At 42.3% G+C, this 70,286-nt stretch overlaps 5 protein-coding genes and 1 pseudogene across 13 annotated transcripts in view; 4 read left to right on the top strand and 2 right to left on the bottom strand.

The window, feature by feature from the left end:
• The window catches only part of defbl1 (defensin, beta-like 1), a 1,376-nt gene extending 490 nt beyond the window's left edge, over nt 1-886 (top strand). The window contains exon 3 of the mRNA XM_070433682.1: nt 50-886. Coding sequence (XP_070289783.1) covers nt 50-74 — 25 coding nt within the window. The 3' untranslated portion in view covers nt 75-886. The remainder of the gene's footprint in view (nt 1-49) is intronic.
• A 15,849-nt stretch (nt 887-16,735) lies between these two features.
• LOC111981267 (E3 ubiquitin-protein ligase RNF167) lies at nt 16,736-21,856 on the top strand. Of its 2 annotated transcripts, none has more exons than XM_024012468.2 (10): nt 16,736-16,825; nt 17,946-18,105; nt 18,262-18,342; nt 18,431-18,574; nt 18,725-18,812; nt 19,033-19,123; nt 19,557-19,662; nt 20,301-20,394; nt 20,616-20,696; nt 20,796-21,856. In XM_024012468.2, exons 2-10 carry the CDS (start codon nt 18,007-18,009, stop codon nt 21,221-21,223), a joined length of 1,212 nt encoding a protein of 403 aa, XP_023868236.1. In that variant the 5' UTR covers nt 16,736-16,825; nt 17,946-18,006; the 3' UTR covers nt 21,224-21,856. The 2 variants fall into 2 exon arrangements, with proteins under 2 accessions (XP_023868236.1, XP_023868237.1); XM_024012469.2 differs by lacking the exon at nt 16,736-16,825 and adding an exon at nt 16,914-17,003.
• Nucleotides 21,857-28,501: 6,645 nt separating this feature from the next.
• Nucleotides 28,502-40,619, top strand: LOC111980413 (serrate RNA effector molecule homolog). Of its 6 annotated transcripts, none has more exons than XM_024011143.2 (20): nt 28,502-28,610; nt 30,151-30,276; nt 30,427-30,555; nt 30,870-31,016; nt 33,849-34,037; nt 35,572-35,741; nt 35,930-36,114; nt 36,232-36,372; nt 36,608-36,803; nt 36,909-37,069; nt 37,262-37,323; nt 37,462-37,540; nt 37,683-37,877; nt 37,960-38,130; nt 38,296-38,449; nt 38,541-38,734; nt 38,896-39,052; nt 39,294-39,383; nt 40,104-40,206; nt 40,358-40,619. In XM_024011143.2, the coding sequence occupies exons 2-20, from the start codon at nt 30,155-30,157 to the stop codon at nt 40,431-40,433; spliced, it is 2,721 nt and encodes a 906-aa protein (XP_023866911.1). In that variant the 5' UTR covers nt 28,502-28,610; nt 30,151-30,154; the 3' UTR covers nt 40,434-40,619. The 6 variants fall into 6 exon arrangements, with proteins under 6 accessions (XP_023866911.1, XP_023866908.1, XP_070305536.1 ...); XM_024011140.2 differs by having other exon boundaries at nt 40,284-40,619; XM_070449435.1 differs by having other exon boundaries at nt 30,151-30,277; nt 30,413-30,555.
• On the bottom strand, nt 40,438-43,682 carry LOC111980415 (asialoglycoprotein receptor 1). Of its 2 annotated transcripts, XM_024011144.2 has the most exons (7): nt 43,573-43,682; nt 43,308-43,427; nt 42,513-42,608; nt 41,785-41,880; nt 41,381-41,520; nt 41,054-41,163; nt 40,438-40,955 (listed from the first exon to the last, which is right to left on the bottom strand). In XM_024011144.2, exons 1-7 carry the CDS (start codon nt 43,607-43,609, stop codon nt 40,802-40,804), a joined length of 753 nt encoding a protein of 250 aa, XP_023866912.1. In that variant the 5' UTR covers nt 43,610-43,682; the 3' UTR covers nt 40,438-40,801. The 2 variants fall into 2 exon arrangements, with proteins under 2 accessions (XP_023866912.1, XP_023866913.1); XM_024011145.2 differs by lacking the exon at nt 41,785-41,880.
• Nucleotides 41,451-52,115, top strand: znhit1 (zinc finger, HIT-type containing 1). Of its 2 annotated transcripts, XM_070449437.1 has the most exons (6): nt 41,451-41,529; nt 46,700-46,829; nt 49,940-50,110; nt 50,216-50,295; nt 50,415-50,584; nt 50,726-52,115. In XM_070449437.1, the coding sequence occupies exons 2-6, from the start codon at nt 46,751-46,753 to the stop codon at nt 50,745-50,747; spliced, it is 522 nt and encodes a 173-aa protein (XP_070305538.1). In that variant the 5' UTR covers nt 41,451-41,529; nt 46,700-46,750; the 3' UTR covers nt 50,748-52,115. The 2 variants fall into 2 exon arrangements, with proteins under 2 accessions (XP_070305538.1, XP_023868584.1); XM_024012816.2 differs by lacking the exons at nt 41,451-41,529; nt 46,700-46,829 and adding an exon at nt 49,533-49,577.
• An 84-nt stretch (nt 52,116-52,199) lies between these two features.
• On the bottom strand, nt 52,200-55,547 carry LOC139029535 (diacylglycerol O-acyltransferase 2-like; annotated as a pseudogene).
• Nucleotides 55,548-70,286: the final 14,739 nt, after the last annotated feature.

The raw sequence follows: 70,286 nt of genomic DNA, 5'->3' as shown, positions 1-70,286 counted from the left end.
ACTTTCCTTTGGAATATGTGGATTTACTAATCCATTATTTTATTTTCAGGTGCTGTGTTTCTCATTTCTTATGACAACTGAATAGTTCCTAGATCAGTTCTGATCATGAACAAATGGGGCATATGTGAATAAAGACATCACCACCACCACCACAGTTTATGGTATTTTCTTCTTATGTCCCTCCACCTGATATTGGGATTCTGTGGACTGCCTTCCATGACTTAACTGTGTATCTAACTACCTGTATATTTATTTGTTGCACTTTTCCATTTGTAACATCTTCAACTGCAGGGGTTAATGTAATCAAATTGGCAGTACTGAGTAAAAAAAAAACATATTTCATTGCAAGAATCATATTGTATTATTATTGAATCATATTGTAGAAAAGCAGCTTAGATGAAGGGGGTGGCGGGTGGGATGATACATAAACTGGGAAAACAATGCAATAAATGTGTGTATTAGTGTTCTCCTGTGAGGAGTGGAGGTTAAAAAAACTGTTATGTTACATTATGGTGGTATTATGTTATTCACCACTCTTGTTTGGAAGAATTGATCAAACTTAAAAAATGGCAATCTTGGATTGCTACGTCCATTTTTTGACTATTCATTTCATGATACAGCTCCTAGTGAAAGTCTATACATCCCTTGCACAGCTTTCACATGGGGTATTTAAGCAGCTATCTGGCAGATTTATGGAGATTTCCTAGAATAAGAGGTGGGGGGGCAAGTTTGGCTGCATCTAGCCCACAAATCAAATTGTATTTGTAACATGTGCCGAATACAACGTGTACACCTTACCGTGAAATGCTTACATACAAGCCCTTAACCAACAATGCAGTTCAAGACATTGAGTTAAGAAAATATTTACTAAATATAGTAAAAGTTATTTTTTTTAATAATAAGTAAGACAATAAAATTACATAACAATAACATAGCTATATAGAGGATCAGGTTTATTTTCACTCTCTGGTGAGGTAGCCTTTCTGGGCTTTTGTTACTGCAATATTTTTTTTCAATATCTCTTGTACAACGTTCCTGCAGGATTTTTGCCTTTTTGCTCTTTGGTGCAATAAATAAATAAATAAAACAATAAACTTAAAGATGTCCTCCGGAGATTATTGAACATTTCCTGTTAAGCGATATCCCAAGTATAAATACATCAGTGTACACACACTAAAGAGTAAAAACATGTTTTGAACAAATTAGTGTTTTTTAGACTGCAAACTTCAAGGAGTAGGGCATTCAAGGAGTTGGTCTGATGCTGCCCGCTGATGTCATCGGTCTCTCCCCTTGCTTGAGGAACAAACCTCCCCCCACTTGTGCTATAATGTCATGAGGCAGCTGGACCACCTATTGAGATGTGCCTTTTCTTAAATAAATCAGGTCATAAATTAGGTGAAAAAGAGACTGGAGTAGGACTTTAAACTCCTGGTGCCTCGAAACCCTTCTTCCACTCCACCGACACCTTCTAGTTGCCAGTGCCATGTGTTTTAAGATTGAAGCCCTAGGTCTCTTACTTACAGGTTTTCATGGCTCCTTTAGGATTTAATCCCTATGTAGCTGATGGTAGCCCACTGCTGGTCTGCTACAGCCTATTACATGTTTCCAGCACTGGGGGGTGGTTCAAGTACCTAATGCAGAGGGGCTGTCCCATAGCCAGTTAGATAGCATATAGGGTTCATAACCCTAAACCAGCGAGCTAATTCCCCACCTTTACACTTGCAACATTACTCACCTGTCTAAATTCGCCCAGTGGTTCTGATGAGCGTGAACTTGCAAGGTAGTTAAGCCTTTACCTTTAGCAAGGCCTAGGCATAGGCTACAACATGACATTTTATCTAAATACTTGCCAGCAATGACCTCATATTCTACCTCAAGTCAACTCATGCATGGGCTGGCCCTTGAATCAAATCAAATTGTATTTGTCACATGCGCCAAATACAACAGGTGTAGACCTTACAGTGAAATGCTTACTTACAAGCCTTTAACCAACAATGCAGTTTTAAGAAAAAAGTGTACTAAAATAAACTGAAGTAAAAAAAAAAATAATACAAAAATAATATTAATAATAATTAAGGAGCATCAATAAAATAAAAGTAGGTAAGCTATATACAGGGAGTCCCGGTACAGAGTCAATGTGCGGGGGCACAGGTTAGTCAAGGTAATTGAGGTAATATGTACATGTAGGTAGAGGTAAAGTGATTATGCATGGTCAATAAACAGAGAGTAGCAGCAGCGTAAAAATGGGGGGTGGGGTGGGGACAATTCAGATAGTCCGGGTAGCCATTTGATTAGCTGTTCATGAGTCTTATGGCTTGGGGGTAGAAGCTGTTAAGAAGTCTTTTGGACCTAGACTTGGCGTTCTGGTACCGTTTGCCGTGCGGTAGCAGAGAGAACAGTCTATGACTATGGTGGCTGGAGTCTTTGGCAATTATTTGGGCCTTCCTCTGACACCGCCTGGTATAGAGGTCCTGGATGGCAGGAAGCTTGGCCCCAGTGATGTACTGGGCCGTACGCATTACCCTCTGTGGTGCCTTGCGGTCGGAGGCCGAGCAGTTGACATACCAGACGGTGATGCAACCAGTCAGGATGCTCTCGATGGTGCAGCTGGAGAACTTTTTGAGGATCTGGGGACCCATGCCAAAGCTTTTCAGTCTCCTGAGGGGAATAGGCATTGTAGTGCTCTCTTCACGACTATCTTTGTGTGTCTGGACCATGATACTTTGTTGGTGATGTGGACACCAAGGAACTTGAAGCTCTCAACCTACTCCACTACAGCCCCGTCAATGAGAACGGGGGCGTGCTCAGTCCTCCTATTTCTGTASTTCACAATCATCTCCTTTGTCTTGGTCAAGGTGAGGGAGAGGTTGTTATCCTGGCACCACACTTCCAGGTCTCTGACCTCCTCCCTAAAGGCTGTCTCATCATTGCCAGTGATCAGGCCTACCACTGTTATGCCATCTGAAAAATGAATGATGGTGTTGGAGTCGTGTTTTGCCACGCAGTCGTGGGTGAAAAGGGAGTACAGGAGGGGACTGAGCACACAACCCTGAGGGGCCCCTGGGTTGAGGATCGGCGTGGCAGATGTGTTGTTACCTACCCTTACCACCTGGGGGCGACCCGTCAGGATGTCCAGGATCCAGTTGCAGAGGGAGATGTTAAGTGCCAGGGTCCTTAGCTTAGTGATGAGCTTTGAGGGCACTATAGTGTTGAATGCTGAGCTGTAGTCAAGGAATAGCATTCTCATGTGAGCCATGACCAGCCTTTCAAAGCACTTCACGGCGACAGACATGAGTGCTATGGGTCGGTAGTCATTTAGGCAGGTTACCTTGGTGTTCTTGGGCACAGAGACTATGGTGGTCTGCTTGAAACATGTTGGTATTACAAAGTCGGTCAGGGACAGGTTGAAAATGTCAGTGAAGACACTTGCCAGTTGGTCAGTGCATGCTCGGAGTACACGTCCTGGTAATCCGTCTGGACCTGTGGCCTTGTGAATGTTGACCTGTTTAAAGGTCTTACTCACATCGGCTATGGAGAGCATGATCACACAGTCGTCCGGAACAGCTGATGCCCTCATGCATGCTTCAGTGTTGCTTGCCTCGAAGCGAGCATAGAAGTTATTTTGCTCGTCTGGTAGGCTTGTGTCACTGGGCAGCTCGCGGCTGTGCTTCCCTTTGTAGTCTGTAATAGTTTACACGCCCTTAATAAAGATCTACAAAACATTTAAAGCATTCATCCTTCATTTTGTGCAAGTTTAGATCAGTGGCGTAGGCAGAAGTCCGTTGATGGCAGGGCCAGCTAAAATGTAGGTATGCCAAAATGTAGGCACTCAAATTATCATTCAATTATCATAAAAACATAGCCCACCCTAAACCATACTGTAATCGATTGCACACAACAAACCATCTAAAGTGATTTTGCTATGCAGACCAAATAGTATTTTAGGCCTTTATAATACCATCACTCTTGCATTTAACATGCGACTCACATAGACCCAAACATAATAAACCCATAGGCCTATAGCTTAAATTAATAGACTATGAGACTAGAACATAAACCTCTCAGKTCACTGTCTCAGAAACCATGAGATCGTAGGCTAGGTGGACACAAGTGTAACCATTTAACATTAGGCAGGCCGGGAGCGTCATGTTGACTCAAAACAAATTAACTTTTTTAATTACTCTGCCATTTTTAAAGTCATGTCCCCCTGTCCTTGTCCTTTCCTAATGATGGATTCTGACTTCTAAACTTGAAATATTGTTAGACATCAGGTATCCATCCAATGGAAAGGAGAAGGGCCACAGTCTGGTTGTTACACCAGAAGTTAATGGTTATCTGTAGGAGGAATGTATGTGGTGGAGGTTAGGTCACATTAAGGGAGAAGGAACAGTTTATTACCCACATCCCTTAACTTCCTGCCTAGCAACAATGATGTAATGTTTAGAGGTAAGGAGTAGACTTGTGCTGGTGGTAACATGTCTTTTTCTGACCCATTGGGTGAATACACTTTGTTTGAGCTTTTCATAGTTGTCTGTGAGTTTTTACTTTGTTCATTTTAGAACCTAAAACAACATGAGCCTAAATAAGTATATCTAACACACTGTTGTTGTTAGAATCTTAGTGCTGAACAATTAACATACATTTGGGATATTTTTCAGCAATTAACCAAAATATTAGCTATTTTTCTGTTTTTAAATTAATTGAATGACATCGGTACAATTATTTGAATTCAAATATTCTACATAGTTTAGTGCTGAATATGTGGTAATTTACTACAATGACTATACTCAGAGAGTTATGTGTACTCTTTGCTATCCAAGGCAGCGGAGCCCGCCCCCAGCGCACAATACAGAAGTCAAAATGGGGGCCTCTGTCAACCCAGCCGGGTGAGATGAGATGGACGTGAAAATTCGATGTAACCATTTCACTCAACTTCAGTAACCACTGCTCGTACAAACAGAGATCGACCTACAGACACCAATGCCACAAATCGTGAGATTCCTTTTTAGAGAACAGCACAATACACAACAAACCAATGGATAGTGGAGGAGACAAAACAACAGAGTAAAACCAGGAGAGGAGGAAACAGGTGGGGGGAAATACGTGCAGGTACAACACCAGACACAAACAACAAGTAAAATAGTCAGCCATTCCCAAAAACCACCTTGAACCATCAGAAGACTCCCTCCTTAATCATGGTTTGTCTTTTGTTCCTACAGCACCTATTAATCATTTGAAAATCTCTGTAGACCTTCAGAAATTCAGAATTATCAGATTACCTGAGTTTTTTTTCCTAGAGGTGAGGCTCAATCCACCCGTCCAGAGGTGGTATAATTTCAATCTAAGAGTCCCTTCATCTCTCCCAAACATAGAAATCATTCAGTAGAAACATACTGCTGCCTTGTGGAAGATGGGGTTAAGGTTTGGTGGGAAAAGAATAAAAMAATGAAAAAACCCAGCTGAAGTCACGGGGTTGAGGCTCACCAAAAATGACTTCAAATGCTAATTCCTGCAGTGTAGCGGATGGCACCGAACCTAGCCAACCTGCACATCAGGTATGTTGAAAAAGTTAATATTCTAAAGAAGACGTCCAACCCTTTTTTGAGTACCATTGTTTTTTTGAGTACATTTTTGTTCTGACCTAAACTCCCTGATGTCCTTTCACCAATTTCTGAATTCCATTACAGGACTCCTGCGCTATGGGACATGATGAAGGAGGTCTGGACTTCCTGGACATACGCCTCACCAAATTAGGTACCTCCCTCTCATCTGGTCTTTTCAGAAAGAGCACAAACAAATACAACTTCCTCCAAGCTCAAAGTTGTCACCCCCGCCCTAAATTCACCCTATAAGTCAACTACGTAGGGTCAAGCACATCTGCTCCAGTGAAAGCGCATTCGACAGAAGGATTAACTCTTAGAAAGATTCAGAGCAATTGGATACAAAAAGACATGGTTAAACCAAGCTGAAAATAAACTCACAGACGTTCCTAGAGCACAAGTACTGAGCAAGCCCAGAAGCCCTAGAGCTAGACCACAGATAGAACAATGAAACCAATATTTCACTGGATGTATAAATGTGAAGCATCCCGTTTGCGTTTCCACTGAGAAGAAGCCCAGTGGCCAGCAGTGAGTGAATAAGGAACGAGATGGATTTTGCCTGACATTCTGATAATTTAATAATCGGTGAAACATTTGATGTCAATACAGTTTTCTGTCTCCAAAACTACAATATGTTTTGTAGACTTTACCCTTTGCCAAAGTTTTAAAACATTGTGTTGTTTAGAAGGAGAGCAAAGGCAAATTCAGTTATTGCACAKGCGCACTTCAGAGTAGGTTTTCCGCAACGGAAACATGCTAATTTGTGCTATAACCCGCCAATAGGATCTCGCTAGCTCGTGCTTGGCTCAATCCACCTCCTTGCTTGTTCTGCCCACTATGGCTCATTTGTTCCCATTTAAAACGACAGGCTGTGGTGTATCTTGGTTTAGATCTAAAAGTCTTTGGCCAATAAAGGCAAAATGTGGTACTCGTGAGTACGCTGCATAGGGATGGGAGAATCTGTGGCCAGGAACAACAAAAAACAGAAATCATAATGGATTACAATGCAACAGAAGGAGGGGTGTAATTTTATACAAGCTTGTATAAATTGTAATTTTATACAATTTATACAAGCTGGTGACTGGCTACAGCTGCAAAAGAATAACCCTATGCTGGCCACTTGCGATATTCTTCAACATCTTGGAGATCTCGGCGTACAACGCGTTTGTCATCTGGATGGCGTTGAACCCAGATTGGAACAGAGGGAAGCTCCAGAGGAGACGGCTCTTTCTCTAAGAGCTGGGAAAGGCATTGGTAAGACCTCATATCCAGAGGAGGCAACATATCCCAAGGACCACAACTTCTGCAGCCATCGTGAGGAGGATTCAGGAGGAGGATGCTGGTGCCCCATCCGCCCGACCCACAGAACCAACAACTCCAATACCGGAAGTCAGTGTGAGTAATGTTGTTGCATGTGTGTGTGTCTGACTCTCTTACCTTGGCCTGCTGCAGCTATATACTGTATGTGAGTGAGTGAGTGAGATGTTAGTAAAATTCCTGAACTAAGTGTTTTCATCATTATAGAAGGCAACAAGTAGCAACAAGAAGAAGCGCTGCGATGTGTGTGGACCCAAGACGGGAAGGAAGACACAGTACACATGCACCAAATGCACAAAATACATTTGCAACACACACACACACAGTAAAACTGGGCCTGAGTGTCCAGCTTACTCCCTGGACCTCCAGGTCTCCACATTTACTTTCCCTTAGAGCCCTGCACGGGCATGAATTTGAATCCCTACCCATGCCCGCGACATTCTGGCCCTARCCTACCCAGGCCCCGATTGCTTCTGCCAAATTTAAAGGGAATGAACAGTCAAAATCATGTTTTTCATGAAATGTAATGATATTTTTTTATTTAACCTTTATTTAACTAGGCGAGTCAGTTAAGAACCAATCATTTTTTACAATGACAGCCTACCCCGGCCAAACCCTCCCCTAACCCAGACGGCGCTGCGCCAATTGTGCACAGCCCTATGAGACTTCCGATCACAGCTGGCTGTGATACAGCCTTGGATCAAACCAGGGTCTGTAGTGACGCGTCTAGCACTGCGATGCAGTGCCTTAGACCGCTGTGCCACTCGTGAGCCATATTTGGATGACAGTAGATCAAAGTATGATGCCTAGCAGTTAAGAGCATTGGGTCAGTAACCGAAAGGTCGCTGGTTTGAATCTCCGAGCTGGCAAAGTAGAAAAAATCTGCTCCCTGGGTGCCAATGATGTCGGTTAAGGCAGCCCCCTGCACCTCTCTGATTCAGTTGAATGCGGAAGACACATTTTGGTTGAATGCAATCAGTTGTGCAACTGACTTGGTATCCCCTTTCCAAATGAAAAATGACTGTTGCTGATAAAGTTACTGGTCTCCTCCTCGATGTCAAACACTTGGATTGAGGAGGTGGGATTATTAAGGGGCTCACCTTAACTCTCATTTTATTACACCAATGGTAATATGATATTCTCTTACCTAATTTAAATAAGTACAAAATCAAATCAAACTTTGTCACATGCGCCGAATACAGCAGGTGTAGACCTTACCGTGAAATGCTTACTTACAAGCCCTTAAACAACAATGCAGTTCAACAAAGAGTTAAGAAAATATTTACCAAATAAATTGACGTTAAAAAATTTCAAAAATGAACACAATACAATAGCAATCACGAGGCTATATACAGGGGGTACCGGTACCGAGTCAATGTGTGGGGGTACAGGTTAGTCGAGGTAATTTGTACATGTAGGTAAGGGTAAAGTGACAATGTATAAATAATAAACAGCGAGTAGCAGCAGTGTAAAAACAAATGGGGGGAGGGTCAATGGAGGGTCAATGTAAATAGTCTGGGTGGCCATTTGATTAATTGTTCAGCAGTCTTATCGCCTGGGGGTAGAAACTGTTAAGGAGCCTTTTGGTCCTAGACTTGGCACTCTGGTGCCGCTTGCTGTGCGATAGCAGAGAGAACAGTCTATACGACTTGGGTGACTGGAGTCTTTGACAATTTTTGGGGTTTTCCTCTGACACCGCCTAGTATGTAGGTCCTGGATGGCAGGAAGCTTGGCCCCAGTTATGTACTGGGCCATACGCACTACCCTCTGTAGTGCCTTATGGTCAGATGCTGAGCAGTTGCCATACCAGGCGGTGATGCAACCGGTCAGGATGCTCTCGATGTAACGCCTCTCCTTGAAAGGAGTGGACCAAAGCGCAGCGTGGAAAGTGTTCATGATATTTATTTGCAAAAACCCTCAAACAAAATAACCAAAGTGAAAACGAAAGTGCACAGTTCTGTACGGCAAATAAACTATACAGAAAACAAGATCCCACAAAACCCAAACGGAAAATGACAACTTATATATGATCCCCAATCAGAGACAACGATAGACAGCTGCCTCTGCTTGGGAACCACACMCGGCCAAAACAAAGAAATAGAAAACATAGAATGTCCCACCCGAGTCACACCCTGACCTAATCAAACATAGAGAATAATAAGGATCTCTAAGGTCAGGGCGTGACACTCGATGGTGCAGCTGTAGAACTTTTTAAGGATCTGGGGACCCATGCCAAATCTTTCAGTCTCCTGAGGGGGAAAAGTTGTTGTCGTGCCCTCTTCACAACTGTCTTGGTATGTTTGGACCATGATAGTTCGTTGGTGATGTGGGCACCAAGGTACTTGAAACTCTCGACCCACTCCACTACAGCCCAGTTGATGTTAATGGGGGCCTGTTCGGCCTGCCTTTTCCTGTCGTCCCTTGATCAGCTCTTTTGCCTGGAGGCGACCGACCCTCTTGTACCTTTTAGTTCAGCGTTTCCCAAACTCGGTCATCGGTACCACAAGCAGTGCATGTTTAGTTGTTTTGTCCTAACACAACACAGCTAATTCCAATTATCAAAGCTTGATGATTAGTTGATTATTTGAATCAGCTGTGTAGCGCTAGGGCAAAAACAAAAAGGTGCATCACTTGGAGTCCCGAGGACCAAGTTTATGAAACCTTGCTTTAGTTTAAGCTGCTGTAGAAAAACAGTTAGTTCTGCGTTGTCTACAGAAATGCAGTAATGGGTACTGGGTGACTGTTGAGTGCCATAAATTGTCTGTCCAATATCTAGTTTCGTAATGCCTGTAAATCTAAGTTGCTCCTAACGGGGGCTGCTTTCCCGATTGTAGATGTAGCATGCACCTTAATTGGGGAGAACGGGATATGTGGTAATGACTGGAGCGGAATTAGTGAAATGGTCTCCCTTCAGCAACCTCTTGTGATGCACGTCCCCAAATCTTGCTGGCAGTTTTCTGTTTTGGGAACTGGTAGCTAATAACCCAGTTGTGGAGTTCATTTCATCCATAAGCTTAAAGGGCTCCTGATTTGGCCTCTTTTCGTCAATGCTCATTAAGAAACGCTAGCGACCATGACTGAAGGCAAACAAAGCTTGTCTTGGGGGTGTGGTTTGAAGTGGGTGTTTCTTGGGTGTGTCTTTGCCATTCAATCACAACCAGTGTTGCCATGTCCATGGTTTTACTGCAAATTGGGCTACTTTGAGAACTATGTTGTGGGTGAAAATGTATTGGTTATGGGTTTTTGGGCTACTTCTAAATTGCTCCGCGGCCACCATGGCATTTTCTTAATTTTTTACATGTATTAATTTCACTGTGACCTGCTGCTGACTATCAGGCAGTGAGGCAGGCTGTTGCTGAGTAAGTGAATGAGTGAGTGGTGGAGAGGGAGTTTCATATACAATCATTGGTAGGGAGGGGCAGGACCAGAGGGGTGTGTGTGTTGAGAGAGCTCTGCAGCAGGCACGTGAGATGAGAGCAGTACGAGTGCATGTCATGACAAGTGATGTGAGATTCAACAACAAACAGCACTAGCTAGCTACACAACTGGGTAGGAAAGCAGGGCAGGGAGAAAAGGCCTAGAGGTCTCGATGTGGAGAGGAAAAATGGAATTCTATGGGTGGGAGTAAGCTGGACTCTTAGGCCCAGGGAAAGGGCATGTAGGCATGCAGGCAGGGCTGAGAGTATAGGGCCCAGAAGCCTGGAGGTCTGGTCTTAGGCTGTGGAGCTCCAGTGTAAGGCGTGGAGCTCCAGAGAGGATGAGGCAGCAGTGAGAGCCAGACAGAGGTGCCTTGAGTAGGGGAGAGGTCACCAGGTCAGTGGGGTTCATCTGGAGGTCATCTGATCATCTGGAGCTCCAGAGATGGTCAATAAGGGTGAGGCAGGAGTGAGCCCATACAGGGGAGCCTCGATTAGGGGAGGAGGTCACCAGGTCAGTGGGGGGACTGTCTGGAGCTGCAGAGAGGGCCAAGGAGGGTGAGGCAGCAGTGAGGCTCAGACTGCTCTGTCATTCGTGACATACTTAAGTCTGAGACTGACATCATTGAAGTCGTTTCTGGTGACAAGAGGTACAAGGATTGTTGTACAAAACAAAGTCATCAGCGATTGGATCGCCTCTTACCAATCAGAGTATCAAAGCCTATGGCAAATTTTCAAACTGCCGCTTTACTAATGTGTGTTCAGCCTTTGGCCCAACGGTTTCTGGACCAATCAGATGGCCCTGAATGTTTTTGCAAAAGTCTGGGTAGCCAGGCAAGTATGGAGGGCTGGTTAAGGCCTACTACAGCTTGGGCTGGATGACTTGATGAGTGACTCTGTCCTTCTGGGGGAGCATAGCAGGGTCGGTAGGATGGCCCCAGAACTCCCTTCCCCTCTCCCCCCATCTCCCTGGGGCATGGAGCTGGCTGTATGGAGTGGATGTGACATGCTGGTAGAAATTAGGTAAATTGATTTTAGTTTGTCTGCATTAAAATCCCTGGCCACTAGGAGCACCACTTCTGGATGAGCATTTTTCTTGTTTGCTTATGGCTTTATACAGCTTTTTGACTGCGGTCTTAGTGCCAGCATCGGTTAGTGGTGGTAAATAGATGGCTACGAATAATATAGAGGAAAACTCTCTTGGTAGAGAGTGTGGTCTACAGCTTATCATGAGGCACTCTACCTCAGGTGAGCAATACCTAGAGACTTCTTTAATATTATACATTGTGCACCAGCTGTTATTGACAAATAGACTCACACCCCCGCCCCTTGTCTTCCCAGACATAGCTGTTCTGTTCTGCCGATGCACGGAAAACCCAGCCAGCTCTATTTTATCCATGTCGTCGTTCAGCCACAACTTGGTGAAACAAAAAATATTACAGTTTTAATGTCCTGTTGGTAGGATAGTCTCGACCGTAGATCATTCAGTTTGTTTTCCAGTGATTGCATGTTGGTCAATAGAACGGATGGTAGTGGTGGTTTAATCACTCGCCTACGAATTCTCACAAGGCACCCCGACCTTCTCCCCCTGTATCCCCGTCTTTTCTTCACGCGAATGACAGGGATTTGGGCCTGGTCTCAGGGAAGCAGTATATCCTTTGCTAATTAAAGAAAATATCTTCGTCCAGTTCGAGGTGAGTAATCGCTGTTCTGATGTCCAGAAGCTCTTTTCGGTCATAAGAGACGGTAGCAGTGACTTTATGTACAAAATAAGTTACAAACAATGCAAAAAAACAAACAAAATAGCACAGTTGGTTAGGAGCCCATAGTACTGAGCTAGTATTGTAACTGACATGTAACTTTAGCTAATGTTTCATCCCCCTCTCGACTGAGGTGAATGAATACACTAGTGAGTAGATACCACAGCCAGGTCAGCTCTAGCATCTAGTTGTCTGTCAGATAGCGATATGAGGTGGCTATTATTACTATGTAACTGCAGCTGTTTGTATGAAAATGTTTTGTAGCTTTTGTTTTGTCACGTTACAGAAGTAAATAAACTTGGCAAGCTTTCGCCGTTGATGTACCGTTACAGAGAGAGCTGGCCAAAAGTTGGCTTAGCTATTATTTTTGCCTCAATCAAACTAGACCTGAATGAAATTATGAAACCATCTGCCAAACAATTGAAGATTGATATTTTGATGTTTTTTCAGTGCAATGTGAGTTYTATTAGCCAGTATGTCAATGTKACGTTATTGATCTGTCAGTTTCCTTAGCTAATTCCCTACTTTTCACGCTGACACAATAATAAACAGCTCTAAAGTGTTACAGGCTTCAGTGTCATGGTGCACAGTAGAGGTCTGCGTGGACCGATTTCTTCATCCAGCTTCTGTCCACACTGGCTTTCTGTCTGACTTCTACCTGCTACTGCAAGGACTGGTCCCAAACCCAACCGCAGTCCCACAATGTTAAGTTAGACGTATGTGACGTAGCTCACTTGCCAGCCATCGTCCCAGAAATGTTGCTCCCTATAGGCAATATCAAATGCGCAAAATAACTTCATTAAGAAATTGGTTAAACTACCAGAGATTCTCACATTGCCCTTATATTGTATTACTAGGCTATATCAGMCAATATGCTAGATGTAGATTGAAAAGAGCAGAGTTGGAGAGATAAGGGTGATCAATATTTAGGCCAATTTCTAGCCAACGTAGTAAACTACAGTGGGAGGACCCCCAGACCCCCTGCAAGTTATGTCCCCCTCTGCAGATAGCACTGCTGGGTGATTTAAAAAGTAATAGTCAATCAATCAATAATATAATAATACTCTTAGCGAAAATCTTTATCTTTAATTTACAATATGTCGAATGTATGAGAATAGAAAGGTTCAGAAATGTTGTGTAACATCACAGAACAGTTAAAAAAATATATGGCACATAGAAATCAAAACTGGATGTTGTTCAGAGATAGAGGGGAGTGGTTAAGTGGAGCTTAAAGATGGAACTAAAAACAAACAAAAGATAACTATTGTAAAATATACAGTGTGAAGAGGCGACTCCGGGATGCTGGCCTTCTAGGCAGAGTTCCTCTGTCCAGTGTCTGTGTTCTTTTCTTAAACTTTTCTTTTTTTTGGCCAGTCTGAGATATGTTTTTTTCTTTGCAACTCTGCCTAAAAGGCCAGCATCCCTGAGTCGCCTCTTCACTGTTGATGTTGAGACTGGTGTTTTGCGGTTACTATTGTCACGCCCTGACCGTAGAGAGCTTTTTATGTCTCTATTTTGGTTTGGTCAGGGTGTGATTTGGGTTTGGCATTCTATGTTCCTTTTTCTATGATTTGTATTTCTGTGTGTTTGGCTGGGTGTGGTTCTCAATCAGAGGCAGCTGGCTATCGTTGTCTCTGATTGAGAACCATACTTAGTTTGCCTTTTCCCACCTGTATTTGTGGGTAGTTGTCTGTGTAGTTGCCTGTCAGCACTCATTTTTGTATAGCTTCACGGTTCGTTTGTTATTTTGTTAGTTTGTTAAGTGTTCGTTCTTTGAAATAAAGAAGAATGTATGCATCCCACGCTGTGCCGTGGTCTCCTRATTATGACGACCGTGACAACTATTTAATGAAGCTGCCAGTTGAGGACTTGTGAGGTGTCTGTTTCTCAAACTAGACACTTTAATGTACTTGTCCTCTTGCTCAGCTGTGCACTGGAGCCAATGCTCTGCCTGACCAGAAAGCAGAAACCACCGTCAACGCCATCACAGTGGGTATGTACAGCAGGTTTGGCGCTGCAGAGTCCATTCACAGCGACCAAGGCAGAAACTTTGAGTCCTTTGTGTTTGCAATCATATGTGAGCGGCTGGGTGTGCACAAGACCCGCACCACTCCACTTCCCCCACAGAGTGATGGCCTCATGGAGCATTTCAACAAAACGCTGGCCATCATCTCTGCCAAATACCAGCGTGACTGGGACAAGCACCTGCCCATGGTACTCATGGCAAGCTGCACCGCTGTCCAAGACTCCACCTCCTGCATGCGTGCCCTACTCATGCTGGGGAGAGAGATCCGCACTCCTGCAGAGATGGCGTTTGGGCCAACCCCCTGATAGCCCTTCTGTTCCACTGGTGCCAGAGTAAGCCAGGAGACTCCAGGACTGTCTTGAGACAGCCCACACCTTCGTTAGGGAGAATCTGGGGAATTCAAATGTGAGGCAGAAAATAAACTACGTTGTGCACACCTGGGGGAGGCACTTTGTGGCTGAGGACATGGTCTGGGTCTACAGCCCCCTGAGGAAGAAAGGCTGTTGCCCCAAGTTCGACAGGCACTGGGTGGGGTCCTGCAGCATCCTTGAGAGGATGGGAGAGGTGGTGTACCAGGTCCAGCTGCCTCCCAGGGGGAGAAAGGTGGCACTGCACCGGGACAGGTTAGCCCCATACAGAGGGGCCTCTTCGCCCCCGGACACCTGTGTCACTGATAGGTCCCCTGTGGCCCCATCCTTTTCCCCCTGTCCCTGCCCTCATCCCCTGTGCACAAGAGGGACAGCCCCATGCCACAGACTGCACTCCCTTTGCCACGAGTGGACACTCTGTCCCCATCACGTRTGTGCAGACAAAGTAGACCACCGAATCTTTGTTTGTTCTCCCTGCTGGTCAGTTATGTGTAACTGTTTATGAGTTTCTGGTCATGTTTATTTGTTTCGCAGGGTTTCGCAGGGTCTAGAATTTATTTATTTTTATTTTTATTTATTTCCCATTTATTTAAACAGGTAGGCCAGTTGAGAACAAGTTCTCATTTACAACTACAACCTGGCCAAGATAAAGCAAAGCAGTGCGACACAAACAACAGAGTTACACATGGGATAAACAAACGTACAGTCAATAACACAATAGAAAAGTCTATATACAGTGTGTGCAAACGTAGTAAGATTAGGAAGAGCAGTTGGAGGCCACGGAAGGAGAGTTGTATGGCATTGAAGCTCGTCTGGAGGTTAGTTAACACAGTGTCCAAAGAAGGGCCAGAAGTATACAGAATGGTGTCGTTTGCGTAGAGGTGGATCAGAGAATCACCAGCAGCAAGAGCAACATCATTGATGTATACAGAGAAAAGAGTCGGCCCGAGAATTGAACCCTGTGGCACCCCCATAGAGACTGTCAGAGGTTCGGACAACAGGCCCTCCAATTTGACACACTGAACTCTATCTGAGAAGTTGTTGCTGAACCAGGCTAGGCAGTCATTTGAGAAAGCAAGACTGTTGAGTCTGCTGATAAGAATGCGTCGATTGACAGAGTTGAAAGCCTTGTCCAGATCGATGAAGACGGCTGCACAGTATTGTCTTTTATCGATGGCGGTTATGATATCGTTTAGGACCTTGAGCGTGGCTGAGGTGCAAATGATCGGTGATCTGTTTGTTAACTTGGCTTTCGAAGACTTTAGAAAGGCAGGGTAGGATAGATATAGGTCTGTAACAGTTTTGGTCTAGAGTGTCTCCCCCTTTGAAGAAGGGGATGACCGCGGCAGTTATCCAATCTTTAGGGATCTCAGATGATACGAAAGAGAGGTTGAGCAGGCTATTAATAGGGGTTGCAACAATTGCGGCGGATAATTTAAGAAAGAGAGGGTCCAGATTGTCTAGCCCAGCTGATTTGTAGGGGTCCAGATTTTGCAGCTCTTTCAGAACATCAGCTATCTGGATTTGGGTGAAGGAGAAGCAGGGGGAGGCTCGGGCAAGTTGCTGTGGGGGGTGCAGAGCTGTTGGGTAGGGGTAGGGGTAGCCAGGTGGAAAGCATGGCCAGCCGTAGAAAAATGCTTATTGAAATTCTCGATAATCGTAGATTTATCAGTGTTGACAGTGTTTCCTAGCCTCAGTGCAATGGGCAGCTGGGAGGAGGTGCTCTTATTCTCCATGGACTTTACAGTTTCGCAGAACTTTTTTGAGTTTGTGCTACAGGATGCAAATTTCTGTTTGAAAAGCTAGCCTTTGCTTTCCTAACTGCCTGTGTATATTGGTTCCTAACTTCCCTGAAAAGTTGCATGCCAGTTCCAGCATGCCAGTATGCCATTCCCCCTGCTGTCCGTCAATCAATGGAATACCTGGAATGTTTCAGTGCCAGGCGTATTTGTGGTTGGTGGACAGCGACTCAAGAATTGTTGTGGACATTCACTCATTTATGGTTTATTCTCAGTCATTATAATACATGTGTATTTTAGTTTAAGTGTATTTCTTTAAACATAGCCTACACAATACATTTCAACATACACAGTATCTGTGTAAACTAAAATACATGTTGGTATAAATAAAATGTAAAATTCTGTGAAAAACTGTTGTACTGCAATTGAGTGCAATTTTTGTTGTTGTTGATATTCCCAACATGTAGTATGTCTTTGCTGGGAACTCTTATTTTGAAAAATAAAATCCGCGATCGTGTTGCCACCATAATATCCTGCTGCTAGGAGAACCGTAATAACTTTACCACGGTGAAGAATTGGACAAGACAAGACACTGACTGGTACAAGGATCACACCACTTTTCCCCAGATAGCTAGCTAGATAGATATGTTTACATTTCCATAATTGAGACTGTTCTGGTTATCAGTATTGAGGAGCAGCCTGACATAAAATACTGTAACTTTCAGATCGCTAGCTACAATCTTAGAACATTAGCTAACGTTAGTTATCCGTGCCGTGGTAAATCAAATTCGTCTTTGTTGTTATTAGCAGCACACCTAATGTTACCTAGCTAACGTCAGATTGTTCAGCCAAACTAGCTAGCTAACTGAGTTAAGGAAAATAATAGTTTTGTCCACCGGACCGAATGTGTTATTTTTGTCCCCAAGCATTGATTCCAAATTGTTTAACGTGTTTTAGCTGTGTGTTAATTTAACGTTAGCTAGCTACGTATAAACTAACGTTAGTTAGCTACTGTAGTTATTACTGACGAGTAACGTTAGCTAGCTACTGTACTGTATTTGTGTTTTGTATACAGGCACCACCATATCTAAACGTTGATCATAGAAACTATTAACGTTATACTGTGAATTTTCTTTCGTTTATTTGGACTGGTATTGGAATAATTTATTATAATGCTATTAATCCCTTACGAAAAAAGATTGCAGTTAGAGTGCAGTATAATTAAGCAATACGGCCTGAGGGGGTGTGGTATATGGCTAATATACCACGGCTAAGAGCTGTTCTTAGCCACGACGTAACGCGGAGTGCCTGGACACAGCCCTTAGCCGTGTTATATATGCCATATATCACAAACCCCTGAGGTGCCTTATTGCTATTATAAACTGGTTACTAACGTAATTAGAGCAGTAAAAATGAATGTTTTGTCATACCCATGGTATACTCTCTGATATACTATGGCTGTCGGCCAATCAGCATTCAGGGCTCGAACCATCCAGTTTATAACTGCAGTTAGAGTGCAGTACAACTGCTGCAAATACTGCGTCCAAAATAACATTTTTTTTACTGCAGTAATTTTGCAGTATAACAGCAGTACACTGCAATTACTGCGTTCAAAATACCACAGTTGACTGCAGTTACTGCACATTTACTGCAGTTTCAAAAGTACAATATTTTTTTGTAAGGGATTACTATAATCGAGGGATTATTTTCACTCCTCAGGCTGAACTTCCCTGCTACCTTGCCGTACTCATCCCATTCTCCAGACAGACAGTGGGGCAGGATGCTGGGTCTGTGGTGCATGAGTGCCAAACTGGGCCTTCTCACTCTGGTGCTGTGCTGCACACTGGCTCCCTTACCTGCACATGCATACATCTATGCTGTGAGTCCTCATAATTGTAGAACTGTATGATCAAGTTTGTTGTGGATTTACAAGTGATCTTAGATGTTTGCCATTGCATTTGTCATAAAAAAAATGCAGTTTACAGTCCCTGTGCACTGGCATTGATTTTAAAACTTGTGTCTCTCTGTCTGGTAGCATTACAGCAATATGACTAACATGTTGTTTGAGGACCTGTCTGCCTTGTTTGGATCATCACTACCCAAAGAGGGACTTATGGTGAGAGGAGGGGAGGGGATAACATGCCCTTTCATCCAATGGATAAATTGGCTAAAATTACCTCATTTTCTTTCTCTTTGTCTTTAAGGGTGTGTTAGTAGAGTCCCATCCACTCAACGGCTGCACTCCGATAAAACCTCCACCACCACGGCCCACATCTAGTGATTCCAACACTACCACTACTAAGTACATAGTCCTCATCCAACGCTATGACTGCAATTTTGATATCAAGGTTAGTGTGTGTCGCTATGCTGTTGGGTTGCTTAGGACATATGGTGTTATTCAATTTGAATTCAACCTATTTATTGCAACATATTCAGTGTAAAACCGTGGTAAATGTACAATTATTATAGTGTGAATTATGATTTTGTATTTAATGCAGGTACTGCATGCACAGCAAGCGGGATTCAGTGCAGCCATCGTTCACAACATGTACTCAGAGACTCTACTCAACATGAACTACAGCAATGGTGAGGATCCTGAAATCGTCTTCAACTTCCCTAAGCTGCCTTTTTCCATTTCTTACAGAATCAATTCCGTTAGTTTACTTCCCCTTAACCAGGTTGACTGATTTGTGTTCTCACTTCTCAAAACCTCAAGTAGTCTTTAACCAGTATGATCCTCCCAGGAAGTAAATACTTTGGTAATGCTGAGTGGCAGTGTTCCCTTTTTGTTTGTTTGTGTGTGTAGAAACCATTGCAGAGGAGATTGAGATCCCCTCAGTATTCACCAGCTACTACGCCTCCCAAATTCTCAGGACCTTCATCATTCCTGAACAAGGGTGATTTCCATTGATGTTCTATTATTTTTGTCAAGCGCAACTTCCATGACAACCTGTTCATTAGTGACATCACAGAGGTTCTTTCTAGCGCTATTCACAATGTTAGATGGGGGTACGACTTAACTATCTGCTGATGAGTTATGGTTGCTAATGTAACCATTCAACATGGGTTTGTATTGGCTCTTTGGTAATGGTCTTGCACCGTAATGAAGATGGGACCTTTATTGATTAGAGTTGCACTGAAATTCTGTCATATTCTTCACAACATCTTTGCACTCATCATGATGTCAGCCCCGCTGAGTGTCGGGTCCTATGTGGACGTCATCACCATGTTGGAGATGGTATTGTCTGGCAGTGTTGTCCCTCTTAGTCATAGTCGCTTTTCTGATAAATGCCCCCATACAAAGCTGATGGTGCTGTATTTGGTATGCAGGGCCTATGTGATCCTCAAGCCGGAATTTGCCTTTCCACTCTCGTATTATCTCATCCCCTTCACCGGAGTGGTGGGCATGATCGTCCTTGTGACGGTTGTCTTCCTGGTAAGTGCCCTTGGGGAACAGCCTCATTTTGTAATGAATGTGGAATTCATTCACAATTGAATAGTTATTGGTTTCATTGCTACTTCGTAAATAATTTCCACCCCAGATATTAAAAGCCCTATGACTGTCATCCTTAGGTGTTGGTGTGGTCACTGGCTATGTCTGAAATCTGTCTTGCCTACTACTTACTAAAACAGCATGCTGTGTACTAATCGTACTACAAACTATTTAGAATGTATTGTTTAGTTAAATCAAAATCAGTAAGCAACACATCAACATACTAGGCTCATCAATACTGAGAGTGCTTCATCTAGTGTGCAATTACATTTATTCCCACCATTTGTTCATTCTGGTACAGGGTGTGACTAACTGATAATGTTGTCAAACACACGTGGCTCTTGAAAAAGGATGCTTTTAGTCAATAGGGTGCAGCGAATTCTACTAGATGAAAAGCCAGGATGTTGAAAAGCCAAAATGTGTAATGACATCCTGGCTTTTAAAGCATACTCATTTTTATTTTATTTCACATACTATAAAACTTTATTTTAGCATCCCCAGATTGCCTGCTGTTTAGAACTTAAGTATGGGTATCTGGACACAGCCTCTGTCTCTTCATTCCCTGTCTTGTCTTGGTTTAGATTGTGCGCTGTGTGCAGTACAGGAAAAGGATGAGGAAAAATAGGCTGACCAGGGAACAACTTAAGAGGATCCCCATTCACAAGTTCACTAAAGGTAACTAGGGGGAGTGTTCCACCACACATTAACATGAGAATCAGTCACCAGTATAACTGGTCAAACACATTCTGGAACAGCAGTACTCTATTTCTTCGCTAGAATGTTGAGAAACCCGAATAACAAAAATACCAATCTGATTGTCTGCTCCTGTTAGCATTACATTACAGTTAGCATTACAATGCATTTACACATACATGTGAATCTTATTATTTTTCTAGGTGATGAATATGATGTTTGTGCTATTTGTCTGGATGAGTATGAAGAGGGAGACAAACTGCGAGTTTTGCCTTGCTCACACGGTAATTATAATGTTTGTCCCTGTTTAACTCGCATATGTTTATCTCACAGTTCCAAGGTCATGGTTGCAGTAACTGTTTTTTTTCCTGTCATCTCTTCAGCGTACCACAGCAAGTGTGTGGACCCCTGGCTTACAGGGACTAAGAAAACTTGCCCCGTGTGCAAACAACGTGTAACCCGGCCCAATCCGGAGTACTCTGAGTCCGAGTCTGAGAATGAGAGGGCACGTGGTGGAGACGAAGAGGGGGGGGAGGGCGAAGCTGACACAGAGCGCACCCCTCTCCTCCGCCCCTCCAACCCAGGCTTCCCCTCTGGCAATCCAGGGGCCTATTCTGCCACTATCACCACAGTAACCACAGCGCAGTGCCTAGCCTCTCCCACTCACTGCGACTCGCCCATCCTGGAGTATAAGGGCTACTACTCCCCTCAGGAGGTGTCAGACTCTGATACTGAGGAGGGAGGGGTAGACTCCCACCCCTCAGACGATGACACTGCCCAGCTCATTGGTAGGGGCACAGTGGGTGTCTGAGAGCCTGGAGGTAGATGAGATTAAATTACTTTCTGCTAGCTGAAAAGGGTCAGTCTTGTCCCCCAGTGTGGTTTTATCACACAAAAAAGATTAACTGGTTTATGGAGCTGTGGCTATGAAGTTGTCTCAGTCATAGACTTTCTAGAACACTATTGTCACTCAATGTTGCTAGCTCTAAGATGGTAATATAAAGCCAAGATTCTGCTAGATTTTAGCAGTCCTTTTTAAACCTGTCTTAAACATGAGGCACACATTAAGTACAGTGAATCAGTTAAACATTTTGCTTTAAGTCTTTGCCAGTGCACTCTAACCCCCCACCCCCCTCCTAAACTTTATATTTTCACAAAATGATGTGACTGCCAGGTAGTCTCAATCTTAAAAGGTCATTTCTATATTTTTCAACTTCATATTCTTAATCTCAAGCACCACCCAACATCAATATATGTGAAAATAGTGCGTTTCTATGTTTTGTAGTAAAAAACATTTTTTTCCCCAATGACATCGGTGTTTATTGTGTGATTTTAACCAATTATGAGTAGGCATTGCCTACTAATTGTCTACTAATTGGTTGATGATGTCATTGGAAACGCTTATCTTCCTCTATCTTTTTTACTACAAAACATAGAAATGTGCCATTTTCACATACTGCATGTTGATGTTGGGGTGGTGCCGGAGATTATAAATATAACGTTGAAACATTTTGACATTTCTCTTTAACTAGGTATTTGGTTGAAGAAATCCTGTCAATGCACTACTTGACAATTGACATACCCCAAATTCTTATTTTTAATTAACATACCAGGAGATAACCCACCTGAGATGACTGTGTAAAATCAATGTAGCATGATTTTTTTTTGGTAGTGATTGAATAGAGACACAACTCATTCACCAGAAAGGAAACTACAGTGCTGCTGTCTCACAAATAACATATCTTCCCCATGCTAGTAGTATACTGTAACCTGTATGCATCTCTGTAACTGGTTTCTTTAATGATATTGTCGGTAAGTGGGAGTATAATTTACTCTATGGTGAGTTTCATTCACAGTTTTCTGGAGTTTTTTTTCTCTCTGATGGATCTGTTGGACAGTTAATTTGCCCTGGACCAGTAATCCTGGCATGTCAAAGGAGAATATATATATTGTAAACTTCACTGTAATACATTTTTATTGTCCAGCATTGTTTCTTTTAACTACTTTTACTCCTTTTAAAAGGTCTGAATATGTCCAGTGTAATTTTATTTAAACTTCTTCTATAAAAAAATGTCTTAATGATGTTGTAATATTTTTTGGGTTTTCTCTCTGTTTATTTTTGGTATAGCTGGTCCTGTGATATATATATATATATATATGTACCAGTCAAAAGTTTGGACACCTACTCATTCAAGGGTTTTTCTTTATTTTTACTATTTTCTACATTGTAGAATAGTAGTGCAGACATAAACTATGAAATAACACATATGGAATCATGTAGTAACCAAGTGTTAAACAAATCTAAATATATTTGAGATTCTTCAAAGTTGCCACCCTTTGCCTTGATGATAGCTTTGAAACACTCTTGACAGTATCTCAACCAGCTTCACCTGGAATGCTTGTCCAACAGTCTTGAAGGAGTTCCCATATACGGTATGCTGAGCACTTGTTGGATACTTTTCCTTCACTCTCCTGTCCAACTCATCCCAAACGATCTCAATTGGGTTGAGGTCGGTTGATTGTGGAGGCCAGGTCATCTGATGCAGCATTCCATCACTCTCCTTGGTCAAATAGCCCTTACACAGCCTTGAGGTGTGTTGGGTCAATGTCCTGTTGAAAAACGAATGATAGTCCCAGTAAGAGCAAATCAGATGGAATGGTGTATTGCTGCAGAAGGCTGAGGTAGCCATGCTGGTTAAGTGTGCCTTGAATTCTAAAGAAATCATTGACAATGTCACCAGCAAAGCACCATCACACCACCTCCTCCATGCTTCACGGTGGGAACCACACATCTGTTCACCTACTCTGCGTCTCACAAAGACACGGCGGTTAGAATCAAAAACCTCAAATTTGGACTCATCAGACAAAAGGACAGATWTCCACCGGACTAATGTCCATTATCGTGTTTCTTGGCCCAAGCAAGTCTCTTATTTTTATTGGTATCCTTTAGTGGTTTCTTTGCAGCAATTTTATCATGAAGGCCTGATTCATGCAGTCTCCTATGAACAGTTGATGTTGAGATGTGTCTTTTGCTTGAACTCTGAAGCATTTATTTGGGCTGCAAWWTCTGAGGCTGGTAACTAATGAACTAATTCTCTGCAGCAGAGGTAACTCTGGGTCTTGCATTCCTGTGGCGGTCCTCATGAGAGACAGTTTCATCATAGCGCTTAATGGGTTTTGCGACTGCTCTTGAAGAAACTTGAAAAGTTCTTGAAATTTTCCGTATTGACTGACATTCATGTCTTAAATTAATTATGGACTGTCATTTCTCTTTGCTTATTTGAGCTGTTCTTGCCAAAATATGGACTTGGTCTTTTACCAAATATGGCTATATTCTGTATACCCAGCCTTACCTTGTCACAACAGAACTGACTGGCTCAAACGCATTAAGAAGGAAAGAAATTCCACAAATTAACTTTTAAGAAGGCACACCTGTTAATTAAAATGCATTCTAGGTGACTACCTCATGAAGCTGGTTGAGAGAAAGCCAAGAGTGCAAAGCTGTCATCAAGGTAAATATAAAATATATTTTGATTTGTTTAACACTTTTCTGGTTACTACATGATTCCATATGTGTTATTTCATAGTTTTGATGTCTTCACTACTATTCTACAATGTAGAAAATTGTAAAAATAAAGAAAAACCCTTGAATGAGTAGGTGTTCTAAAACTTTGGACCGGTAGTGTGTGTGTGTATATATATATATATATATACTACTATATATATGTATATACCACTATATACAGTATATATATGTATGTATGTAGTTGTATATATAATATGGTCTCTTTAAAAGAGATTCCGTCTGCTTTCTAAAGAAGTTGAACAAACTCAGGAATAGGAACACATTCACTCCTTATGGAATTGACATATAAGAATTCTTGGTAAAACTCTCCTTACATCATCCTTTGTCTACCTGTAGAAGTATAGATTATTGTTCGGAGGATAGTGCGTATCTTAAGGGACTATTACCATGCATTGTATATAAAATTATAGGATCATATGCACATGCATCAAACTACACTCCCTGAAAAGAGCAGGAGAGGGATACCAGTACTTAAAGTAGTTTACATATTTACGGGTTGTCTCCATCACAGCTATGAATCTATTGGTTTCTGTATGCCATTTATTGATTGTCTCTATACATTGCCTTCCTAGGAATACCAGAATACGCAACTATTTGTTGACAAAAATTACATTGTGAACTGTCCTCCCATATGACATGATGTATATATTTGAAATCACTTGTGTTGGATGAAGGTATTTTGTCAAAATGTACTTTTAAGCACATACTCATAACAATATTCACAGTAGTAATCATGGCTAAAAGCTTCTGTGGTGCTCATGCCAAGTATAGGGACCAAGTTTGAAGTTATATTTAACTGTATGTCTTCTTCATTCATTTATTATGTCATTGTTGGTTAATCTTTGACTTCTGCTTTTCCATAACCACCTTCCTCACTTTGCTGAACATTTCTGGAGTCTTGTGACATTTGAAGTTGGTGCCATAAAACTAAATTTACACACACAATCTGTTTTAGGTCTTGAGTTTTTATCAGCAAAGAATCAACTGCCTATCGACATTACAGTTAGAAAACCATAGATACCCCTCTCCCTCCAGCAAACTACCATGAGTAGCAGGAAGGGTGTATTGACTGTCTGAGTTGGAAAGTGAAGAGTAACGGTCATATGATTCACAATGGTCTTTGAAATCAGAATAATAGTAGAAAAGTTCATTACCAACTAACTGCAGAACTAGTGACTCATACTGTACCATAAGCATAAGTTTGCAGGTATTACCCACTAGTTTACCAGCCCTGCAGTTCCATTTCAGCCATGAATGGTTATGGGCAATGGATTGAAACAGTCACAATGCCTGAGTCGTTCATATACGGTGTCAAAAACTCATTAATTAATTTATAAGCATATGCCTAATTAGCCTAATGTTAGCCTAATGTTAATTAGCCTAATGTCATTAGGCTAATTAACATCAGTGGTGGAAAAAGTACTCAATTATCATACTTGAGTAAAAGTTAAGATACCTTAATAGAAAATGACTCAAGTGAAAGTCACCCAGTAAAATACTACTTGAGTTAAAGTCTAAAAGTATTTGGTTTTAAATATACTTAAGTATCAAAGGTAAATGGAATTGCTAAAATGTACTTAATTAAGTATCAAAAGTAAAAGTATAAACCATTTCAAATTCRTTATATTACACTAACCAGACGGAACAATTGTCTTTTTTTTATTGACGGATAGCCAGGGGCACACTGCAACAAATTAAGAATGTGTTTAGTGAGTCCGCCAGATCAGAGGCAGTAGGGATGACCAGGGATGTTCTCTTGATAAGTGTGTGAATTGGACCCTTTTCCTGTCAAAATGTAATGAGTACTTTTGGGTGTCAGGGAAAATGAACGGAGTAAATAATGTACTATTTTCTTTAGCAATGTAGTGAAGTAAAAGTTGGCAAAAATATAAAACAGTGACGTACAGTACAGATACCACAAAAAACGACTTAAGTAGTACTTTAAACCACTGATTAACATGGAGCATAGCTCAACAAGTCTGGCTACAATATTCTCCCCCATTTTGTTACAGCCTTATTCTGAAATGGATTCAATAGTTTTTTTCTTCATCAATCTACACACAATACCATATAATGTCAAAGCAAAAACAGGTTTTTAAAAATGTTTGCAAATGTACTTTGCTCCGTTCATCTTTCCCTCGATCCTGACTAGTCTCCCAGTCCCTGAAAAACATCCACAAAGCATGATGCTGCCACCACCATGCTTTACCGTAGAGATGGTGCCAGGTTTTCTCCAGACGTGATGCTTGGCATTCAGGCTAAAGAGTTAAATCTTGGTTTCATCAGACCAGAGAATCTTGTTTCTCATTGTATGAGAGTCTTTAGGTGCCTTTTGGCAAACTCGAAGCGGGCTGTCATGTGGCTTTTACTGAGGAGTGGCTTCCGTCTGGCCACTCTACCTTATGTGGAGTGCTGCAGAGATGGTTGTCCTTCTGGAAGGTTCTCCCCTCTCCACAGAGGAACTCTGGTGCTCTGACAGAGTGACTATTGGGTTCTTGGTCACCTCCCTGACCAAGGCCCTTCTCCTCCGATTGCTCAGTTTAGCCGGGCAGCCAGCTCTAGCAAGAGTCTGGGTGGTTCCAAACTTCTTGCATTTAAGAATGATGGAGGCCCCTGTGTTCTTGGGGACCTTAAATGCTGCAGACATTTTTTTGGTACCCTTCCCCAGATCTGTGCTTCGACACAATCCTGTCTCGGAGCTCTACGGACAATTCCTTCGACCTCATGGCTTGGTTTTTGCACTGTCAACTGTGGGACCTTATATAGACAGGCGTGTGCCTTTCCAAATCATGTCCAATCAATTGAATTTACCACAGGTGGACTCCAATCCACCTGTGTATGGGCTAGTGGTAGTTGCGGAATGAGTATCAAACATGATTTCTACGTGTTTGATTCCATTCCATTTGCGCCGTTCCAGCCATTATTTTGAGCCGTCTTCCCTTCAACAGCCTCCACTGATGTGAGTAGTAGATCTGTGCCAGCATAGAGGGATAGGCCAACGAGTGATATGTGCTTCAGTAAGGTTGGCTTCTTGGCATTCATAGCAATGGTTATCAACTGTACCACAGAAATGGAATGTAAATCACAGAAAGTAGAGAAGTTTTTGGGCATACAGGATTTGACTTCATAAGAGTTACAGGGTGTATTGAGTGGGGGTCCTCCCAGGCCTTTGGATGGTGCAAGAGCAGACATGATCAAAGTAGTGGAATTTGGTAGTGGGTGTTTAATGAGTGTATGGTTAGTTGGAAGGGTTTTATTTTTTGTATTATTATTATTGCTTTTAAATGTTTTCCTTTTTCCTTTTCCCATTTAGTATCACAAATTATAATGGATTTATATTATAATCCAGTTGGGGGCGGTAATGTAACATATTGGATGCCAACCGTTGTTAAACTCAAAAGAAGAAACAGCTGCTTCACAAGGAGATGGGACTGCATTGAAGGGAGTTTAGTCCAATGGTAGCTATCCATGTGAATCCACAATAGCTACTCCCACCTCCAGTAGTAGATCTAGAAGATAGGGAGGGTGTTGATCCATCTGATTGGTTTAAGAGACGTCTGGATACTGTGTATCAGAATTTTGTGGCCATATACACAGATGGTTCAAAAGATCCAAGAACAGGACGTACTGGGTCAGCATTTGTAGTGCAGGAATGTGGGGTGYMAGTCAGGATACATATTACAGATCATCTGGCTGTATATACGGCGGAGATGATGGCCATACTGTTGGCATTGCAGTGGGTGGAGGAAGTTAAGCCAGAAAGAGTAGTTATTTGCTCTGATTCATGTGCAGTACTAAGGAGTCTCCAGTCCTTTATATCACGTAGCAGGCAAGACCTGCTTTATGAGGTGCTACAAACCCATGACAGGAGTAAACAAATGGGTATACAGATAATATTTACATGGGTCCCAGCTCATGTGGGAGTGGAGGGGAACGAGGCAGTTGATGTACTGGCTAAACAAGCAGTAGTGGGGATGTTGATGTGGTAGTTTCAATGAGCAAGGCAGAGGCAAAAAGCATGATATGGACAGTGATGGTGGAGAACTGGCAGGAGCAGTGGAATAGAGATACTAAGGGCAGGCATGTATTTCAAGTACAGAGGAAAGTTGGGGAGAGGAGAGCAGCAGGAAGGAACAGAAGAGAGGAGGCTATATTTACAAGATTAAGGGTGGGACACAGCCAGTTTAATAAGACCTTACATGTGATWMYAAAGCATCCAACAGGAAAATGTGAGTATTGCCAGGAAACAGAGACAGTGGAGCATGTATTGATACAGTGTGGACATTATTGGAGGGAAAGAGAGAGGATGAGATCTATWATGAGGGAGAAGGGGATACAGGAAATTCATTTAAAGAGTATATTGAATGAACGTCATTAGATATATTCTCAAATATTTTGTTATCTTTTTTTAATAGCAACGGAGCCGGAAGGTGGGATTTAGTTTCTCCCTGTCTCTGCCCCACACTCCAGTACAGTAGGTGGCGGTAATGCACCATAACGTTGGATGCCAACCGCCGATAAATCCCACCGAAGAAGTAGATGCTATTTCACCATTCACGCCAGGAAGAGAGACCACACAGGTTTGCTAAAACAACGTGATTTAAAAAAATAGGTAATGTACCTCTATAAAGTTTAATATCATGCTGTCAAGGGATGTAGCTATACTAACGTTCATGTTACGTATAGGAAGTAACAGCATATTACGCTTTGTAGCACGTGAAATATAACGGTATTCGGCCTGGGCCTAGTAAAAGCACCAACCTTGCTTTGTTTGCGTCTGCCGCTTTTAGTACTATAGTAACGGCTAACGGTAGTTGGCTAGCTATCTTAGCTACAGCGTTGGGTAAGGTAGCTAACGTTAGCTTACTACTCTGAAAATGTAAACTAAGATACTAGTAAATAATTGTAAGTACCTAATTAAGCTACAACTGGCTACCATTGAAAAATAAGTATAATACCTAGCTAATTTCACTAAATCTACTTTGAAACTCCTATTCAAGCTAGCTAACGCGGCTCAAACACTAATGTTAGCTAGAAACATAAACAGCTAGGTAGCTACACCATACTAAAGGGGGTTAGTATCTTTGTACCTACTTGAAATGTCATGCAAGATGTTGGTTAGCTACTATAATTTGTCATGTGATTCCTAGTAGCAGCACTAGCAGAGATCAATCAGCAGGCAAATGCTTTGCGACACATTATAGTTAAGGACATAGTCATGTAGATGTTCATTTCAAATCAAATGTATTTATATAGCCCTTCTTACATCAGCTGATATCTCAAAGTGCTGTACAGAAACCCAGCCTAAAACCCCAGACAGCAAGCAATGCAGGTGAGGAAGAACTCCCTAGAAAGGCCAAAACCTAGGAAGAGGAACCAGGCTATGAGGGGTGGCCAGTCCTCTTCTGGCTGTGCCAGGTGGAGATTATAACAGAACATGGCCAAGATGTTCAAATGTTCATAAATGACCAGCATGGACAAATAATAATAATCACAGTAGTTGTCGAGGGTGCAGCAAGTCAGCACCTCAGGAGTAAATGTCAGTTCGCTTTTCATAGCCGATCATTAAGAGTATCTCTACCGCTCCTGCMGTCTCTAGAGAGTTGAAAACAGCAGGTCTGGGACAGGTAGCACGTCCGGTGAACAGGTCAGGGTTCCATAGCCGCAGGCAGAACAGTTGAAACTGGAGCAGCAGCACGGCCAGGTGGACTGGGGACAGCAAGGAGTCATCATGTCAGGTCGTCCTGAGGCATGGTCCTCCGAGAGAGAAAGAAAGAGAGAATTAGAGAGAGAATACTTAAATTCACACAGGACACCGGATAAGACAGGAGAAGTACTCCAGATATAACAAACTGACCCTAGCCCCTCGACACATAAACTACTGCAGCATAAATACTGGAGGCTGAGACAGGAGGGCTCAGGAGACACTGTGGCCCCATCCGATGATACCCCCGGACAGGGCCAAACAGGAAGGATATAACCCCACCCACTTTGCCAAAGCACAGCACCCACACCACACACCACATTTGATGATAGTAGTTAAGGGCGGCCCAGTGTAACTTGATATATTTAATTTGCTTGGTACCTACAAGGCTAACTACCATTTACCATTTGAACGTTTATGCTAATTTGTAGACTGACTTAAAATTTAGGGCGATGGCAGACAGTGATGATGAATATGATCGCAGAAGGAGAGACAAGTTCCGTCGTGAGAGGAGCGACAACTATGACCGCTCCCGAGAGAGAGAGGACAGGCGTAGGGATGACTGGAATGACAGGTGAGGAAGAGGAAATAGACAGTGTATTCCCTCACCCCCAACATGGGAAGTGACTCTATTCGAAATGAGAGAACATTTCCAATCCATTTCATGCATGGTATTTCACATGTATCTTTTTGCTTTTTCTGTTTACTGGCGCCCATCTGCCAGGGAGTGGGACAGGGGCAGGGAGCGTCGTAGCCGGGGGGAGTATCGGGACTACGAGAGGGGTCGAAGGGAGAGGTTCTCCCCACCCAGGCACGACATGAGTCCCCAACAAAAACGCATGAGGAGAGACTGGTGAGAATCAAATTAATCTACATCACTGTCTTCAAATTTACATTTWACATTTAAGTCATTTAGCAGACGCTCTTATCCAGAGAGACTTACAAATTGGTGCATTCACCTTATGATATCCAGTGGAACAACCACTTTACAATAGTGCATCTAACTCTTTTAAGGGGTGGGGGGGGTAGAAGTATTACTTTATCCTATCCTAGGTATTCCTTAAAGAGGTGGGGTTTCAGGTGTCTCCGGAAGGTGGTGATTGACTCCGCTGACCTGGCGGAGTCAATCTAAAATGTTTGATCTAGTCCTCCCTCTGTTTTGATCAGGGATGACCATGGCGGAGATCCCTACCATGGGGGGTATGACTTGGGCTATGGTGGTGGCGGAGGCCCCAGCTACGCTCCTCCACAGCCCTGGGGCCACCCTGACCTGCACCTCATGCAGCCTCACCATGGCATCCCCATCCAGGCAAGGTGAGGAGAGTAGACTGGGCACAACCAACCTGTTCATGCAGAGATGCCGTTTAGTCATATGTGGAAAGCAGATAACCATCAAATGGCACCATGTCCCTGACTGGTGCTGTGATTGTTCCAGTGTTAATTTTGTCAACCACAACTGACAAAAAATATTTGTCTCTTGCCTATTTTTCCTGACGAAACTATGATAACGAGACTAGATGACCTGTAAAATAAATATATATATATTATAACTATTACTTTTCATTTTAGTCAATGAAAATGTGACAAGAAGAGAATTTCATATGAGACTAATGGAAACTTAATTTGACATGAATCTCCTTTTCTGTTTTGTCCAATCCTAAACATGTATGCATGCAGATTATTTAATTCAAACCTCTCATTGGCAGAATTTATATCTTTCAGTTGTMCAGTCTGATTGGGCTGGTCTGCCTGGCTCTCAAATCAGAGTTWATTTTTTGCATTTGCAGATGTTATTGCAGTTGCAGTGAAATGCTTGTYTTTCTAGCTCCAGCGGTGCAGTAATACCGAGCAATACATTTACAACAACAAAATAAAACACACATAATCCAGAAAAATTAAGAAATGTCAGAAGGAGCAACGTCAGAGACCGGAATATAAATGTATACATATAATGTACACTGAACAAATATGTAAATGCAACAATTTCAAGTATTTTACTGAGTGACAGTTCATATAAAGAAATCAGTCAATTGTAATAAATCAATTAGGCCCTAATCTATGGATTTCACGACTTGGAATACAGACATGCATCTGTTGGTCAAAGATTCCTTAAAAAAGGTAGGGTTGTGGATCAAAAAAACTATCTGGTGTGACCACTTTTTGTCTCATGCAGCGCCACACATAGCCTTCACGTAGAGTTGATCAGGCTGTTGATTGTGGAATGTTGTCCCACTCCTCTTCATTGGCTGTGCGAAGTTGCTGGATATTGGCGGGAACTGGAACACGCTTTCGATCCAAAGAATCACATACATGCTCAGTGGGTGACATGTCTTGTAAGTATGCAGGACATGGAAGAACTGGGACATGTTCAGCRTCCAGAAATTATGTACAGATCCTTGCAACATGGGACCGTGCATCATCAATCTGAAACGAGGTGGTGGTGGCGGKTGAATGGCACAAAAATGGGCCTTCAGGATCCCATCACGGTATCTTTGTCCATTCAAATTGCCATTGATAAAATCCAATTGTGTTCGTTGTCCGTAGCTTATGCTTGCCCATACCATAACCCCACCGTCACCATGGGGCACTCTGTTCACAACGTCTACCATCTGCCCAGTACAGTTGAAACTGGGATTTATCTTTGAAAAGTACACTTCTCCAGTGTGCCAATGGCCATCAAAGGTGGCTTACAACGCCTAATTTCAGTCAGGTCAAGATCCTGGTGAGGACGATGAGAACGCAGATGAGCTTCCCTGAGACGGTTTCTGACAGTTTGTGCAGATATTCTGCGGTTGTGCAAACCCACAGTTTCGTCAGCTGTCCGGGTGGCTGGTCTGACGATCCCGCAGGATGTGGAGGTCCTGTGCTGGCGTGGTTACACGTAGTCTGCGCTTGTGAGGCCGGTTGGATATACTGCCAAATTCTCTACTGACGTTGAAGGCYGAGTATGGTAAAGACATGAACATTCAATTCTCTGCCAACAGTTCTGGTGGACAGTCCTGCAGTCAGCATGTGAATTGCAGTCTCCCTCTCAACTTGAGACCTAATCTGTGGCATTGTGACACAACTGCACATTTTAGAGTGGCCTTCTATTGTCCCCAACACAAGGACCGCCTTTGTAATACTCATGTTGTTTAGCTTCTTGATATGCCACACCTGTCGGGTGGATGGATTATCTTGGCAAAGGAGAAATGCTCACTAACAGGGATGTAAACAAATTTGTGGCAAAAAATGAAAGCTTTTTTGTGCGTATGGGGACATTTCTGGGATCTTTTATTTCAGCTCATGAAACATGGGACCAACACTTTACATGTTGCGTTTTATATTGTTGTGTGTATGAAGACAGCATATGACTAGAAAAGGTGTGTACAGCAGTAGTTATCTAGGATGAGCSATGACTAGAATATACTATTCTCCCACACAGCTCCCTGGTGGTCACATCAGTCACTCCTCGATCTTTTGAACTGATGCGAAGCCAGGACACTTGATTTGTAACTAAGGTCAACTAGAAACCATGTTTACTCTCTCTTACTTCCATGTAGACTATTTTTGTTCTAAGATCATATCAGAAGTTCTATTTTCCCCATGTGCGCTGTTATTCATTCCTCTGCGTTGCTGCTCCCGCGCTGCGGCCTGCAAATGCAAATTGAATATTAGGAGTATAGTAATACTTCTGCGTTTTTGTAAAGCTGAAACTCCTTTTCAAGGAAACTACTGTTATTTACCCCCTTGAGGGTTATGATGGGGAGAAAATCTGAGCTGTATATTGTTTAACCTGGAGCCAAGGCTTTATAACCTATATGGTTAATTATGGTTGGCATTGGTTACAATCTGGCACCATCTCAATGTTTTCAGCTAAGGAATATGCGGGGATAGTATAGGCCTAGTTGGACAAGGCTATCTGAATGTGCACATGATGGAAGTTAGAGGTAGCCTATATATTCATTATTTAATATTGTGACCTGAAATGTCTGTCTAAAACTAGACTTAACGAAGGAAGATATGACTAAGACTAAAAGGTATTTTAAGACTAAATCAAAAATTGCAGGCAAAACTAACACTGGACTGTTCCACCAAATAGATTATCTTGCCCTTAGGTCAATGTTATTTCACTCTCTTTTTTTAACCCTGTCCTATGTTTTCTAGGCTAGGTAACATCCATGATATGGACCTGGGCCCACCGCCTCCAGTGATGAAGAGCTTTAAGGAGTTCCTGCTGTCCCTGGATGACTCTGTGGATGAGACTGAGGCAGTTAAGCGTTATAATGAGTACAAGATAGACTTCCGACGGCAGCAGATGCAGGACTTCTTCCTTGCTCACAAAGATGAAGAGTGGTACGTTTATCAGAGCCTTTGCTGAACTATTAGTATTAATAATCAGTGTGCTGTGAATTAGACTGGCTACACTGACGACCTCTATTTATAGAAATTGTCTCTGTCAAATAGATCTGATAGTTGAGATTGGAGCCTTTTGTTAATGGCTTGGTAAAGACAGTGTAGTTTGTGGAAGATGTTAGACCTTTATTTGACCGGGTGCGATATCAAGACGTGTGAGAGTTGAGTGTAGTTGAAAAATGGTATGGACAAATTGGTGTATCTAAAGCATCCTGCACATACATCATCATTTTCTAAATGACTTTGATCTGTTATTGATAGTGTTAAGAAAACCTAGTTTTTGGGGTAGGCTTATTATGCATACCATGCCACTTTTAGATAAGAATGGTGGGTTATTACAATGGTTGGGCACCATCATTCATGGTCAGTAAATAGCCTAGCTAATAAACAGGAAATAAAGATTTAGCTCTGAAGTGAATCTGATTGGATTGTCAGTTGTCGCAGTTGTAAATAGAATACGATTGTCTCTGGTGCTTATCACCATTTTTTTCACCGGTGTGTCCAGGGATCATACAATGTCAATGCTCTTTTTTTTWGTTTTCTTAACTTAACCAAACCTTCTTCCCTCCCACTCCTCCCCCGTCCTTCACAACAAGGTTTTTGAAGACGAGACACTGGAACTCCTCACAGGAATCGTTGTTAGACAGCTAGGGCTTGCACTGCGCACAATGCAGTTGCTCTTAGATGTACAGTACCAGGGATCCTAGCTAGACAGGCAAATAAACCACTTTGCGCGCATGGAAATATTTTTTCTTTTCTTTAGTATGTGATGCTTTTTTCCCCCCATTTTTGTTTTTGTATTTGGATCAAAGCGAATCCCGAAAATGAAATTGTGTGCACACAAACACAGTAGGGGGGTGAAGTGGAGCGCATTTTTACAGAAGAGACCCCTCTCAGTATATATGTGTGTTGTTATACTGGGAGAAGAAAAGGTAAATTTAGTCCACACCATGGCAAATTTGCCCTTCTGAACTGTACAATTCTGAACTGTTATGTTCTTTCTTTTTTTGTGTCCTTTCTGCCTTATTTTTGGTGAGTTAACCTAAAGTGTCCTGATATGTTTCACAAACAGCTATACCCACACACAAACATAACACCATGCAAACTTTGTGAAAAATCTACAGTAGCACCTCAAACCCCAGAGAGCACCTAGCATTTTCAGGGCCAGTTTCTTCATATGGCAGTCACTTGATTAGGCCTAGCTAGTAGCATTTAATTGATGGACATGCTGTTTTCCTCCCTAATAAAACATTGCAGGATTCAGGAAGGTTCAGAAAAACCAGGTGTCCTTAGTATTTATTTATGTAATGTTTGATTTACTGTTTAGGTATAGAACTGAAGTAGATAGGGCCCAGTTCAGTGCTGTAGGCCAGTTTATTTGGCCTGGATATGCATACAAGTGCTTTCTTTAACATTCCTCCATCCCTGCCCGTCTCTCTCCTGTGCCTTTTTGGGGACATTGTTGTAAACGCAGGTTCCGATCCAAGTACCACCCGGATGAGGCGGGCCAGCGGAAGGCGGAGTCCCACAGTGCCCTGCAGAACCGGCTGAATGTCTACATGTTCCTAATGGAGAACGGCTGGTTCGACACAGTCTCCCTGGACATAGAGAAGGCACAGGCTATCATGAAGGTCTTGGATGCAGGTAGAGTCGTGGAAGGGCTGAGGGAGGTGTCTCTAATGGCTTCATTCATCTCTCTGTTGGAGAGTATTTTGCTGTCAACCTTCGTTTTAATTAGTGTCAGGAGGAGTGAAGTGTTTGTATTTGTTGGTGAATATTAGTAACCTCAACAGGTTCTATATCCTAACCCAGTCCTTTCCTCTGTCCTTTAGCTGTGATAAAGATGGAGGGAGGGACAGATTATGACCTGCGCATCCTGGAGCTTCCGTCTGAGGAGGAAGAGGAAAGAGGGAGAGCTGACAGGGCGGCAGCTGGTGGTCCGGGAACTGAGCCCCACAAAAAAGAGGAGCCTAAGGATATGGACAATGACGGCAAACCCCCAGCTGACAAAGAGAAGGTATGCTGTCTCTTGTCGTAACCACTTTTTCTTTGCCCTGGCCTGCTCTACTCTTGCCCTTCAGAACAGGAATCCCTCTTGTCAGCTGGTCATTGATGTAAGCGAACTCTGCCACAGGGGGAGAATGYTGCCTGCAGCATGGAGAAAGGTGCAAACGGTGGTGGTGAGGCAGCAGAAGGAGGGAGTGAGGGAGAAGAGAAAGAGGAGGAAGGAGAAAAAGAGATGAAAAGCAAAGAGGTTGTGCCTGAGCCTAAGAAGGTTAGTGTCTAGCACCCATGTGTCTTATTCGCTCTTTCTGTCTTTAGAATGAATGTGGTGCGCTTAAAGGGGCTGAATCCTAACTTGAGATCTGTGTGAACATTTGTGAAGTCTTGTATTGATGACAATGAGAAATTTGTACAGGAGTTACACACAGATCTTAAGTTAGGATTTGGGCTTATTGACATGGATCTATTGACCCTTACCACAACCTATTTTCCTTCCCGTGTGTTAGCTGAGTAAGAAGAGGAAGAGGAAGCACAGTGGAGACAGTGAAGATGAGGCTAGTGCCTCTGAGAGTGACTCAGACTCGGACTCCAACTCCCATCATTCCTCTGATAAACCTGCCGAGAGGGAGGAGGGTGAGGAAAAGGAGGATGAGGGTGAGGAAGGGGAGGACAAGGATGAAGAGGAGGAAGAAGAGTGTGAAGGTGAGCGATGACAGGACCGAGGTGGGGTCACTGTTAAAAATATATTTGAATATTAAAATGTTTTAAGTCTCGTAATGCCTTCTCTGCACCCCACAAATTGTATAGCTGACAGAAAAAAAATCAAAGACGAGAAACCAAAGGAAAGGGAGAAGGAAGAGAAGAAACCCAAGGAGGACCAGCCCCCGAGACCCCGGCCTCTCCACAGGACCTGCTCTCTATTCATGAGGAGCATCGCCCCCACCATCTCCAAGGCAGAGATCATAGCTGTAAGTTCATTCAATCTGACTGTACAATCATACTGAACACTTGAATGGACTGTCAGAATGGACTGTCAGAATTACTCGGAATTCCTGTATGAAAAGTTACATTGATGCAAAGGACTCTGATACAGCTGTACCCACACACACAATGACCTTAGGCATCCTAGAGGAAGAAGTAACCTATTGTTTCTGCCTCAGCTGTGTCGGAGATATCCTGGGTTCATGCGAGTGTGTTTGTCTGAGCCCCAACCAGAGCGCAGGTTAGTTCCACTTCCATCTGACCATACCCACAGCCTGACCCCCTCTGCTGCTAATGGACTATAGTGGACTGTTAAAAATTGAACTTCTGTCATTCACCTCATGTTTGTATACCTTTAACCACCTCCATCCAATGTCAGGTTCTTCCGTCGCTGCTGGGTGACGTTTGACCGTAGTGTCAACATCAAGGAGACCTGCTGGAACCTCCAGAACATCAGAGTGAGTTTAACAACCTCTAATCAAGACTACAAAATTAGGTAGTTCTGGACCTGGAACCCGGTGATGAGCAAGATATTGCACTCGAGTCACACAGCTGGTTAGTGATTGGTCTGACCCTGTATGTCCCCTCTGCTACATGTAGCTGCGTGACTGTGAGCTGGCTCCGGGGGTAAACAGAGACCTGGCCCGGAGGGTCCGCAACATCAATGGTATCACTCAGCACAAACAGGTGCTACGAAACGACATCAAGCTGTCAGCCAAACTCATCCACTCCCTGGACCACAGAGGCAGGCTGTGGAGCCACAAGTCCCGTGGAGAGGCAGTGTCTGCTGTGGAGGTACACACACAGAAAGCAATTGGGTGTCTTTGCAATACATATGAGTTTCTTGTATGTTTAATATTGTATTATGTGGTATCAGGTGGCGGCTCAGAACCCCATCCTGAAGAACATCACTGACTACCTGATAGAGGAGGTGAGCGCTGAGGAGGAGGAGCTTCTGGGCAGTGTGGGTGGAGCTGACGCAGAGGAGGGCACCAAGGAGGGCTACCCAGCCGAGATCACTGTGGAAAGGGACGACAAGCTGGTCAAGGTCCGTCCATCTGTCTTGGCTCACACTGATACACAGCTGCTTTACACGCTCTTTGTAGGCAGTGAACTGTGTGGGTTTTGTCTGACGCTAAAGTACAGGTAGTRAAATTAAGAAGAGAAAAGTAAATTATCTAATGGTGACTTGATTTCCTTAATCTCTTCCCAGGTGTTGGACCGTCTTCTCTTGTACCTGCGTATTGTCCATTCCATCGACTACTACAACAACTGCGAGTACCCCAGCGAGGATGAGATGCCCAACCGTTGTGGCATGATCCATGTCCGTGGGCCCATCCCTCCCAATCGCATCGCACACGGGGAAGGTGAGTACCACACTACTGTATATTCAACACTGGCTGGGCATCATACACTGACACACTATTGACTGACTGTCTCCCCCTGTCATGCACCCAGTGTTGGAGTGGCAGAAGACATTTGAGGAGAGGCTGAGCCCCCTGTTCAGTGTGAAGGAGAAGCTATCGGAGGAGGAGGCAGGAAAAATGGGCCGGAAGGACCCGGAGCAGGAGGTGGAGAAGTTTGTGTTGGCCAACACCCAGGAGCTGGGCAAGGACAAGTGGCTCTGCCCCCTCAGTGGCAAGAAGTTCAAGGTGCATCTGTATTTGTGTGTCTGTGTTAGGGTGGAAGTAAATTGGTAAAATGGGAAATATTGCATACCCAAAGAGCATTGAGCATGTACTGGTCTTTATCGCCTTGCCAAGGTGTGGTGCAGATTAAAATGTGAATGAATTTGTTCCTTCTGCCTGGCCAGGGCCCAGAGTTTGTGCGCAAGCACATCCTGAACAAACACGGGGACAAGATTGAGGAGGTGAAAAGGGAGGTGGTGTTTTTCAACAACTTTCTCATGGATGCCAAGCGACCTTCCCTCCCAGAGATGAAGCCCCCTCCTCCGCTCGGCCCAGGACAAGGTGAGGGACACGTTGCACATACAAATAGAATCAGTAGACCTGACACGATTCCCTGTTCTCTCTGACAATCATATCTGTTCTACACCATCCAGTTTTATTTTAACGTTCTGTAACATTACATCTTCCTGAACAGGCCCCTAATGCTTCTAGAATAGTTTAGGTGTAGGTGATGCTGTATCATTGAATCCTTTTTGTCTATATTATTATTCCACTGACTTTGTCTCTCTCCATCTTTCTGTAGGAGTTCTCTCTCAAGGCATGCCCTTCCCTCCCCAAGGCCTCATGGGCTTCGGGCCCGGTCAGCCTCGTCCTCCTGTCATGGGTTACGGAGGTGAGCGTCTACCTCCCCACCTGTTATATTACCAATCACATTGATTCATTAAGTCCCTTTTACACAATGGTGGAAAAAGTACCCAATTGTCATACTTGAGTAAAAGTATAGATACCTTTTAATAGAAAGTTACTCAAGTAAAAGTGGAAGTCACCCGTTAAAATACTACTTGACTAAAAGTATTAGGTTTTAAACATAAGTATCAAAAGTAAAAGTATAAATCATTTCATATTCTTTATATTAAGCAAAGCAGACAGCACCATTTTCTTAAAATTTACGGATAGCCAGGGGCACACTCACACACACTGACATAATTTATAAAAGATACTTTTGTGTTTAGTAAGTCTGCCAGATCAGAGGCAGTAGGGATGACCAGGGATGTTCTCATGATAAGTGCTTGATTTGGACCATTTTCCTGTCCTGCTAAGGATTCAAAATATAACGACTACTTTTGGGTGTCAAGGAAAATCCTTGGAATAAAAAGTCATTAAATTTCTTTAGGAATGTAGTGAAGTAAAAGTTGCCCAAAATATAAATAGTAAAGTACACACCCCAAAAAACTACTTTAGTACTTTAAAGTATTTTTACTTAAGTACCTTACACCACTGTTTTTACATTAGCACTTGTCCTGACATTTTGTTCAAAGGCAGTTTACAACTATGTAATTCATTTGGTTGCAGCTCTCAGGTGTTCTGACATGACACTACCTTTCTCTTCAAGGTGGACCTCCTTACCCACCAAACCAGTACGGAGGCGGCCGGGGTAACTATGACAACTTTCGTGGACAGGCTGGTGGCTACCCTGGTAAACCCCGCAACAACAGGTGAGACCTTGGTCAGTTATGGACAAACATACCACCACTAGCTTCTCCTTTTCTGCTAATGACTTATTTGCATTTAGAAACCTCTGTAAATTTTTCTCTGTCCATTTCTATACTGTTCCTCTCCACTCTGCATCCTGGCTGTTTCCTTCAGAATGTCCCGGGGAGATCCACGCAACATCATTGAATACCGTGACCTCGATGCACCTGATGACATCGACTTCTTCTAGACTATTAATTTTATTATTTATTTTGTTTTTAATCATTGTGTAATTTCCCTGTCTCATCCCCTTATGTAAAGTAATGATTCATTAGCATTTCTTTTTTATGTCTGCAGAGCAAAGGCTCGGTGCAATTGGAACACACTTGAATTGTAAGAAATGTTCTCAATAAAAACTAATTTGACATTAGCACAATTTTTTACAAATATATATATTTTTTATATGGGTGTATTAGATCAGGAATACAGCAAACCACATATTTGGCATGCAAAAATACACAAACGTGACAATCAAATAGAAAACAGGACTTGCTTAATTCAAGCCAATCCTGTTAAGGTTATATTTTGAATCATAAAGCCTAGAAATGTTTAGCTTTATTAGTTGGGTGCTGGTCTGGCTTTGCAGATGAATGTATAGGCAACGGTGCAGTGGTTGTCATTGAGTTTCCCCGATGTGGTGATATGGGCACAGTCCTCTGTGCCCCCTATAGAATGCCCTGTCCAGTTATCAGGTTGGCCTGGCATCCATTTACTGCAAACACACAGTGAAGATACAGTAATTGTACTATTCAAGCACCCGACATACAATGAGAGCGGAAATTGTCCGACTCATGATTTGATTGTACTTGCCTCTGGTCCATGATGTAAGGACTCCCGTTGACCCACTCCCACTCTCCAGTCCTCTCATCTGACAGGCCAAGCCAAAAGATGCGACCAACACTCATTCTGTTTACAAAGACCTGTTACAGCGGGAATGAGTGTGTCAGGACAGGGTCTTCTAAAGCAATGTCTAATTGCATTTAATGAGCAGCAGAGGGCAGTGTAAAGTCCTCAGAGACCCGAATTAAGCCAGTTCTGTATCTTCAGCGTCCATACTGAAACACTTTGGAAATGAACTAAATGCAACGAACAAAGAAGTTCTAAGAACGGATATAGGTGTGTGTAACTGTGACGCACCCACTCTTCTTCGTCAGTTAGGATGAGCAGTGTGGCATCCATAGACCTACAGGAGTCTCGGGCTGTGTACCATGAAGCCCGGTAAGCCGAGAAGAAGTAGCAGCTGGAGTTGTGAAGATTCCAGCCATCAGGACAGCCCACTTTAACAGGTAGGAGAGATACGGATGTATACACTAACACTATATACAGTTAATTTGAAGAGTGTGACACATGAAGTTGACTATTATATAATACTGAGATTGAATAGGACCAATCTAGGGGCCGGGGTTAAGAGCGTGTCAGAGATCAAATCATAGTCATGATGACCATATTTTAATCTAAATGTATCCCAAGCACTGCAGCTGAAAAATCTGATACACTAATGTCCATTATAACCATTAATAAGAAATGTAATATGGACCAACCTTTCTTCGGTAGTTTTGATGAGTGAAAGGACACACGTTCTGTCATATTTAATACTGATCTCTTCAAATCAGATAACTTCATCTCCAGACTACCAACTGCAGAAAATGGACGTGATGATAACACAAACATTGTCATATTCTGTCTAGCCGATTAAACTCAACTCCACCATTTATGATGTAGCGTTAGTTGTACGGCGACTAGTGTGGGCGGACTTGAGGTCCGACGTTAAATACATATACGTTTATATAAAAACTACTGATTTCAACACCTAAAGAATAGCCGGCAATTACACATATCTATGTAATTGCGTGCTATTATTTGGGTCCTGTCGTCAATAGTTTCGGATAAAAACGTAATTTTATGTGACGTCGCGCTCCAGTCTACCCACAATAGGTCCGCTCAATTCCATCATAAATCGTTGTGTTTAGTCGGCTACCTTCTGTCCTGAACCATTGCATCGTAGCCATGGACTTGAACTGTTGTGTTGTTTCATGTTATACATTTGTGTTATATATATTTTTTTCTCATTTCACTCATGCTCCTGTAGCTATTGTTTTTAACTGCATAACAAGTTATGCTATCGGATTCATAGTGATGATGTGTTCTATATCGTTTAATCTAATCTATTCTGAATCCTAAACACTGTAACTGACAAGTAGGCTGAAAAAAAAGATACAACAATGTCCAAGATAACCAATAATCAATAAAGATTTGAATATGGACCAACCTTTCTCATGTAGTTTTGATAAGTGAAGGGACACAGATTCAGTCAGATTTGACACGGATCTCTCCAAATCAGATAACTTTCTGTCCACACTGCCAACTAAAGAAAATTCCCATGGTGGTAAACAGGTTAATAAAACAGGAAATGCTGATATAGATAGACTATATATGGGTAATAAAAGGAAAATTTGTAAGAGCTCATATCCGGGTTTGGGATATGCGCTGTTGGCTGGTCGTCATTGAACTTGCGTAGGCTTAAACACTGGTATACACTGATTTATAAGGCCATATTGGGTAAAATGCCATTTTATCTCTGTTCTTTTTTAGTCAGGTCGGTAAATAAATATAAATTCCGGTCCCATTCTCATTTACTTCTAACAGTACCAAAAATGAGAACAGGTCATGGTAGAAATAGTTTTAGTTACTTAGCTCCGTGGTCCTGGAATTCTCTCCTGAACATTTGAAAATMTTATGATCTAGTTTCCTTGGTGGAGTTTAAACACTTGATCGATGTATATTTCATAGAAGAGTGTAATTGTCTTTAGGACAGCTGTTTTTAGTCAAGGCTTTCGTGTTTTTTTAACGTAAAATGTTTTTGTTGTACTGTATGTGTGTTTATAGTTTTGTTTAATGTTGTGTTAGTGTATGTAAGTTGTTTTGTCTAAAACGTTGTTCTCCCTGCTGCTATTGGACCAGGTCTCTCTTGGAAAAGAGATGTTATCTCATTGAGAAAAACCGGTATAAATAAAGGTAAAATAATATATCCTTTATTTTTTGAGGAATCATGTACAGTACTCACACCGACTGGGCATCAGGATGAGCAGAGACAAGGAGAGAGTGAGGGTAACAGACAGTGCTGCACACATGTACCACTGGGACCGGCTAGCAGACAGCAGATGAACGTACCCATGAGAGGATTCTGGAAACACATACGATACATGAACTTTCATTTTGCCCTGGCCCATACATGGTGATGTTGTTGTTATATCTCCTGTCCCCTTTCTTGGCAATCCTGGAGTCACAAGGTTTCTATTCAATACAGAGTATACAGTAAATTTCCATACCTGGTCTCCACCATGCTTTATCTTCATTTTCATCCATAGCGAATAGCTCCTGGAGCAATTATTTTGTGTATGTCATTGATTGCTGCAACTGTTAGAGATTGGTTCAATGTTTGAGTAGTCCTTATGTATTCTGTGAACTGAGGGGGGGGGGGGGGTTGAAGTTTCAATTCCCTTATCATATTTCCTACGAAAATAATCGCTGACACAGGTCACTTGCACAGTATGTTAGAGTCAGCAGGGGGTCATTATAGTCCTGTCCCACTGGGCACAGACGTCAGTTCAACGTCTAGTTTTGATTTACATTTGGTTGAGTTGTCAACCAACGTGAAATCAACCAAATTATTACTTTAGTGAAAGTCAATCAGTAAAATACTACTTGAGTACAAGTCTAAAAGTATTTGGTTTTAAATGTAAAAAAGTATATGTAAAAGTATTAATCATTTCAAATTACTTATATTAGGCAATCCAAACGGCACAATTTTCATGTTTAAAAAAAATAAAATACGGATAGTCAAGGGCACACTCCAACACTCAGACATAATTTACAAATGAAGCATTTGTGTTTAGTGAGTCCGTCATATCAGAGGCAGTGACCAGGGATGTTCTCTTGATAAGTGTGAATTGGACCATTTCCCTGTCCCGTTAAGCATTCAAAAAGTACTTTTGTGTGTCAGGGAAAATGCATGGAGTAAAAAGTACATTTGTTTTTTTTATTTTGGAATGTAGTGGAATACAAGTAAAAGTAGTCAAAAATATAAATACTAAGGTACAGATACCACAAAATACTACTTACTGTAAGTACACCACAGGTTAAAAGTTGGGTGGAAAAAAGACAATGCCCTTATGAGGACTTTTTTGCAAATCCAATCAGTTTTTCCACGTTGATAGTTTTTCTGGGTTGAAATTATATGGAAACAACATTGATTCAACCAGTTTTTGCAGAGTGGGGTGTTTCCTGCCTTCATTTTTGTTGAATTTAAAGCTATTAGTTTCAATTCTGTTTTCTTACAATTAGAGACTTGTTTGGCAATGTCTTACTGAAACATTGCTATGCATGACAAAACAATCATATTTTTAGGAAGCAACATATGTTGACACAGCTACACAGAGCTCTTGTATGCTGCATCATAGTATATTGTAAGTCAGATGGAACTTGGATTAGAAGCACTCTTGGGGATTTTTGTTGTTGTAATTAACCGACATACAGTACCATTGCTCGTGTTTCTTGGCCCAAGCAAGTCTTTTCTTATTATTGGTGACCTTTAGTAGTGGTTTCTTTGCGGCAATTCGACCATGAAGGCTTGATTCACGCATTCTCCTCTGAACAGTTGATGATGAGATGTGTCTGTTACTTGAACTCTGTGAAGCATTTATTTGGGCTGCAATCTCAGGTGCAGTTAACTCTAATGAACTTATCCTCTGCAGCAGAGGTAACTCTGGGTCTTCTTTTCCTGTGGCGGTCCTCCTGAGAGCCAGTTTCATCAAAGCGCTTGATGGTTTTTGCAACTACACATTTCCTGGATTGACTGACCTTCATGTCTTAAAGTTATGATGGACTTTCCTTTCTCTTTGCTTATTTGTGCTTTTCTTGCCATAATATGGGCTTGGTCTTTTAACAAATAGGGCTATCTTCTGTATACCACCCCTACCTTGTCACAACACAACTGATTGACTCAAACGCATTAAGAAGGAAGGGAATTCCACAAATGAACTTTTAACAAGACACACCTGTTAATTGAAATGCATTCCAGGTGACTACCTCATGAAGCTGGTTGAGAGAATGCCAAGCATGTGCAAAGCTGTTATCAAGGCAAAGGGTGGATACTTTGAAGAATCTCAAATATAACATATATTTTGATTTGTTTAACACTTTTTTGCTATCTACATAATTCCATACAGTCAGGTCCATCAATATTTGGACATTGACCAAGTTATTATTACTTTAACTGTCTACCACAACATATTGGAGTTGCTGTGAGCTGAATGTGCAGACTTACATTCACAGATTTACATCCAAATCAGGTGAACGGTGTAGGAATTACAGCYCTTTTATATGTGCCTCCCACCCCCCCAAAAGTAATTGGACAATTGGCTGCTCAGCTTTTCCATGACCAGGTGTGTGTTATTCCCTCATTAGTTCATTTAAGTGTCACATATCAGTTTGCAAACAATGTAAAAAAAATATATAAAATCATTGAGTTAATAAAGCCGCATACCAACATAGTCTCTTTTTTGCTTTTGTGAGTAAGGCAGCTCCAAAATGCAGGTGTTTCAGTCTAGCTCAGTGCTTTCTGTGGGGGTGGGGCAGCCAGTGGAAAATACGGAGCGTAAGGTTTGGTAATGATCTCTAGTTGCGCTGTGATTGGTTCAGTGTTCTGTTACTCATGAGGACACTACGTCACTGCCATATCTAAGGGTAGAGGTCGAAAAATGCAAGTCCCTTGGGTGCTGCCATAGAGTTACATTAGAAGTGCCCTCCAAGAAGGCTCAAGGTCATTGGCCACAGATAAAATGACGTCAAATCTACGGTATCTTTGATTGGACTGATCATGTTAACATCATACTTTCAAAATCTTAGCTAGCAGTCATCATCATGAATCAAGTCGACAATCTACTGGCAAATCCTTTTTAATCCTTGTCATATGAAGATAAATAATTAAGATAAATTATAGATAAAACGTATCGGTGCTCATCGGCCATTGGAAATAAACATTACACAACAAGTTGCAAATTGCAAGCTCAACAATGAGTGGATTGGAAGGAATCATTGGCTAACTGTAAGCATTGCAAAGCAATCACTAACATGCTATTCAATGGAGTGAGTGTGTGGTCCCAAATCTTTGTTTAAGGGTCTCTTTTCCAAGCTTAAAAATATTTAACATTGGCCATGCTGTCAATCCAGCATGATTTCTGCCTCGCTCAAAACAACTGTTAACTCCGAACTGGGAAATCTGACTTCAGTGYGTTCAAGACAACTGGGAACTCGGGGAAAAAATGAGCTCGACTGGGAAAATATGTTTTGAATGGTCATCCAACTCGGAATTGTAAGTCGGGAACTCAGGCCTCTTACTAGAGCTACGACCTGAAGATCACTGAGGTTATCATGATTCGACTTTGTTTTTTTCAGAGTTCCCAGTTGTCTTGAAAGCACCATACATCCAGATAATGCCAGACTTTGATGACAAGGTTTGATGAAAAATTTGCCCACGAAAGATCGCCGCGCCACCTTCCTGTTCAAGTGAGCACAGCACAACAAGGTGAGTCCAAAAATGTATTGTATGCTGCTGCATAAATGATGTAATATGCCAGGGAGATATGTATACTGTAGCTAAGAAAGTAATACTAAGTGTGTGTTGTGTTCTAAGCTGTTAGTAGCCCATGTGTCTCACCCTAATAATTTGGTCTATTTTCCACTCTTAATTTTGCCCACTGTTCTGACTTGTTGGTGCACATGTAGCCTATAACCTGTTTTAAAGAAATGTAATAATTAAATATTGTAAGAGCTTTCATTGTCTGCTTATATGTCCCTTTTATTTATCCTATGGTTCTGACTTGGTGTACAGGGAGAACACTGTAAGAACAGCCCATGTTCTGATTTCTGTTGCTGTACATTTCAAAAGTGCTGAACAAATAGTGATATTGACTACGTCCGTCCTAGCTCGGTCATTAATGTCTTAATCGAAATGATGGATTGCCTCTTCCGCTTTTCGTCCCCTTATGCCATAGTTGTGTACATCTCAATTGTCAGTAGAAACCACGTTTGTTTAAGCAAGTCAGCCATATCAGTTAAGTTTCCTTAAAATGCAGTAAATGAGGCTGAAGGAACTGTTTCGCTGCCAGACAAGGCTCCGCTGATAGCCAGGTGTAGCAGTGGTAAGGTGTTGGGACTGCTGTTGGGACAGCTTTATTTAGGCCCTAACAGTTTGTGGGCACCGTTTGTCACCGTTATAGTGCAATTCATGTATTGTTTAGTGTTGTGTTGTGTAGGGGCTTTGCTGGCATGCATCCCACATTATAATTTGTTTGCCCCACCAAGATTTACATGCTAAAATCACTACTGGTAGCCGTACACACCAACAACCGTAGTTTTATATAATAACATAAGAATGATATCTACGATATATACAAGTCTATACGAAATGAAGCCGTACATTAAGAAATTTGCCAAACAACCAGTTACATGAGGGAAAACCAATGAATAAATCATTCTGGCACGGCGGCCATGGCCATAAAAGTTGTAGCTTAGCATTTTGAAGAGTTGCAGCCTCCTCGATGCTGTGTTGAACCTCATGAGAAGTTTCGGATTCCATTCTCCTTCCTGGTAAAATGTACTTGTCAGGTCCATCACAAATGCCAGCTGGATAAGATGGGCTTTTTGTTAATGTAACATGCTCTGTGTTCAGAGTTTGTGTTCACTGAATACGTTCTTCAGGGTGGAGAACGAATTATCTCACATTGCTGTAGATGCCCCAAAAATGTTATTCATGTTTCAGTGCCAACAGCACAGTCGGCATTGCTGACAAAGGCCCTCCTTATCGTTGAAGAACACTGAGTGGGATCCATGTGTTGTTGCTGTCTGTGGTTGCGATTTCACTTTTCAAGAATGTGGTGAGCCACAATGAACTCTGCTTCCACTGGTTCAGTTTTGGTTAGATTCAACAGATGGTCAGGTGCTAGTGGCTAGAGTAATGGAGGTGCAGGTGCTTGTTGTGATGTTACCCTCGTGCTGCTGGTGCTAGGCCCTGGCTCTTCTCAATATTGTTGGTCAGCAGGTGGTGTGGGGGATGGGTGTTTATTATATTTGCTGCTAGGCTCCTTACACACACACTTCTGCTTTTTGTTCGTTATTATTTAATCCCAATGATATGTACTCTCTTAGCACCCCTGGGGTGTGTGTGTGTACGTGTGCACACACATGGGTGCCACCTTACTCATCAATATATGTTAACAAATGCTGTATTTTTTTATTCCGTACAGACTAATTACCATATTAAGTATGTCGTTTGCATAAAATAGTATAACATGTTGTATTCTAATTTCATAAATTGTTACAAACTCTCAGTTTTGAATAAAACATGAAGATTTGTAAATAGTATGACCACCCTACCTTCAATTACTGGTCTTAAATGACTGTAATTATGTATTCTGTKATTTGTATGCCTCATTTGCATTATATAGCATTTTATGTTACTTTATTTGAATCATCATAACAATATGACCACCCTATCCTGAGATATTGGACAAAACATGTTGAGTAAAAAAATCCAAACAGGTGATTTGGTGCTATTATTGACTAGTTTTAAAAAATTTATTTTATTTGAACTTTATTTAACTAGGCAAGTCAGTTTAAGAACAAATTCTTATTTACAATGACGGCCTACCCCGGCCAAACCCTAAACCCGGACGACGCTGGGCCAATTGGTGCCACCATATGGGACTCCCAAACACGGCCGGTTGTGATACAGCCTGAAATCGAACCAGGGTCTGTTGTGACGCCTCTAACACTGAGATGCAGTGCCTTAGACTGCTGTGCCACTCGGGAGCCGACTCGTGATTAACACTGACCTCTCCACAACCTTTTCCATTCATTTAAAAATAAGTTATCTCAGCAATGGTAACTCCAATCCTCATGAAATAGTGTTTTGTGTTACTGCAAAGCTTCCTTATAACTTGTAATATAAAGTATAACACCAGAACGAAAGTTTAATTTTGTTCCCTAACACCCTACCACATGCAGTAGGCTATGTAATGTAGGCCAATTTAGACTAGGCTAAATATTGAGTATTTATAATATTTAGACGACAGTAGATAGCTGTTAGGAAAATAGATGTTTACATAGAGATATCAGTAATTTTATATAAATAATATGCTTACTACAGTTGTTTTCAGTAATATGAGGTTTTATTACAATCGAAAACGCGTTATTATGGTCCAATAACAATAAAATGTCCCTCACGCCCACCGGTGAAATTATTATGCAGCGATGGTGGAGAAGAAAATAGCAGGTAATGTTTGGTGGTGTTTGTATTCTTAAACTGATTGATCTACTCTGCTGTTGGTGATCAATTAAAATGAAAAAATTACTCGCAGCATGTCCGTACGCTACACTAGTGAGATCCCATTAGCACACTCTCCAACTAGATATCACAATGAAAATAAACGGCATGTTGCTCATCCTCCGCGCGCATCTCAAGATCAGTAACGTTAGTAACGGTCCGGGCCAAATTCAAAACCCACCATTGTAATTTACAATACTTGATATATTTATTGTACAGTGTCCTCTTAATTGATTACAACAATTCATACTAAATACGTTATTTTTGCAAATTCATATTTTGTTTCCTATCACATCCTTTCTTTTTTACAGTGCGATCCCAGGACCCAGGCCAGCGGCGCGTTTTGGACTGCGCTACGCGCCAGCGACGCTTAACCAGACAGCTAGAGGCACTTGAAAAGGACAATTTCCAGGATGATCCTCATGCCAGCCTACCCCAGCTGGCCAAGAGGCTCCCTCAGTTTGATGACAGCAATGAGTCTGGTAAAGCAAACATAATCAGATCAGAGATATAATATTACTAATATTCCAAGACGTCTTGCAATGACTGCTCTGTCAATTCATGACTTACTCCACTCATATCTTCAGGCAAGAAGAGGAAGAAGACAAGAGGAGATCATTTCAAATTGAGATTTCGGAAGAACTTCCAGGCTGTACTGGAGGAAGAGGTGAGGTCCATAAGTCAGCCCCCTCTGCAGCTATGCTTTCCTCCCCTCACTTCAATCATCTGCTCCTTCTCTTTACAATCCTTCTCAGTTTCATTCCCTCTCCCACCTGCTCCCTGTAGGAACTAAGTGGGAATGAGGGACCTAACTACCTGACTGCTTGTGCCGAGCCCTCCAAACTGCCGCAGCGCCACTTCTGTGCCGTGTGTGGCTTCCCGTCTCCCTACACCTGCATTTCCTGTGGGGCACGCTACTGCTGTGTCCGCTGCCTGGGCACACATCATGAAACCAGGTAAAACCACTGGCACTGCAGAGGGCTCTTCTCTTTTGGTTTAGTGTTGTTAGTGCTATGATGGGTAGAACTTATGAGAGTTTTTCCACTCTTAATTTAGCACCATTTTCCATGACTACTCTCTCCCTCCTTCTCTCACAGGTGTCTGAAGTGGACTGTGTGATGCTCTCAGCTGGTACGTGTGAATGGCTGCCTCATTTTATTGCTTGATCATCAACTGAAGGACAGGTTTCTTTTTTGTGCAGCATCAGAGTATCTGAATGAGCTGTATGACTCCCGTCCAGTGAGTCTGAATGAGTTGTTTGACTCCCAGTCAGTCTGAATGAGCTATATGACTCCCGTCCGTCTGAAAGAGCTATATCACTCTCGTCCAGTCAGTCTGAATGAGCCATATGACACCCATCCAGTCAGTCTGAATGAGCTGTATGACTCCCTTCCGTAGGCTGAATGGGGACTGTGCTGTTGCTGTCGCAACAGGCATGTGGTGATCTGATGGGAGCCCCTGCATGAGATAGCGATAACGCAGAAAGTGAATGGTGTTCGCTCCATAGTGTGCGTCTGCGCTTCAGCCTAGGCCTGAATTTGACAATCATATACTGAACAAAAATCAAAACGCAACATGCCATAATTTCAACCATTTTACTGAGTTAAAGTTCATAAAAGGAAATCAGTCAATTGAAATCAAGTAATTAGGCCCTAATCTATGGATTTTACATAACTGTGCTGGGCACAGCCATGGGTGGGCCTGGGAGGACGTAGGCCCATCCACTTGGGAGCCAGGCCCTGCCAATCAGAATGAGTTTTTCCTCACAAAAGGGCATTATTACAGACAGAAATACTCCTCAGTTTCATCAGCTGTCCGGGTGGCTGGTCTCAGATGATCCTGCAGTTGAAGAAGCCGGATGTGAAGGTCCTGGACTGGCGTGGTTACACGCGGTCTGCGGTTTTGAGGCCGGTTGGACATACTGCCAAATTCTCTAAAATTACATTGGAGGCGGCTTATAGTAGTGAAATTAACATTCCGTTCTCTGGCAACAGCTCTGGTGGACATTCCTGCAGTCAGCATGCCAATTGCATGCTCCCTCAAAACGTGTGGCATTGTGTTGTGTTTTATAGAGTGGCCTTTTATTATCCCCAGCACAAAGTGCACCTGTGTAGTGATCATGCTGTTTAATCAGCTTCTTGATATGCCACACCTGTCAGGTGGGTGGATTATCTTGGCAAAGGAGAAATGCTCACTAACAGGGATGTAAACAAATTTGTGCACAAAATTAGAGCAAAATAATATTCATGTGCGTATGGCAAGTTTCGGGGATATTTTATTTCAGCTCATGAAACATCACACCAACACTTTACATGTTGCATTTATATTTTTGTTCAGTATAGATTCAAATCTGGATTTTATTAACAGGGCACCTTTGACGCCTCAGTGCGATTTTTGGATTTATCAACAACAACAAAAAATACCTTGTATGAGTGATATTTGTCTAAAAGCAAAAAAAGGACACTAATTATTAAAACCTTAAACCAGCACTTGGGCCATGAATATTTTTTTTTATAGAAATACGATATATTTACAAACACTTTAGACAGGCTACTTTTGAGCAGTAGCCAAAAAACTAATTTCTGAACTTGTGGCAAAATCCTGTGGTCCACAAACCATATTTATTGAAATGGATATCAGCAGTAAGTCATACTTTCAATATATTACTCTATTACAGATAGTCAGTACTCAGCAGCTCTACTGCGGAAGTTATTAAAAAAAAGGTTGAGTTATTATAAGTGAAAGAATGTTATGATCACAGATAAACTGCTCAGATGCTGCAGGTGGCTACTACGTCTGATGGATTGTACTCAACATGTAGGCACAATGTTTTTTTTTACAAATCCTTAGTCACACAATCAATCTCTGTTTGTTAGGTAATGGAGAGTGCATCTTAGAGTTATTCAGATTCATTGTTAAGTTATTGCTACATATAAAGCACATGCACTGTTCCCTTATAGTCATTCTTACAGTAAATACAGTCAAAAACGAATAGCCTGGCAGCTCAGATCCTGAGTTGGAATGCGTTCCTTTCATTCAAGTAGTCTCACTGTGGAGATTGGTAGGCTACAGTATCTGACTGATAGGGACAGAAAGGCATCATGACAAGGTACGTAATTCACATAGTCCTTGTGGGAGCAGTCTTAATGATTGGCCTATATGATCTGCAGCTCGTGGCTGTCTGAGAGTCCACAGCTGGCCTTGTGTCCATCCAAGAGCTTGGCTAGGTCTTCCATGATAGAGGTCCACTTCCTCCTGAGTGGGGGAAGGCCATTTTGGCACTGGGATAGGACCACCCACTGGAGAGGAATACACAATGAAAAAATGGGTGAAGCAGAGTGAGATACTTAACACAATGTTGCTGTACATACTGTATACCATAGAGAATGAGAGCATTTGTTCAAAGCTACACAAGCACTGCGTTCTACAATCAGATTACTCAACGCGGTTTTCTAATATGTGAATTGTAAAAGGTTCTATCAACTTACTAAGTTACTTCTGAAGCCACTACTTCTGCACACAACTGTGTAACAGAAAAAAACAAACCTCAGTTACCGAAGGCGACTCTGTGGAAGAGATTGTGCATCATAAGACATTTTCAAAATTACAAACTGGTGACAGGGCAGTGGTAAGAAATCCAGAACCAGTGTTCACCCATGAACAGACACTGGGCAAAGCCCATGATCTTCTTAAAGAGTTGCTGTAACTTCCAGCCCACATTGCCATCTGAGAAGATCACCTTGRGGAATATATTGTTCTTCCCCATATGAGTAGACGGGCATCAGGTCAGCACTGAGGAACAACGAGAGAGATTAGAACTGACCCACTGAGTTATTATGGGTCTCTATCTAATAAATGTACAAATAAGTAATTCTTAAACCCAGCCTAAAGCAGTAAGCCAGGCAGCTTGGTGGACCTAGGGATCAATGATGTAGCTATGTGATGTATGGTTGTATTATATTATAACTACAACATTGCTTTCTTGTGAATTTGTGGCCTCTCACTACAGGTCCATTCATAAAATAGATAACTGACCCAAACTCCAGAGCCACCCGGACAAAGCCTTTCCTCTGCTTCATAACCACAGTGTTGACCCCAAGCAGACTCAGAAGAGACTCAGCAGCACCCCCTATCACAATCACTACCGTATTGCCTTTCTCACTTTTAGCACCAACTGAGCAGAGGCAAAGAGAGATACAGATTGAGGAATAGAAGCTGGGACATTAATGTGTAGAAACAGTGTTCAATGCTGTAAAAAGAATAGAGGGGTGTTTAAAATGATTAAGACCAAAAATAATCCTGTCAGTTTAGAAAGTTTGTCATATTCACCATACATACACTATACATACAAAAGTATGTGGACAACCCTTCAAATTCGAGGATTCGGCTATTTCAGCCACACCCGTTTCTGAAAGGTGTATACAATTGAGCCCGCAGCCATGCAATCTCCATAGACAAACGTTGTCAGTAGAATGGCCCTGCTGAAGAGCTCAGTGACTTTCCGTCATAGGATGCCACAATTTCCAACAATTCAGTTCGTCAAATTTCTGCCCTGCTAGAGCTGTCCCGGTGAACTGTAAGTGCTATTTTTGTGAAGTGGAACCTTCTAGGAGCAACAACGGCTCAGCCGCGAAGTGGTCGACCACACAAGGTAATCTAGAGGCGAAAGAAACGCACACATATTTAGGCGAGGTGCTGGCTAGCGGAGTGGAACACTTTTTAAAAAATAAAGGAGAGCCGCACACTCTAGGAGCTCAGATGCAAAAAAATAAAATATTTTAATGTCCAACGTTTCGACAGACAAGCTATTTTCATCATACCCTGATGAAGACAGCTTGTCTGTCGAAACATTGTAACATTTTTTATTTTTTTTGCATCTGAGCACCTAGAGTGTGCGGCTCTCCTTTATTTTTTTAAGTAGACCATACAAGGTCACAGAACGGGACTGACGAGTAAATATCGTCTGTCCTCAGTTGCAACACTCACTACTGAGATCCAAACTGCCTCTGGAAGCAACAAGCACAAGAACTGTTCATCAGGAGCTTCATGAAAGGGGTTTCCATGGCCATGCAGCCGCACACAAGCCTAAATTCACCATCTGCAATGCCAAGCGTCGGCTGGAGTGGTGTAAAGCTTGCTGCCATTGGACTTCGGAGCAATGGAAACGCGTTCTCTGCAGTGATGTATCACGTTTCACCATCTAGCAGTCCGACGGACACATCTGGGTTTGGCGTCAGCCAGGAGAACGCTACCTGTCCGAATGCATAGTGCCAACTGTAAAGTTTAGTGGAGGAGAAATAATGGTCTGGGGCTGTTTTTCATGGTTCGTGCAAGGCCCCTTAGTTCTAGTGAAGGGAAATCTTCATGCTACAGCATACAATGACATTGTAGACGATTCTGTGCTTCCAACTTTGTGGCAACAGTTTGGGGAAGGCCCTTTGCTGTTTCAGCATGGCAATGCCCCAGTGCACAAAGCAAGGTCCATACAGGAATGGTTTGTCGAGATCGGCGTGGAAGAACTTGATTGGCCTGCACAGAGCCCTGACCTCAACCCCATCGAACACCTTTGGGATGAATTGGAACGCTGACTACGAGCCAGGCCTAATTGCCCAACATCAGTGCCCGACCACACTAATGCTCTTGTGGCTGAAGGAAAGCAAGTCCCTGCAGCAATGTTCCCACATCGAGTGGAAAGCCTTCCCAGAAGAGTAGAGGCTATTATAGCAGCAAAGGGGGTACAAACTTCATATTAATGCCAATGCTTTTAGAATTAAATGTTCGACGAGGAGGTTTCCACATACTTTTGGTCATGTAGTGTACCTTCATTGGGAAGTAGTCCCTAACATGATTCGCTACTTTCCAGTTTCTCACAAATGCAGTTCTCCTCCCCCCTGGTGGTGACAGTGCAGTACTGTCACAGAATCAAATAAAGTTACACACAATCAGGTATGAGATTTTTTGTTTACTGTTTACTTGAGAGTTAAAGATGCAGTCCTTGATCTTAATTAAGCACAGCAAATTCGTAACATATTGTACGATTGGATTTGTAACATACAAATTGCCATACGAAATGGCCGACGTAGTACATAATTGGATGATGTAGTACACAAAAAATGGGGACCCGTTTTGGCTTGTGAGCACCACTTTCAAAACAACTGGCTGAAATTATACAAAAGTTCTGGAGCATCACTTTAAAAGAGACCCTAAAAGAGATTAGTCTTACTTTATAAATGTACAACATTCAAGAATTCAGGGCAACATTCAGTATGACAGTACCTCTTTCAGGTGTGTGCCAGTCCTTCAGCTGCCATATGAAGTAGAGAGTAGACAGCGGGCACAGAGAGGTTAATGTTGTAAATTACTATTGTAGCTGGAAAAGGCAGATTTTTAATGGAATATTTACATAGGCGTACAGAAGCCCATTATTAGCAACCATCAGTGGCATGTTGTGTTATCTAATCCAAGTTTATAATTTTAAAAGGCTAATTGATCATTAGAAAACCATTTTGCAATTATATTAGCACAGCTGAAAACTGTTGTTCTGATTAAAGAAGCAATAAAACCGGCCTTCATTAGACTAGTTGAGTATCTGAAGCATCAGCATTTGTGGGTTTGATTACAGGCTCAAAATGGCTAGAAACGAAGACCTTTCTTCTGAAACTCGTCAGTCTATTCTTGTTCTGAGAAATTAAGGCTATTCCATGCGAGAAATTGCCAAGAAACTGAAGATCTCGTACAACGCTGTGTACGGTAGTGTATGTAAGTGTTCAAAAACATATTCTATAGAGTTGGACTTAGGAAAACAGACTGTAGATCATAAACTGCACGTATTTGAAATTAATATCAGCCACCTTCATAGGTTCCGTCGCTGGTCCTGTATTAGTAATCTGCTGTTCAAACAATAACAAAGCCGGCTGTGTACCACTCCCTTCACAGAACAGCGCAAACTGGCTCTAACCAGAATAGAAAGAGGAGTGGGAGGCCCCGGTGCACAACTGAGCAAGAGGATAAGTAGATTAGAGTGTCTAGTTTGAGAAACAGACGCCTCACAAATTCTCAACAGCTTCATTAAATAGTACCCAGTCTCAATGTCAACAGTGAAGAGGCGACTCCGGGATGCTGGCCTTGTAGGCAGAGTTGCAAAGAAAAATACATATCTCAGACTAGCCAATAAAAAGAAAAGATTAAGATGGGCAAAAGAACACAGATACTGGACAGAGGAACTCTGCCTTGAAGGCCAGCATCCCGGAGTCGCCTCTTCACTGTTGCGTTGAGACTGGTGTTTTGCGGGTAATATTTAATGAAGCTGCCAGTTGAGGACTTGTGAGGCGTCTTTTTCTCAAACTAGACACTCGGAATTGTAGTTCACATGGAGCCAACCATGGTTAAATGTAACCGCTGGAAACCCTATGTACGGTTTTTGAGAGCTAGGTATGTGCTTGCACAATTGAAGTCGAAAAACAGGTTGAGTATGAGAATGATAAATTGTAGTTACATAGATAAAAGGAAAAGTGTGAGCATTCTTCATATTTACTTGGAATAGGACTAGGACTGTATACAGGCCTTCCTAAATGATCTAACTTTTATAATATGAGCACCACCATATTATTAGTTCTAGCCTACGGAATATCAATAAAAAGATCAGGGAAATGTTTTAGGTCTATCTGTCATAACACAATGTAAAATAGATTTTCCACCAAACATTCTACTTGACAAACTAGAATACACTTGGCCAAGCTGGTTAAATTACATTTAATTGGAAAAGGATTTGGTTCTTGTTCATGGCCGGACTAGCACATTTGGGGCCGCAGGGTACCGACCTTCAGCTGGAGTGCTTGGCAAGTGTCATGTCAGTCACAATGTTTAGAGTATGTTCCAGTGTGAACGTGCATTGAAATCTGACATGAATGAGTGCATTCCAGATACACATATCATTATATTATATTGATGTGGTTCATGAGACGTCAGATGCTTATCCTGACATTGAAATGATCTGATGCATGTCAGCTACACAAATTCCATACATGCCCGATATGTCTTCTGACTTTCTAGACCGTGGGAGGATCCCTGTAGACCAGGGGTATTCAACCGGGGGTCCATGGAACCCTAGTACTGCAGGGGGTCTGCGAAAATATATATATATTCTTCCTTTAAGTGGAAAATATTTAGTTTTTATTAAAATATTTTGATGAATATTGCTAGCAAAAACAGAATAAATGCATTTGGAATTACATACCCATAGCAGAAAAGAGGAGGATATCTTATTTCTAATTATGTCAATTTTATTTTTCAACTCCTAAAATTTAGCAAATGCCAATTACGCTCTTTGGCTTTAGCCAATTACGCTCACTGGACTGTCTGACATATGCTTTGAAAAAGCACCCATGAATAAGCTACCAGTGCGGCAGGTGCCGCTGGCAAGCTTTCTTAACTAGGATATGCATTTTTGCCAACACATGGCTAACCTTTGTTTAACCAGCTAAACAGCTGCTCTTAGTGAAAATGTGTTTGGAGTTCCCTTTCTAGCTAATAGGCGATGTTAGAGTTTGTACTTCCTCTTCCAATTATAATGTGGAGGTCAAAATAAATAACAACTATCTACCAAATCTATTCATTTTAAAATGGTTATTACTTCTCCTTGCCATTATCATTCACCTGATGTTAAAGACGTGAAGATGTGAAGCACATTTTTTTTGCTAGGGTCTGGGTCGCCGGTTTGCCTGGGAGGGGGTCCCTGGGCAAGAAAAAGTTGAAGACATCTGCTGTAGGCCTACACTCTGTAGAGACAGAAGGGCGCCTTCGAAGGGATGTGTTGAGCACCACATCTGGCTTTCAGGGGCTGTGAAATAAGAATAACAAGGTGTAGACTTATCACCAAATATGAATACATTTTAAAAGGGACTCACTATATGCTACATTATCTTGGGCATGATTCTCATTAAMTTGACTACTCATTATCCTCCATATATGTCACGCCCTGGCCTTAGTTATCTTTATTTTCTGTAATATTTTGGTTAGGTCAGGGTGTGACAGGGGGGATGTTTGTGTATTTGTCTCGTCTTGGGTGGTTGTATGGTATAGGGGGTTTTGGGTAGAGTGTATGGGTTTGTGTTGAGTGTAGGTGTCTAGGTAGGTCTATGGTTGCCTGAATGGTTCTCAATCAGAGACAGCTGTCATTCATTGTCTCTGATTGGGAGCCATATTTAAGGCAGCCATAGGCATTAGGCTATTGTGAGTAATTGTCTATGTGTAGTGTTTAGTGTCAGCACTATTTGTTTGAATAGCTTCACGGTCGTCTGTTTGTTGTTTTTTTGTTCGTCTTCAAAATAAAAAGAAGATGTCGTTCTATCACGCTGCGCCTTGGTCCACTCTGCCTCATTACGACGATCGTGACAATATAACTCTGGCGCATTTCTCAAATAGGCAACTGGTGCTCTACAGGTCTAGCGTCACCTGTTGCCCTTCAAAGAGAATAAAGCACTAAAAGTAGGCCTATAACTATTTTATCTATCTAGAAAGGGTATTACACATATACCCTCAGCTTTCTCATATTTCTTCCATCTCCCTGGTTTGGAGCTTAGCCATACACAGTACATAATGGATATGATTTCTCCAAGTGATATTTACATATAATCATAGAGAATCTATGGCTACATAAAGACAATGAAAACACTTTAAAAAACTTATCAGGAGGAACCAGGTAAAGAACTACAATTTTCTCTGCTAAAGACTTGTTAGAAAACATGTAATGGACTGATGACTGCATGACTGGAATCTGTTGAGGCTGTTGAGATTTTTTAATTCTTACCATGCGTAAGCCGTAAAACAATACAGGTTTTTTAAATGTTCCACTACATGAGAGTGCCTTGATTACTTCTGAAAGTTTGTTTTGCACAAAGAATTTTCCGGCATTGTTCACTATCCAGCATCAACTTATTTTTGTTCCATTGGACCCCTGTGTTGTAACTGAAATAATAGAAGCTGCAAGACATCTCTAGCCTGCGGGAATCCATTTTGTATTTGTATTTATTATGGATCCCCATTAGCTGCTCAGCATATATGGGAACTCCTTCAAGACTGTTGGACAAGCATTCCAGGTGAAGCTGGTTGAGATATTGTCAAGAATGTTTCAAAGCTATCATCAAGGCAAAGGCTGGCTACTTTGAAGAATCTCAAATATATTTAGATTCGTTTAACACTTGGTTACTACATGTCCGGAAAAATTAAGGCAGTTATACAATTTTAAAAACATTACAAAACAATAATTACAGAAGTCACAACACACTAAGTGTGTGCCCTCAGGCAGAGGGCAACGCAGAAATCCATGTGTACGTGTGTATAGTGCGTATGTTATCATGTGTGTGTGTATGCATGTGTATTGTGCGTATGTTATCATGTGTGTGTATGCATGTGTCTGTGCCTATGTTTGTGTTACTTCACAGTCCCCGCTGTTCCATAAAGTGTATTTTTACCTGCTTTTTAAATCTGATTCTACTGCTTGCATCAGTTACCTGATGTGGAATAGATTTCCATGTAGTCATGGCTCTATGTTGTACTGTGCACCTCCCATAGTCTGTTCTGGACTGGTGGCATGTCTTGTGGGGTATGCATGGGTGTCCGAGCTGTGTGCTAGTATTTGTACCTTCAGCATGTCAACACCTCTTACAAAAACAAGTAATGATGAAGTCAATCTCTCTTCCACTTTGAGTCATGAGAGCTTGACATGCATGTCATTAATGTTAGCTCTCTGTGTACGTTTAAGGGCCAGCCCTGCTGCTCTGTTCTGAGCCAACTGCAATTTTCCCAAGTCCCTCTTTGTGGCACCTGACCACACTACTGAACAGTATTCTAGGTGCGACAAAACCAGGGCCCGTTGGACCTGCCTTGTTGATAGTGTTGTTAAGAAGGCAGAGCAACACTTTATTATGGACAGGCTTCTCCCCATCTTAGCTAATGTTGTTTCAATACGTTTTGACCATGACAGTTTACAGTCCAGCGTTACTCCAAAGCAGTTTAGTCACCTCAACTTGCTTCATTTCCAAATTATTCAGTACAATATGTAGTTGAGGTATAGGGTTTAGTGAATGATTTGTACTAAATACAATGCTTTTAGTTTTGGAAATATTTAGTACTAACTTATTCCTTGCTACCTATTCCGAAACCAACTGCAGCTCTTGTTAAGTGTTGCAGTCATTTCAGTCACTGTAGTAGCTGACATGTATAGTGTTGAGTCATCTGCATACATAGACACACTGGCCTTACTAGTAAAGCTTGAAAAAAGCAAGTGTCCTAAACAGCTACCRTGGGGGAATTCCTGCTTCTACCTGGATTATGTTTGAGAGGCTTCCATTAAAGAACACCCTCTGTGTTCTGTTAGTAGTTCTTTATCCACATCATAACTGTGGGTGCAAAGCCATAACACATAAGTTTTTCCAGCAGCAGACAATGATCGATAACGTCAAAAGCTGCACTGAAGTCTAACAAGACAGCCCGCACAATACTTTTATCGTCATTGATGTGCCCTACCGGCTCACAAGCATTCAGCAAAATGGGCAGTTGCTAGTTCAGCTCAAAGAAAACAAGTTATCACCTATTCAGTACCACGGCAACTGAACAGGACAGCGCTCAGGCCCACAAACATTCAGCACTATGGACAGTACCGCGACCAACGTGAAATAAGGTAGCCTAAACAGGAGACTGATAGTTGATTCAGCACCACGGTCACTGAACAGCGCCTTGTCCTGACAGCTGATATAGCCAGAGAGGAGGCAAAGCAAGAGTGTTTATTCTGCCCCAAATCTGTCCACGAAAATACGACCACGAAGTGAGAAATATCTGTATGGTCAATGAGAATGTTAAATTTGGTCAACAATTTTTTTTTTCTAACATGCTACGTGAGGCTTATTTGATCAAATATAAGTTTAGCAATGGTTAGGTTGTTATGAATGCACTTATATGAGTTGAAGCGCATGGCATTTCGACAACTTTGAAAAAAACTACTTTATATCGGAAATGTGCCTGTTATTCACACGCCTATCTGCCCTCTCATTGGCTAGAATGGCCCCACCTGATCTCGCCTCCTCCTGGTCACTCAACTATGTTGTCAATATAATAGATCATTTTTGACAGCCTAATGAGTGAACCTCTTATTGCAGGCAGAAGGCGAGGAGAAACATGAATGGATTAAAATAATACCACCACGACAGACAGCCTAGAACTTGTAGCATAGTAGGCAACTGTTATAATGTGGTAATTGAATAGACATGATATCTGTTTTTTAAAAGGATCGTGGAATGTAAAACAGTTTTTGGATAGTTCCACCGCCAATAAAATCCCAATTTAACTCACTCTGCTCACTATTTAGTTTGCCGTTCTCAATATGAAAACAGACCTAAAGGGGCGCAATAGGAAGAACCCAATGAAGTGATAGGGTGAATAACTATGTTTAAAATAACTTCATAACATAACAGCCTATTCAGATAAATTGATGAATTGCTTAAGTCTTGAAGTGGTTGAATGTATCTCTGAATATTTTTTTTGACTCTGTCTGTTAGAGTTCAATGAGTTTGATAAATATGTGTCATGTCAACCGGTAAACACTGTGCTTTTTCCAAGCCGTGTGTGATTGTATGTGTGAATTAATATATGTTGTAGCCTCTGTCTGTCATTTTCTAAGGTAAAAAGATGTGCTGCTGTGAACCTCGGATATAATAAGCACACGCTGCCAGACTGCTTACGTCTGCAATGAGACCGCAGACGAAATTGTAAATACTACTCAACCTGAGTCGATAGAGAGAGGCGGGGAAAAGGGCAGAAATGTAGAAAACAAATACTTAGAAAATGTATACTCGGTAAGGCGGTCAGATATGTCGACTCGACAATTTAAAAAACCAGAGCGTCACATCGGTTGAGCGAGACGCGCGTTATGGAATCTTCATAAACCTGCCTCGTTGCATCCGCTATTTGATCAACCAATGGCCTCCTCTGGAGAACAATTATTAATATTAATATAAATGCAAATATCTGGTAGCGCACCGCTTGAACCGACATTTCTGTGTTTATTTGTGCAGTTGTTAATTTTTTAAATTTAAGCCATCCATGTTTTATCGGATGGTTCAGATAACGCGCAAAATTTAGGAGCGTTCCATTATTTTATTTGTGAATGGTTTTTTTGGGGGGAGAATAGCATTTTGTAACGTCGCAATGAACTGCACCATGGATTTCAATCAGAATTCTTAAAGGGTAGCCCATAGTGCCAATTTAATCGGTGAACAAATAGAAACGCTGTGCATGTAAACAAGAGCCAGCAATCTTCTAAGATCCGCCCATTTCTATATTCTATCTTTCAGTATTTCTCGACACATCTGGAAAAAGTGTATTTTTTTATCGTTCTTCCACGAAGACGGCAATGTCATCATCAACATCCCGGCGTGGTTTTGTTGTTGTCTGATTTTACTACTGGATATCGGCACTTACCCCTGCGCCAAGCCATACCTCCGTTTTTTTTACAAGGTAATGCCTTTCCATTTATTTCCCTTAACATGTTATAGGAACAGCAAATGTTGCCTCTTATTTGAATAACCAAGCGCCATCGATGAAATCATATACCATTGATATGCAATTGCATGTGATATACCCTACGGTTTAATTGCATGTGAAGTCAATGTTTATAGGAGCGAGAGGTGTAAGTGTTTTTCCACAACAATTTACGCACTTTCTGCTGTAGCACAAGTAGCCTAGTCTAGTAGAGGCCATATCSTGTGTTTGTAGGCGATACAATTTTTCACAAAAACTCTAGTCAGCATGTCTGCTTTATTTGCGACAGAACTATAAAGATAACGTAGCCCAGGTCTTAAATTCAGTAGTGGCTAGCGCTCGTAAATATTTCACACGAAAACAAGAAGTCGATCAGCTGACTTGTGATGATGGAGCCCATGCATGGCATCGTTTTAATCATATGAGCGGACCACTGTGTCAGAAAACCACTCGTCAGACGTTGTCGTCACGTAAAACATACCGATAGTTTCATTGGAATTCATAATAATTACATGGTTGATTTTGTTTATGTGGATAAATATTCGGGTGTAGACATTACCCACGCCTGTGCGCGTTGTCAGGTAAACTGGTTTGCAATTTGGGCTGTTGGGTTGGGGATGTGCTCGTCTGGCTGGGATGATCATTTGTTTTGAGGAGTTCGTGAAGCTATTTTATATAATTGCTTTACCTAATATAATTTAATCTCAAATAAATGCAATGCCAACGTGAGAATGCATATGCTACATGTCATATCCACGGTCGTTAAATTGGACAAACAGAGAGGTGGAGGCGTGCCGGGTTGTGTGTGTAACATTTTAGTGCTGGATACTGGCTCAAACGTGACTCCCGCTCACTCACACAGACATACATTTTAGGCAGATTTTTTGATGTTGTTGAGACTGACAAATAAGCACCAAATGTAGACCTACTAAATTACAGGAGGGGGGTTGGTGGGGTGGGTGATTTCAAGGCTTTTTGTGTGACTGTGACTGCAGACATGTGTCCCCACCCTTGCAGAGCAATGTGGAGCATTTCTACACACACACATTCTATTTAAATAATTATAACCTTTTCATAAATAATAATCATAATTACATTTTATTTGGATGGGCATAATGAGGAGTTTTAGTTAAGAAGCTCAACTCCACATGCGCAATGGTGTCTACACACATCTGTATGCTAACATAATTTATTTGACTGAATCCAATTCCCAACCTGGTCTCGGAGCATTTCATATTATTCTTTGTGTAAATCCGAGATACTCCATTTAGTAAATGTWACATTTCGTATGGTATATATTAATTTGTGCATGTCCATCATCCATTTCGTATGATGTATTACAAATTACAATTCGTATGATATTTTACGAATTTGCAAAATGTACAATATGTTATGAATTTACTTAATGTACAATATGTTACGAATTTTCTAAATGTTTACGAATTCCAAATTGTTGTGGTTAATGTTAGCAAGGTGGCTAATACTAATGTTAGCTAGCTGACTAACGTTAGCTTGGCTAGGGGTTAGGGTTATAGGTTAAGGTTAGGAGTTAGGTTAAGGTTATGGTTAGGGGAAGGGTTAGCTTAAATGGTTAAGGTTAGGGTTAGGAGAAGGGCTAGCTAACATGCTAAGTAGTTGCAAAGTAGCTAAAAATAATTAAGTAGTTGAAAAGTTGATAAAATGCTCAAGTTGTCCGTGATGAGATTCGAACACGCAACCTTTGGGTTGCTAGACATTCGCGTTATTATTATTCATTTTTGCCTTAAGTAGCCTTCTGTCTTATGCACCATACCAAATGTTACATATCATACTCATTTGAGTGTGTCCCGGATTGACATTTACTATGTTACATCTAGTCTATGAGACCAGGCTGCAATTCCATATCCTGTCAAAAGTTCTCAGGTTCAGGAGTGTATGTGTGTAATATGTGTCCATTGAATTTCTGGTTAGTTGAATTTACTTCAACTTCCAGTGCAATACATGAATTGACTGGCATCTAGATGGCACCGCTCCTTACTCGCTTCTATGTTTGTTTTATGATTTGCTTTTATAGTGAAAGCTTACTTACATAGTGGTATTATACTATAGATGTACGTGTATATGTTGGGGTTGGATCATATTTCTGTTTGAAAATCAATCTACATATAGAGATTTCTGTGTGTGTTTGCATCTCTGTTAGTGTCGGTGTGTCTATGAGAGAGTGCTTTAGGTACCAAGGTATCCTACAATATTGTTTAAAACAGAAGTTAAAAGCATCAAGCATCATCATCCTCATCCAATGTCCCTGAACTCCTCCAAAGTTCAGTGATTATAGCAGACAGAGAATCTCAACTCCTAGTGGTGGTGGACAAGAACACAGCGCCAAAGTCTTTCTCCTACTACAAAGGTGGCCAATGCAGTAGTAACGTACAAATTCCCACCGAACCCTTTCTCCCTGAAGGTCACACAATTCAGTGTTTTCATTGCTAATGCTATCTTCCATCTGAGAAAGGACAGTTGGAGCCAATGAACCCAATGAACCCTCTATATTTTGAGCAGCTTCTCACTGAGGAAGCATGAATGAAAAACACACACGTTTCAGCAGCATTGTTGGAAACCTCACATAATTCTGGTATCCTTTATTTCAAGATATCAATGAGTAGGATGCAAACAGCAACACCGGCGTGGATAGGTGTGTAAGTGAGGATGATGACTGAAGGAGGGAAACGAGGGTCCACTGCAATGAACGAGAGAGGGAAAGAGAGAAAGGCAAACACACTATCTAGCCATTTCCCTTTGATGAGGGCTAGTCGTTCCAGACAAAGACGTGGTGGGATTCCAGAGATGACGAGTGATTGAAAGATGGAGGGATACTCAAATGAGCCCGACAGACAGGGGGCAAGAAAAGGCTTACAGAGGGCGAGAGAGAGAGAGAGACGGAGAGAGACAGAGAGGGAGACGGAGGGAGGAACTGGCGAGTGTCAGACAGACATGGCAGATGCTCATGTTTAAAGCTCCTTTCTCCACTAGAATTCTGGCATTGCCGGGCTCCTGATCTGGCTGATCTGCGATGAATCTTTTACTGCAGCTTTCCTGGAATCCCAAAATTGTATTTGACCGGACCAGAATGTGAGCAGTATGATTATATACAGTATGATTCGGAGCCCTGTTTGTGGGGAGGGAGGGAGGGAGGGAGGGAGGGAGCGAGCGAGCGAGAGAGAGAGAGAGAGAGAGAGAGAGTGTCTCTGAGTGTGGGTTAAGGAACCAGAGCAGGTGCAGTAATATTAGACTGCAGAGTGACTGTGGAGTCCAGCTGTAGTCCTCTCTAAAGCTGGGGATGGATGGGAGCTGGCGTGTGGTGCTGGGTGCTCACAGGATGAAGACCTATCCCAGATTTGGTAGTAGATTAGTGCAATCTCCACAGTACCATGCATATGAACGTGACAAGACTGACAGCTTCTCTGAGCCAGGCAAATTCATGTATCAGGATCATTATAATGGATATATCCAAATAAATGGCAATAGAAACGAAGGTAAAACAAACTAAATTGCTGTCATTTCAGCTGCTTGATCCGTGTTAGATTTAGTTGGATAGATAGCAAAGGAGAAGTAGCTAGCCTGCATAACTACATGGCAATTATTTGTTTACGCAGAAACTCCTCAAAGTGTGTAAGGTTCTGGAAGTCTAGATCAATCATAATAACTACCATTATACAACTAATAAACACGACAGAGATGAGTGTTTCAATAAGAGACTGTGCTGTGTGTGTGTCTCTCCTAACAGCCCTCTCATCTCCACATAGTACTCAGCTTGTGTTGATGAGCTCCTCTCTATCTGATCGAAACCCAGACATMAATTTACTAAAAACTCAAAAAGGGGAAAAGGTTCATCGAGGATTTATACTATAGTAAACAAGAGAGGGAGGGAGACAGAGAAGTAGAGAGTTGGATTTAGAATACGATCCCTGCTCATCAACAGAGGCGGTTGAAAGGAACAGAGGAGGACAGCGATAGGGAAAAACAGATAAGCGACGTAAATGGTTCAAATAAGTGGTTTAACGGAACATGAATCATACACAACAGTGAGGGAGGGGAAACAGCACAGCAGCAGAGCTCCCTCCAGTAGCATCCCTCTCTCCTCTCTTCTGCTGGCTGGCCCAGAAACAGCAGAGGTAAACATTTCAGACAGGCTGCTCCATGCTGCTCGCCTCACTTCAGGGGCCTCATTTATCAAAGTGCGTGGGCAGAGAAAAGACTCTAAAACATGCGTGTGCCAGTTTTCCCGCAAAGGTTGTTATCAATTTTGAACTTGTCCGGAAAGTGAYCATATCTCCACGCAAAATCTCAGACCATGCCTACACACAACTTCTAGTGGTTGATCAACTGTATTGCAAGCAAATATTGTTCTTTTGAGGGAAATGGAGGTGTTTGATGCATGGGAATTATAATAATGGTAGGCTAAAGAAAACCTTAAAATGTATAGGCCTAATGATAAAACTGATGCATTTGGCGTTGGCAAGGAGATCGCATAGCAGCATGTCTGTTATCCCTAATTTGTTTATTTTACTTGTATTATATAGGCCTACATCTTAATAATATTGCAGGACATGTCTCTCCTTTTCTGACATGACTGATTTATTCCTGCTACACAACAAATATTAGTCTACCATTTATCCATTGCTCATTACTCGAAAGTAAATAGACCGGTAGCCTATTTAAATGTGATAGTATGGGTAGGATACAGTATTGCTGTCACGCCCTGACCATAGTAAGCTGTGTTTTCCCTGTGTTGGTTGGGGCGTGATAGTGACTTGGGTGGGTCATCTAGGTGATATTGTATTTCTATGGTGGCCTGATATATTTTCCCAATCAGAGGCAGCTGTTTATCATTGTCTCTGATTGGGGATCATATTTAGGTAGCCATTTCCTCATTAGTGTTTGTGGGATCTTGTCTATGTTTAGTTGCCTGTCAGCGCTAGTTGTATAGCTTCACGTTTCGTTCGTTGATTTTGTTTTTTTTTGTTCGTTGTTCATTTAATAAAAGGAAAATGTATGCCTACGACGCTGCACCTTGGTCTCATTCCGACGACTGCCGTGACAGAAGATCCCACCAACAACGGACCAAGCAGCGTGCTCGGGAGATAATGGCATCCTGGTCGATAGAGGAGATTAGGGAGAGAACATCTTGGACATTATAGCAGGYGAGAAGAGACTGCCATGGAGGCAGGTGGAAGCAGCGAAGGAGGGACAGCGACGATGTCGGGGAGGTAGGCCAGAAACCCCAATACTTTTTTTGGGGGGGGCACATGGAGCAGTCGGCYGAGCCGAGGAGTGAACCAGAGCCAGTCTGGGAGAAGAAGGAGAAGGAGGAGGAGAGAGAAATGGGGGAGTTGTTGAGTTGGTGGAGGACGCACGGATTTGGAATAAAGGAACGTGTTGTCAGTTTGGTGCCACCTGAGTCAGCTACCCGTACTCGTCCTGAAACGTGTGTTAAAGTTCCGTAACAATTGATGCCGGCTATACACACCAGGTCTCCAGTGTACCTTCACAACCCAGTGCGTCCTGTGTCAACTCCTCGCACTCTCACTCTAGTGCGCTTTCCCAGTCAGGTGTGTCCTGTTCCTGCTCCTCGCACTCTCCCTCAAGTGCGTGTCCCCAGTCAGGTCCGTRGTGTTCCTCTTCCCCGCACTCGCCCTGAGGTGCGTGTCATCAGCCCGGTGCCACCTGTACCGGTCCAACGCATCAGGTCTCCAGTGCGCCTCCACAGTCCAGTACGTCCTGTGCCTCTTCCCCACACTCTCCCTGAGGTGCGTGTTATCAGCCCGGTGCCACCAGTGCCGGCACCACGCATCAGGCCTCCAGTGCGTCTCCACAGTCCGGAGCCTCCGGTCGACGGGCCACGGTCCGGAACCTACAACGACGGGCCACGGTCCGGAACCTACAACGACGGGCCACGGTCCGGAACCTACAACAACGGGCCACGGTCCGGAACCTCCTGAGACGGGCCACGGTCCGGAACCTCCTGAGACGGTCTACGGTCCGGAACCTCCTGAGACGGTCTACGGTCCGGAACCTCCTGAGACGGTCTACGGTCCGGAACCTCCTGAGACGGTCTGCGGTTCCGGAGCCTCCAGCAACGGTATGCGGTCCGGAGCCTTCAGCAGGGGTTCTGAGTCCAGAGCCTCCTGCGACGATCCACGGTCCGGGGCCTCCGGCGACGATCCACGGTCCGGTGCCTCCGGCGACGACCCACGGTCCGGAGCTTCCGGGCAACGATCCCCGCACCAGAGCCGCCATGGAGGAAGACGTATCTGCGAGCGGAGTGGGTACTTCGTCCCGCACCGGAGCCGCCCCCGACGCCCTGTGTCATCCATCATAGATGCCCACCCGGACCCTCCKCTYMMGYGTSYGGTMTMGCGGMSGGAGMSSGSYSSMMMGGGGGGGGGGGGGGGGGGRKCTGTCACGCCCTGACCWTAGTAAGCTGTTTTTTCTCTGTGTTGGATGGGGCGTGATAGTGACTTGGGTGGGTCATCTAGGTGATATTGTATTTCTATGGTGGCCTGATATGGTTCCCAATCAGAGGCAGCTGTTTATCATTGTCTCTGATTGGGAATCATATTTAGGTAGCCATTTCCTCATTAGTGTTTGTGGGATCTTGTCTATGTTTAGTTGCCTGTCAGCGCTAGWTGTATAGCTTCACGTTTCGTTCTTTGATTTTGTTGTTTTTGTTCGTTGTTCATTTAATWAAAGGAAAATGTACGCCTACSACGCTGCACCTTGGTCTAATTCCGACGACTGCCGTGACAATTGCTGTGCGATTGGAGTGCACAACATAGCCTATTTTAAAGTAGCTGTCCAGTGTTTCCAGATTTCTATGAAATATAATCTATAATTAATTACAATATGAGTCAAATAGTTTTGCTTACAAAATATGGTAATAAACTCTTAAATGTAACTAAATGTAWTCGAAAATGTAATTACATAATACCCAAAAGTAATGATTTATTATGAGAGGGCCATAAACAATAACTAGTAATGCTGCATACTCCAAGAAAGGTTCAAATCTCACCTTTCTGGTAAAAATAGTTATACATTTCTGAGGTGTAGTCACTTTTGAGGACACAAYCTCAAGTACACAGTACA

The sequence above is a fragment of the Salvelinus sp. IW2-2015 genome, linkage group LG20 (assembly GCF_002910315.2).
Source record: "Salvelinus sp. IW2-2015 linkage group LG20, ASM291031v2, whole genome shotgun sequence".
In the NCBI taxonomy this organism is placed as follows: Eukaryota; Metazoa; Chordata; class Actinopteri; order Salmoniformes; family Salmonidae; genus Salvelinus; species Salvelinus sp. IW2-2015.
The sequence above is the reverse complement of the archived record's forward strand: the minus strand, read 5'-3'. Positions and strand labels throughout refer to the sequence as shown.

What these genes read in the sequence shown, in the direction of transcription:
- LOC111981267 (XM_024012468.2), top strand. Translation starts at nt 18,007, where the DNA reads ATGCTGGGTCTGTGGTGCATGAGTGCCAAACTGGGCCTTCTCACTCTG. An exon ending in CACATGCATACATCTATGCT is followed by an intron (nt 18,106 to 18,261) that starts GTGAGTCCTCAT and finishes TCTGTCTGGTAG; the next exon opens with CATTACAGCAATATGACTAA. An exon ending in CAACATGAACTACAGCAATG is followed by an intron (nt 18,813 to 19,032) that starts GTGAGGATCCTG and finishes TTGTGTGTGTAG; the next exon opens with AAACCATTGCAGAGGAGATT.
- LOC111980415 (XM_024011144.2), bottom strand. Translation starts at nt 43,609, where the DNA reads ATGGATGAAAATGAAGATAAAGCATGGTGGAGACCAG. An exon ending in CATCCTGATGCCCAGTCGGT is followed by an intron (nt 42,609 to 43,307) that starts GTGAGTACTGTA and finishes AATTTTCTTTAG; the next exon opens with TTGGCAGTGTGGACAGAAAG. An exon ending in CCTTACATCATGGACCAGAG is followed by an intron (nt 40,956 to 41,053) that starts GCAAGTACAATC and finishes GTGTGTTTGCAG; the next exon opens with TAAATGGATGCCAGGCCAAC.
- znhit1 (XM_070449437.1), top strand. Translation starts at nt 46,751, where the DNA reads ATGACAAGGTTTGATGAAAAATTTGCCCACGAAAGATCGCCGCGCCAC. An exon ending in TGATGACAGCAATGAGTCTG is followed by an intron (nt 50,111 to 50,215) that starts GTAAAGCAAACA and finishes TCATATCTTCAG; the next exon opens with GCAAGAAGAGGAAGAAGACA. An exon ending in AGGCTGTACTGGAGGAAGAG is followed by an intron (nt 50,296 to 50,414) that starts GTGAGGTCCATA and finishes TGCTCCCTGTAG; the next exon opens with GAACTAAGTGGGAATGAGGG.